Genomic DNA, 68,066 nt, shown 5'->3' with positions numbered 1-68,066 from the left:
GGGCTTGTGGCAACCACATGTGACGACCCCGGGCTGGACTCTGCTTCGTCCACGGTGAAAGCCGATCCGGCGATCCACAGCACTAAGTTGATGTATTACCTCAGCGACCAGCACGGATCAGCTCTAGGCATGACGAAGCGGATATCGTCCTCTTTTGGAAGGCCAAACAAAGTAGTTTCGCTTTCACAACAAAACACACAGCTCTTCACGACATGGCGGCAACAATAATACTACAGCGAAACAAAAGTTATGCCTTCTTTCTTTGCGTGAACATTTGGGCGGCGTTATGCAAATCTTCCCACACAGTGACGTAGACATGTGGGGGCGTGTAAGAACGAGCCGTTTTAGGTAGGAGTGGTTGAGTCTTAACTTTTATAAAGAATATCTCTTTGGATTTGAGACTTTAGTCTTTGCAACTTTACAGATCTTCTTTATGCACCAAGAGCTTGTAACACTCCAAAGAGAAAGGAAAACTTGAAATCGCATCATATGACCCCTTTAAAATGAAACATGAAGTGCAAGATATCTTGACACTGTGCTCTTGCAGTACATCAGAAAAGGCTTTTAAAAAGGATGAATCTGTTGCAAACTTTCTAGTCAATAGGTTTTCAGATCATAACTCATCTGTTTTGTGAGATGTGTCTTGACAGAGGATTGGTTGACTTTTAAACTGTGCAACAGCCAACAGTGGGCATATATTTGTATTTTGCATATGTATATGCTGATTTATTCCTTTTTTTATAGTGTATGTGTATTAAGTGTCAAAAAATAAAGACAAATCCCAACAAATGTTTCATGTTGTTTTCTCTGCAACAAAATAGAGCTTATTAGGCTATATTTTAATTATTTGACATTTGTTTCTGTATGTAAAATGGGGCTGCATTTAATCACACCCTTCATTTATTCAATTATGACATTTCTCAGCAATTTTACCAACCATAATAAGCACTATTAAGCAGGAATATCGACCACAAGTCCATCAACACAGCGACTTGGCCTCGCCACCGGACGAAAGTACCATATTTCAACTCAGGAATGAACTGTGACAACCATTGTTGTAATAAAATATACTTTTTGTAGCTTAAATTACGCAAATAAGTTTTTTAGTCTGGGCCAGCCAAGAGTAAGTTAAACAGGTGCGTCGACGTAAAAACATGATGGTCTACTTGATTTTAATTGGTGAATAGCGGAGAAATGACTATTTTGTATGACAACCGCTAATTTCACGGTTATTTCATATCCTGCGTTTTTCTTGTATCGCTCAACGATTTCGCTTTTTCATACCAACCCGAGAACGGCTAATTGGCCCCATCTTGTGAATCAAAAAGGTTACTGCGAACATAGATATATATCTATGACCACGACTACCGACTGCAAGAAGGCCTCGGATCATGCCAAACACACACAGTGGTATTTCTTATCATTATGGGGACTCTCCATAGGCATGATGGTTTTTATACTGTACAAACTATATATTTTTTGTGCTCCTCACAGGAAACGTTATGCATTTTTAGATTTTCAACACACACAAACACTTTATTCTGTATGATTTGTAAGTTTGTTTCCTCATGGGAACCCAAAAATGTCCCCACAAGGTCCCCACTACTTGTGGTCTCCAGAACGCAGTGAATACAGGTAGGCTACACATGCACACACAACTCTTTTAAATCAAGAAAACAAACCGCTCTGATGAGCACAGATCTGGTAGGAGACATTAAAAACGTTGGATGAGAATTAAAAAACTGAAGAAGGCCTGGCAAAATGTATTTAATATGTTATTTAACTAGTCCAAAGCAAAGTTATTAATAGCTATTAGTTCGTTTTATTGCTTGGTAGTTTTTGTTTACATTGTGATGGACATGTCACAATAATAAACATATTTAAACGCAAATGAATATTAATGTCCAAGTATTTGTTGTTAAATAGCTGGATAATGTGTAGTCAGCCGGTCGTTATAGCTAGGCTATATCAAAACAGACCTTCAGGTTTGAACAGGTATTTATTTTTTCTACATTTAACGGCTGACTGGACATAATTATTGCATTTCTTAACACAACAACTTGTAAGTAGCCTAATTAGTTTCGTCTTTGGTTGCCCAGTAAAGACACAGACTGACTGACAAGCAGAAAATAGATAGCCAACTTGTAAGTGAGGGCACCGATGGGAGGGGCTTAACAAATGGGAGGAGCTTACGTCTTCTCGCTACTTGTTTGATTGACAGTCGTAACGAGGCAGAGGCTCAGCATACCTCGAGGCAAGTGCGAGAATTTACCCCAGCCGCAGCAACTTTAGGATGGAGCAATAGTCGAGCAAACTCGTCTCCTCACAGGTACGTCTATTCGCTTACACTGGCGACTGTCATTTGGAGCGGTTTAATCTGTCACGTCTGTAAATCCACACTTTGTATAAAATATTCATCTCTCGAACCATATCCTTCACATTTCCTGAACTCCGTTCAACGAAATTGTTCTGTACCTGCATGAAGGCTTATTACAGAAGTTTATTATGGTCGTGGGAAATTATCCTCACAACATGTTGCGCGTGTGTTTATTTTGGGATAAATTGAGTCGCATCAAACACTGATGTCTCTCCATTAACCGACCCCTAGTTTGAGCATTTTGAGGGAAAATACAACTATTAGCGATTTAGCTGAATTATTAGTTATAATTTTAATTCTATAATCGGCCAAACCGTTATTCGCAGGTTTATATGACTACTACATCTGTCCTAATTAATATATATTTCAGTTTTTTGAATTGCCTCTTGTTAAGGAATAGATCATAATGAAGAATATGGCCAGACTCTGGTGTTTTTGATACATGCACTAGTTCCTGTTAAAATAAACCATTTAATATGCAAAGTTATATAGCAAGATTCAACCATTCAGTATAGATACGTTTATGTAAATAAATGCTGCTTCTGGGAATGACAAACCTTATATGTAAAAGTTCAACTTTTTTATTTTAAATATGTTTAAAGTGCAATTTACTATGAGGGAACTGTTGGTTTGTGAAATATTTCTAATAATTTAGTTTATAAATAATCTGTAAAGCAGTGTGTGATGATACACTGTAGGTTTATTGGTGAAGCTGCAAAGCTGTTACATAAATAAAGAAATAGCAATATATGCAACTATTCTGAATGTAGGCAAATGAGCCTATGCTGCTGGAGGCTTTTTGTTTAAAAAATGTTCAAAGTGAAATTTGCTGTACATGGTTTCCAGTATTTGTAAAGTGTAGAAATTAACATAAAAGACTGCTTATTGTAAACTGTTGCTAATAATTTAGCTTAGGACCAAGAATAACCTAAATACATTTCAGGTCTCTTGGTGAAGTTGCATGTGCTTACGTGGAACTGCAAAACTGTTTTTCCACAATAATAATAACGATTCTTTTTGACCTTTATAACAAAATATCAGTGATTTGTTGTAACTCATTCTCTTTAGCTGTCATTCCAGAGTGTATTGAATCATTCTGACAGAACATCTCTTTGAAGAACATCCTACAGAAGCTTGTTTCTCAGGCAACCGTGCTGGTTTTAGTATGCTACTATAAATATGCGAGTAGGTGGGCAGGAGCTCTATGATCTGGTATTATTTACATAGTCATGTTCCTTTTCTATTTCTTTAATGTTCTTCATATTCATCCGCCAACACATATTTCCCTTGCGTTTCATCTGAAGGTGCATGTAAACATCGTCTAATTAACCTGGATTCAATTCACTTGCTGTTCTATTATGACTTGGCATGAACGTTGCCGTTCAGACAATGGCCGAGGCCCAGGGACATGCAAACACCAACGTCTTCATGTGTCACTTGAGACTGAGGGTGTCTTTTGTGAGTGTCAAACGCTTGATTGTTGAACCTGAGCCAATGGCTGATTTCCTCTTACCATCTTGAAGGCTGAACAATGAACGTTTGTGTGCGTATCGATGCTGGCCACTGAAAAAGAACAGAATCACCTGGCTGTAACCAGATATGAGCAGCGGTGTCAGTGGCACTGGTTCTTTGCCATGTAATAGGGTGATGAGATGTAAGCTCTGCCCATTAGGAATATTTGATGCGTCTGATTGGATGTAAGGCATTAGCTGTGCCTCTGTTTGCTAACAGGCGAGCAGTTAGAGGGACAGGTGCAGGGTGAGGACCCAGATGCCCTGAAAGACCCCATTATCAGTGGAGCGGAAAGAACCGGTACTTTTATACAGCAACCCTGAGAATGCTGTTTTTTTTTTAAACCCAGAACACCCTAGAAGCCTTTTAATTGAAAGGAAGTTGGACTAAAATATAAATATTAGATGTAAAAAACTTAAATGAAAATTAGAAATATTGCCTTTAAAACTTACTGAAATGAAAAATAAAAATTGTAATAATAAAAATGTAAAAAGAAAATAAATACAATTAATAATAAAAAAAATTAAAGCTAAATAGAAATGTTAAAAAATAAATAAAAAGGACAAAAAATTACAAAATTTATCAAATTTAAATTAAAATGAAAACTGAAAGTATAATAATCTAATTCAAAATATTAATAATAATAATATATAAATAATACTAAAATAACAATGGTAGAAAGCACAAAGCAATCTGCCAAAAATCAATCTGGACATTTTAGTAACTCTATAGCAATGCATAAAATCAAGTAAATACACAAATCTAATAAAAAATGGAATTTTATTTCAGAAGCAGGGGCTAAAATTTACAGTCTCTAGTATAGGGCTAGTCGTTAAACTTCTAAAACATGTAAATGACATCCTAAAACACCCAAGACATGCTCAAGGCACGGTTACTAAAAAGCATGAGTTAAATGTATAGCTGAGCTTGACGTTTGGGTTTGTGTGTTGTGATGAGGAGCAGGTGCATGGCTCTCAATGTGGTCTGAGTCTCTGAGCTCCAGATGGCAGCTGAAGCACTTCGACTGGACGTACATGAGATCAGGTTGAAAGAGATTCTTTGATGAGTCACATGATATGTTCTCACTATCCCAGGCACTAAACTATTGGCTGGCACAATGTAGTGTTTCAAAACTATTCGAAATGCTTTCTGCGTTTCCCTCTTAATGGCCATTTGCTGCAGCTTTTTCCAAAAATAATTTGAGGAATTGATCTTCTAAGAGGTCGTGTTGAACTAAAGCACTCTAAACTCAATATGCGCATATGCTCCAAAGTGTTTGCACTTGCGCGAATGATTGAGAAATGACATGTTAAGTGGGTCAACAGAGACAAAGTACACACTCATCCAGCTGAGTGCGTCGGCTCGATTATTTGCAGTGCGGCAGATGTTTGTTGCTGTTGCTTACAATTGCGCCCTTCTTTTCTCTAGAACTTTAAATGAGTTTATTCTAATAATAGGCGTTCATCAATTATTTACCAGGCCCTTCTCTGCATATGCAAATTCAGATGTCCCTCGCCATGGCAACAGCTTGCTGAATTCTCGCAGTGCCCGGAGGTGTTGGCTTCCTTCGCCAAACTCTTAGCCTACTTCTCTCAGCCCACAGAGACCTGCTCTGCATTTCAGGAGCTTGTGAAAGAGCTTTTGACATTAAACTGTGTCTGGAAACCTTCTTTGAAAGCACGTTTTGAAAGCAAGTGTGACATTATCTTCTTTAGTTTTTGATATGATATACTCCATTTTTAGGCCTAGGTCAATGTCCTTTGTTATGGATTTTAATGGTATTCTTTAAACATGCAGGCTTATGGAAAGTTGTGGTAGTCTTGCATATGCTTGTTTATTTATATTAGATTTATTTTATATTAACTCTAGAGGGCGCAGTTGCACCATTTTTTAGATTGCACCACAGACTTTTTAAACAATCACTGATTGATTTGCATTTATGCAACTTATGTTACAAGTTTTGTATCAAATTTGGCATCAAATTAAAACCATAGATTTGAAATTAAAAAAAGTTTCAAAGTTAAGTAAATAAATAAAGAAATTAAAAGAAATTAAAAAACATGGCACAAAGCATATATAGGCCTACATGTTCAAGCTTTGGGGTCAGTATGTTTTTATTTTAATTTAATACTTTTGTTCAGCATGGATGGGTTAAATTGATCAAAAGTGACAGTAAAGATATTTACAATGTTACAAATGATTTCTGTTTCAAATACATAGTGTTTTTCAACTTTCTATTCTTCAAAGAATACTGAAAAAAAATCTATTGCAGTTTCCTATAATATTTTAGGCAGCACTATTGTTTAACATTGCTGATTATATATACATAATATTATTATTTTGAGCACCAAATCAGCATATTAGAATGATATCTGAAGGATCATGTGACACTGAAGACTGGCGTAAGCAGTTATTTTAAAGTTTAATATTATTTCACAATATAATTTTTTTCTGTATTTTTTATTAAATAAATGCATCCTTAGTGAGCTTGAAGATACTTTTTTTTCAAAATCTAACTCAAACTTTTGAATGGTGGTGTAAAATGCTATAAATTTCATGCAAAATTGTAAAATTTTACTAACAGCACCTTTGGATCTGTCCCGAAACAAAATCCATGAAGTTCACATCATGACCTCAAAAGTGCTTTACTATTCACCAAAAACACCAACCCTCTTTTCATAGCTGTAATTTAATTACTTAAGTGATATTGTGCGGTTAAATTCCTCTTAATTCAATTGTGGTTTTCCATGAGGTACACAAGCTGAACTTTTTCCCTTTTTGATTCGCTTTACATTTGAATAGTAGACATTTTTATTAACTCTAGTGTATTATGCAACATCACAGGGTGTGACTAAGCCAGATCAGGGGAAAAAAACTAATTGTATTTTTCTTGTTGTGGCACACAGTATATCTATTCTTAATTGTGCTAGCTGGCAAAACAAACGTACTTTTAAAACAGAAAACGCCTATAAGTGCTCACAAAGTGGGTTTGTATTTCTCATGTAGGGTAACAGTGGAAAAATCCATTCACGTAGGTGTGGACTGTTTCTGGTGCTATTTCTAAATACAAATGAGCTTCAGAAGGTAAGAGTGTATTTTTTTTACAGGGATTTCTCATTAAGTCTCTGAAGGTTTACACCCATGATGCAACAATTCCCATTACACAGTCTGTGTTGAGCTTTTCTCTTAGTGACTGAATAAGGACAATCCACATCAGAGCTTTCTAATTCTAAGTGATTCCTCCATCCCAGCGGAGTTTGGGGATCCCACTCCAAAAACACAAGACAGGCAAGACTCTGCATTATCTTCGGGGAATCCCACACTCTGGACTATCACAGGATGAGGACTAAATAGACTGCCGGAAGCGGCTTGTTTGAGATAACTACTCAAAGACGGAGATCTGCCCACTGCAGCATTTCCTACTGTACGTCTCTTTCTCGTTCTTTTTCTCCATCTTCCTTTTCCTCTCCTATTTTGACACTGGGCGGCACGGTAATCCTACTCCTGCCTGTTCTCATACGTTGTACTGTAACTGGCTGAACTGCTTTGACAAGTGCGAAGGGGTTAAAACACACTTGCAGCGCAGAGCAGGACTCCTATCTGGCTGCATCTCTCCACACCACACACACACACACACACACACCCATGCACACACTGGTATAAGAAACAGCCCGGGATCCAGACTCAGTCTTCTGTCAGAAGGAAAAGAGAGAGAGAGAGCAGCAGAAGAAAAGCAGACAAACTGAAAATTGCAAGTTGAATGTTACCGCTGTGGAAAGCCTGACAGCTCCCGGGTGGCTCGCCGACTGGAGATGTCGTACGGCGAGATTGGCTGCAAGGAGCAGCATCAGGAGAATGATGGGATTGAATTGGAGAGCATGGCCAGCTTACCTGAAGACCTGATGCTGAGCGGCGACTTCCGCGGGAAGTTCAAGAAGATCCGGACCAGGAAAAGGCCCACCATTCTGACATGTAGGTGCTGATTGGCACAAGACGGTTTTTTGTTTGTTTGTTTGTTTGTTGTCACTGTCTGCTATGAAATTAGAGATTGGAGCAAAATTGAGAAGCCGCTTTGCTAGGGTGGTCAGAAGACTAACTTCTTAAGTCTTTCTGTCAGCCATGTGTGACATGCCTCAATGTCTATAGATATTTATTGGTTACCTCAAGAATGTGGCGTCATGTTTGTTCAAATAGACTGTTTGCGTTCAGTTTATCAGAGTTGTGTATGAGCCAACAGAACGCATGCAGTGAGAACTTCCATAGCGGTGTGCTGAAATGCTGAAATGTGAGGAAATGCAGATCAAAGTGAAAAAAAAACTCTTTGTGTTTTTACAGTATTCACTAATTCTTAACTGAATTCTGAGCTGATTTGCTAGGTAAGATTTTTCTTTATGTTTTTGAGAGAAGTCTGCGTTTAGCTGCATTTATCCAATTAAAAAATACAGTAATATTGTGAAATAGGATTATAAATGAAAACAACTGTATTTCATTAGAATATATTTAAAAATGTAATTTATTCCTGTGATGGTAAAGCTGAATTTTCAGCAGCTGTTACTCCAGTCTTCATTGTTACATGATCCGGCCGAAATCATTCTAGTATACTGATTTGGTGATCAAAAAACATTATATACATTACAATTCAACATTCTCCACTGTTTCTAAGTCATCAGGTGAATGTGATAAGTGATAATGATCTTGTGAAGATGCAGATGATCAGAAGTTTTTCTTCATTGAACCACAAGATGCTCATTAGATCTGCTGTCATTAAATCAAAACATTTTCCCTAGTGGTATCAGACTTCTTGGACCCCACAGTATCTATCTTGCTTGTTTAATGTAATAAAGAGTTTAATGTAAATTACAGGAGACACAGAGGCAACTTAAATTGAGGACGAGGAGAGACACTGTAAATGTTACTTGAGCCCTGTGTGTGTTAGCCTTGAAAGAGTCTGAAAAGGAGGATAAGGTAAGAGTGTAAGGGGAGAAAGAGGGGCCAGAGGGTGGAGGGAGGAAAAGTAGATAGAAAAAAAGAGGAGTGCAGAGCTGGTACTGATATCCACAGTGACGCCCGCATCAGTGAGACATGTTTCACATTCCATCACTTCATCAGAGCTTGAAAATGCTTTTAATAGGCTCTTAATGGGACTCAACCTGCAGAACAACCTGCTCTCACTCCCACAGATGGCTTAAGACTAAATACTTACACTATCTCAAAGAGAAGACCTGCCAATGAATGCCTGTGATGGGAAAATTGATATTGTTTCTAAGGTTATGAAATATTTTAGAAGTCCCAGAATCATAATATTTTATTTTATTTTATTTTCGTGATTTGATTCACTTGAGCTCTATTTAAGTGATTGACTTGAGCCGTTTTCCAATACAGTGCTTTCAGCTGGGAGTTGTAATGGCTTGTGCCCTTTAGCTGTTTACGTCAGGAAGTTTTTGGACATTTCCACTCATCAAGACCTCCATTTGCTCTGTGTGGTGATAATGGTCTGGTTGAAAGGTTGAGCGATAGTTCAGCCAGGACATTATGTAATAATCTGTCTGAGAGCCCCGTGCTGTGCCAAGTCCAATCTCATATCGTCACCGGGTCCGGTCTGTGTGGGTTATGTTACTGGTATATGTCATCTTTATCACTATGACCACTGTAGCAATGTTTTAATTTTTGAAAGATAAACAAAAACGGAAGAAGAGAACCCAGTGTCCCCTGTAGGCAAATTCTAGTTGTAAATGGGTCACACGAAAACATGTGGTACTGTTGACATGCATTACTGTCTGGGGTATTTGAATATGGAAATATAAATAGAAAAGCTGTGCTAAAACTGTTTAGTAACACATGAATATTTAAGCATTTTACATATTTCTGTTAATAACAATCTGTATCTTATTATCTTTACAGTTGTTTTAATTAGTAATATTAAAGCAGACACCACTGTTGTTGTTAAATTTAGTGGATTCATATTAGTAATAGTAAGAATAAATAGACTGTTTTCCCCCAGAACACAAGTGGACAACTTTAAACTGGCCTGATAAATAGAGTGTGAGCATTATGTAATTAAGGGCAAGTTCTTGACATCGGAGGGATAGAGAGGGGCATGATGGGATTACGGAGTGACTCAGAACGTGCAGTGCTTGCCAGCAAATCAGCAGTGTGTTACATCCAAAGCTCAATGCAAAATCTGAAAGGATCTAATCAGTCCCAGTAATTATACAGAATGGCTATATTGGTCCACCAGCCAGACCAGCAGCACCATATGATACTGTATGCATTTTATGCACAAAGTGCCTTTGTGAAGGAGACTTTTGCTTACTAGAAATGTCAGAAGCGATCTTGTTTACAGCTGCATTGATTGGACTTGGGTTTGTGCTGTGCTGACCTTTGCTGCTTTCTTGTGAGCTTTGGACTTTGTAGAAGTTCTTATTTAGACCCTCAGCAAAAAAAATTAAGAAACTAGCATGTGAGAATCTGCTTGCGCTGATGTTACTGTTAAAATCACCTTGCAGTTGTCTTTTTTCATACTTGACTGACACTTGTGATGAATGGGGACTTTAGCACTGGTTTAAGCCAAAACCAACAGTGAGTGTGAAAATAAAGAGTCACGGAAGGTCATTGGTGCCACACAAAAAAGTAGGCAAAAAAAAGTTGATATATTTGCAAGTGAATATCTTTGCATTATGTTATAAAATAACAAACCAAGTTGGATGTAATTTTAAAGAAAGAAAAACATTTCACAAAATCACATTTGTTGGGTTTTAAATTAGAAAATAAGAGATAAGCTGCCTACCATAAAAATAAAAAAAAAACCTTTACATTTTTTTCTGAAGAAGACTCTTATGCTCCAAGGCTGCATTTATAATACAATTACAATAATACAATTACAAAAACCATAAAATAAATCATCATCAAAATTATCATCACTTAAAATAACGTTTTTTATTTTAATATAATGTATCGTTTATCCCTGTGTTGCGAAAACTGTTTTTTTTTACGCAGCCATTACTCCAGTCTTCAGTGTCACATGATCCTTTAGAAATCATTCTGAGATGTTTATTTGGTGCTCAGGACACATTTCTTATTATTTTCACTTGAAAATTATATATATACGGATCGAATACGGATTATTCTTTTTGTGTAAACTGATACTTTTTTTTTCCAGGATTGCTTGATGAATAGAAAGGTTGAAAGAACGTCTCGGGTTACTTATGTAACCATGGTTCCCTGAGTAGGGAACGAGACACTGCGTCCTCTAGGGGTCGCTATGGGGAACGCCTCGTCGTGACTCGTATCTGAAGCATACATTGAAAAAACACCAACTCGTTGGCCGGCGACAGCCATGACGTCACTACCGGTGCGACTACAGTATAAATCGGTGCCGGGAGCTACACATCATTCACTTCTTCGTCTGAAGCTTGCGTCCGCAGCATGGCAAGAAACCTAGAGGACGCAGTGTCTCGTTCCCTACTCAGGGAACCATGGTTACATAAGTAACCCGAGACGTTCTTTCAACCTTTCTATTCATCAAGCAATCCTGGAAAAAAAAAGTATCAGTTTACACAAAAAGAATAATCCGTATTCGATCCGTATATATATAATTTTCAAGTGAAAATAATAAGAAATGTGTCCTGAGCACCAAATAAACATCTCAGAATGATTTCTAAAGGATCATGTGACACTGAAGACTGGAGTAATGGCTGCGTAAAAAAAAACAGTTTTCGCAACACAGGGATAAACGATACATTATATTAAAATAAAAAACGTTATTTTAAGTGATGATAATTTTGATGATGATTTATTTTATGGTTTTTGTAATTGTATTATTGTAATTGTATTATAAATGCAGCCTTGGAGCATAAGAGTCTTCTTCAGAAAAAAATGTAAAGGTTTTTTTTTTATTTTTATGGTAGGCAGCTTATCTCTTATTTTCTAATTTAAAACCCAACAAATGTGATTTTGTGAAATGTTTTTCTTTCTTTAAAATTACATCCAACTTGGTTTGTTATTTTATAACATAATGCAAAGATATTCACTTGCAAATATATCAACTTTTTTTTGCCTACTTTTTTGTGTGGCACCAATGACCTTCCGTGACTCTTTATTTTCACACTCACTGTTGGTTTTGGCTTAAACCAGTGCTAAAGTCCCCATTCATCACAAGTGTCAGTCAAGTATGAAAAAAGACAACTGCAAGGTGATTTTAACAGTAACATCAGCGCAAGCAGATTCTCACATGCTAGTTTCTTAATTTTTTTTGCTGAGGGTCTAAATAAGAACTTCTACAAAGTCCAAAGCTCACAAGAAAGCAGCAAAGGTCAGCACAGCACAAACCCAAGTCCAATCAATGCAGCTGTAAACAAGATCGCTTCTGACATTTCTAGTAAGCAAAAGTCTCCTTCACAAAGGCACTTTGTGCATAAAATGCATACAGTATCATATGGTGCTGCTGGTCTGGCTGGTGGACCAATATAGCCATTCTGTATAATTACTGGGACTGATTAGATCCTTTCAGATTTTGCATTGAGCTTTGGATGTAACACACTGCTGATTTGCTGGCAAGCACTGCACGTTCTGAGTCACTCCGTAATCCCATCATGCCCCTCTCTATCCCTCCGATGTCAAGAACTTGCCCTTAATTACATAATGCTCACACTCTATTTATCAGGCCAGTTTAAAGTTGTCCACTTGTGTTCTGGGGGAAAACAGTCTATTTATTCTTACTATTACTAATATGAATCCACTAAATTTAACAACAACAGTGGTGTCTGCTTTAATATTACTAATTAAAACAACTGTAAAGATAATAAGATACAGATTGTTATTAACAGAAATATGTAAAATGCTTAAATATTCATGTGTTACTAAACAGTTTTAGCACAGCTTTTCTATTTATATTTCCATATTCAAATACCCCAGACAGTAATGCATGTCAACAGTACCACATGTTTTCGTGTGACCCATTTACAACTAGAATTTGCCTACAGGGGACACTGGGTTCTCTTCTTCCGTTTTTGTTTATCTTTCAAAAATTAAAACATTGCTACAGTGGTCATAGTGATAAAGATGACATATACCAGTAACATAACCCACACAGACCGGACCCGGTGACGATATGAGATTGGACTTGGCACAGCACGGGGCTCTCAGACAGATTATTACATAATGTCCTGGCTGAACTATCGCTCAACCTTTCAACCAGACCATTATCACCACACAGAGCAAATGGAGGTCTTGATGAGTGGAAATGTCCAAAAACTTCCTGACGTAAACAGCTAAAGGGCACAAGCCATTACAACTCCCAGCTGAAAGCACTGTATTGGAAAACGGCTCAAGTCAATCACTTAAATAGAGCTCAAGTGAATCAAATCACGAAAATAAAATAAAATAAAATATTATGATTCTGGGACTTCTAAAATATTTCATAACCTTAGAAACAATATCAATTTTCCCATCACAGGCATTCATTGGCAGGTCTTCTCTTTGAGATAGTGTAAGTATTTAGTCTTAAGCCATCTGTGGGAGTGAGAGCAGGTTGTTCTGCAGGTTGAGTCCCATTAAGAGCCTATTAACCCCCTCGAGGACATCGCGTGCGTGCTCCTCGCCCAAACAAACAACACACAGATCGTGTGTGTCATCTGGTGTCAAATAGCGCTGACACGGATGCACACACCTTCTAAATGCTCTACTAGTGCTCGCCATAATATTAATAGATAGCTCTTACTTTTTCCTTGAAAATGCACGCTTCAAACAGAACAGTCAATGAAGACGAAGAAGAGAATGATGTGTAGCTCCCGGCACCGATTTATACTGTAGTCGCACCGGTAGTGACGTCATGGCTGTCGCCGGCCAACGAGTTGGTGTTTTTTCAATGTATGCTTCAGATACGAGTCACGACGAGGCGTTCCCCATAGCGACCCCTAGAGGACGCAGTTCGAAGTTCCCATGAAAGGGAACAGCATTTATGTGAAATTGAAGTTTTTTGGAACAATATTAAAACATTTACTGTCAATTTTGAGCTATTCATTGTGCCCTTGCTGAATAAAAGTATTAATTTATTTGAAAAAATGTTAATGTGGACTACCCTGACTGACTGCAGTTTGTTAAAAGTAATTACAAAAGTGACGTGAAGCTCTGTCATCATCTGTTTGCAGATACTATTTGGTTTCATTTTGGTTTTCATTTTGTATCTAATGCAAGGACATTAAGGCATTTTTAAGTGTGATTTAAGTGTCCAACATGTCCAATATTTTGGGGGCCTCTGTATAGTAATGCAATTTGGGAAATAAATCACCTTGGATTTTCTCCTTGAATTCCAGTTTATCCCATAGTATTAGTGACTGCTAAGTACCAGCATTTGGAACATGTGCAGGTACATACACTATAGTAGCCAAACAAACCTTGTCTGGGGCTTCATCTTTACCTGTACATCAGGATACTAACCTACCAGATGCCCATTTCCTGGATATTCTCACATGCTCAAGCCGAGGAGGACAGTCAGGAGAGTCTCTTTCACTTGGGATGCGAGCAAACAGAGGTTATATTTAACCACGCGGGGCTAAGAGGATTTCTCCCTGCTCTCCCAGCACTGCTTGCAGCATCTGACTCTGGGTTATTTAAAGAGAACCTGCCTAGAGAGATAGAGAGAGAGACGGGGTGGGGGAGGGTGGGTTGGACACACTTAGAGGAGGGGAGAGAGCTTAGCGGATCTGTGGCGCTCTGTTCTGACTCAGTCTGTGGCGGCAACATCTCTTTTTAGCATCACTCCCCCACCGCAGCCGATTCCACCTGCCTGCTCCGGCCGCTACTGCAGGCAGGGGTGGAAACGTGCGGGACCTCAGCATCCTCTGACTTCACCGACTTGCAGATATGGCCAGCCAGCAGGACTCGGGTTTCTTTGAGATTAGCATCAAGTCCCTGCTGAAGTCCTGGAGCAGCAGTGAGTATCTTGGCGCTCAGAGATCGCAGCCAGGGCTGGCGGGATGCATCCAGAATTAGTTAGCATGTGAGAGGGCGAGTTTGTTGCTCTGGTGCACGTGCTCGGGTGTTGTTGTCCTCTTTTTTGTTTGTTTAATATTCTGGGTATTTTACTAGGTCAGTCTAATATGGACTTTATAGCATGTACTGCTATCTCTATTTTGCTTTTGTGCATCAGGCTTAAAGAGATCCTTAATGCAAAAAATATTGTTTATTCATCTTCTGTCATTCCAAACTTTCTGTATGTGGAACACAGAAGATATTTTGAGGAACTACGGAGTCCAAAACAACATAGAGCCCCAATGACATTTTTCAAAATATCTTCTTTTGTGTTTAGCAGAAGAAATACATTTATACAGGTTTGGAATGACGTGGGTGAATGATCATTTTAAGGACAGAGTGTTCTAACGCTTTCTGTGTACATATGTATTGTAGATAAAGATGGAGCTCTTCAAACATGCTTTAAATTTACATTTGTTGCCATAACTTTGATATCAGTGAATAAGAACTGACTGTTTATTATGAGGTGGAGGTGGCTGACAATGTTGTCTATTTTGCATTGTAATCCCTGTCTTGGTGTTCTGGTACACAGTATGCTCCCTAGAGCAGTGTGCATCAGGTGCCTGTTCTCACCAACCTAACTGACCAATCAGCTGTGAGGGATGGTCAGCCCTCAACCAATCAGCTTGCAGCAGGAGTTGCAGTGAGCATTCTGTGCTGTTTTCTGATAACCTAGAAGTGTCTCCTTAAGAAATCAATGTAGATTTACATATAATACCTTTTTAATATATATAAAAAAAGAAATTAATACTTTTATTAAGCAAGGATGCATTAAATGTATTTAAAAGTGAAAGACATTTATGAGGTAAAAAAAAATCTGTTTAAAATAAATGCTGTTCTCTGATTAAACTTTGGATTCATCAAAGAATTGTGAAGAAAAAAAGTTCAACCGTTTCCACAAAAATATTATGCATCCAAAACTGTCAACAAAGTTGTTTCTGTAATTCAGAGGCAAATACTTTTTATTTTAAACTTTTTTTTTCCGAATTATGAAATATTTCAGCCTGACAATTTAATCCTCAGTTTTAGACCAAATCATAATCTCTATCTCTCTCTCTGCCTTAGAGTAAATGGGTGAAACGTTCTTATCACTAAATCAGATGTGCTTTGCACAGTGTACCAAATATATTTTTAGCACTAGCTCAGAGGTTTAGAGCTGCGAGTGTCTTTAGGCCTAATGGCTAAATCCAGGAAAAATGTCCTTGTTTTTTAGCTGTCATAATCCGCACGTCTCTCAAATATCTGCAAACACATCTCATCTTTCAGTTATTTTGTTTGTCCTCCTGACCTTTCTGTATGACACAAGGATAGCCAACTCTCTTCAAATGGTACAGTGTGTTCGGGCAGTTACACAACCTGATCCTGTTACTCTGTGTTATAGTATACTATAGGTGTGGATGCCCATGGGCGTCCAATGTGTGACCTCTGGATGCCTTTTATTCTTTGAAAGGCCTGCTAGACTTATTCTGTATATTTTTGTCTTCAGTGTCTTGTTTAGGACACAAAGTGAGTCAAGACACCCCTGGCTTTGGTGTGAAATATCGACAGTTTGGGATTGTACATCATGGTATTGAGTTTCAGCTGCAGATTCCATATCCATTCTTGCTGTGCTGTGAACTAAGATTTTTTTTCTGTTTGTTGATGAAAGTAACCAGTGGGATATGAGTGGGCTTTGTGTGCTAACAGTCTGATAACCATCTGAAAATGGATGGGACTTTATAGGTCCCATTTATTTAGAGTTATGGCAGTCGTCCCCAAGGGCCTTTTGTACACAGTTGGGGTCTATGGATGTAAAAAAGCCCACATTATTTACATCAGTGGGGGATTTTGTTAGATTGTTGTCCACTCCCTCCCTGAGCAAGACAAATGTTGGGAGGACACAACAGGATTTGTTTTAGAAAGAAAAAAGTGGTGTAATGTACGTCTGCATCTGTGTTTATGTGTGTGTCCCATGTCAGTGTGTGTGTGTGTGTGTGTGTGTGTGTGTGTGTGAAATGTAATGTACGTCTGCATCTGTGTTTATGTGTGTCCCATGTAAATGTGTGTGTGTGTGTGTGTGTGTGTGTGTGTGTGTGTCTGTGAAATAGTGAGGCGTTGTTCTGTGTCTTGTATTGTCTCTGTTGGGAGCAGCTCAATGCTCAGAGGCTCCTCTGCAGAGCGCTGATGTAATGCTCTGTCTGAGCCCATCTCTTGTTTGCAGAGTCACATGTAATGCATCAGGCTGCCGTAATCATCCAGACTGGCACTGGAGCGCTACTACTGTGAAAAAATGGTTTTCTGAAGAAAATGAGAGTAGTGCTTGCAAATGCAAAACGCCATGATGCTAGTGTGTTATTTGGAGTGTTGATGTCTGGTATCAGGGTGTTCTACGTACTTGAGCCACAGGTGGTTGTTGAGGTATTCTCTTGCTAGTCAGTTATTCATCTTATTGCAGTCACTTTAGCAACCTCATAGAATCACATTCATTTTCTAGAAACTGATTTTTAATGATTCTGAATGAATTTTTTATTTCAAGATTATTACTTCTTTTGAAGTCATCAGTCAGCATAATTTCAACTTTTTTCAAGTTTTTTAACTTTAAAAAAAATCATAATCAGCCCCTAAATTTCAGTTGAAATTACACTAATTCTGAAGAGAGAATCACAGCAAACAATCTGGGCAAATTGAACTTCTTATATTTAATATTGATTTTTATTTAATATTATGTATCCACTACCATTCAAAAGTTAATAAGGGGTTTATGTTTATATATAGTATTGAGGATTGAGTGCATAAATGAACATACTTTAAAGAACTTGAACTTTTCTGTATTGTAAATCCTTTTTTTGATTGATCTTAGGAAATATTATAATATTTTGAGATACTGGATTTTTGACTTTCATGAGCTGTAAACTCTAATCATCAAAATTAAAACAAAAAAACTTTTGAAATGTTTTACTTTACATGTAATGAATAAAGTGTTTGTTTACATAATATATGTGTGTGTACTGTATGGAAGGATATTCCGAACTATTTTCAAAAGGAATTGCAAATTGTATTTTCAATTGCGTTTTCCATATGCGGACGCATAAATTGTGACATAATCCAAATGCAATCGCAAATCCTGCATTACCGTTTGCATTTTCGCTTTCGCGAACGCACAGTGACTGCCAAATTTCAAATGAAAAAGCAAAGTCCATTTGCAGCTGTATTTCCCATGTCTTAGGAGTTATGAGCCTGTCATATTTAAATAGCAATATTAATTACCACGTCTCTTTTTTCACTCTCACTGCGTCGTGCATGTAACCTGCCAAAACTCAAATGGAATCGCAATTCCTTTTGCATTTGAATTTCCGATGTCTACATGGAAAGCTGCCAATCATCGTGAGGGACGGGACTATACTAGGGGCGTGTTTGTATTGGGAGGTGACGTCACTCACAGACGACCGTGCCGAATGCTCTGATCAATGGAGGTAATCGGTAAAGGCTCAGCTAAAGGCAGCTACCAATCAGTTTCGTACCTGTGTGAACGAACAGACAGTGCAACCTTCTTGGCACAATACATAATTCTGTCTTTTATACCCCAAATGTAGCGATTTTCCCCTGCTAACAGCGGGAGCCACAACGGTACGCACAATAGGTCAATATTCACTATAAACCAAACGCTTTTCACCTGTCTCAACATCTCTCACTGTTTACACTCACTTACACTTTTAATCCGTAATAGAGAGCGTCACACCTGCCTCAAGACCTTTTACCGTTTGCACTCCACTTGATGCACTTAAGCAAACAAACAGTGCAAATCTACACGTATTTACCTATTTGCCACCTATATCTTATTCCTATCTAATAGCCTATGTGCACCTGCCTCAAGATCTCTCAGTCTGTTTACGATCCGATAGATGCATGTGACAAAACAGAAAATGCTGCTACTCTTACTCTGCCTGCCCCAGATGACACTTCACCAGTCAGATCTAGGTGCAGCTGTCACAGAACACACCACAGCCAAGGCAAGATAACATTAAAAATGACGTGCATCATTCGCGGTGTCCAGTGGCTGTAAATAGTGAGAGATCTTGAGGCAGGCGCAACGCTTTGGTGCCACGTGCGGGACGCAAACTCCATAACGGATTAAAACTGTTGAATAAAATATAAAATAAGGTGGAAAATAAGTATAGATTTGCACTGTCTGTTTGCTTAAGTGCATCAAGTGGAGGTCTTGAGGCAGGTGTGACACGCTCTCTATTATGGATTAAAAGTGTTAGGGTTAGGGTTAGGGTTAGGGTTAGTGAGTGAGTGTAAACAGTGAGAGATGCTGAGACAGGTGAAAAGTGTTTGGTTAATAGTGAATATTGACCTATTGTGCATACCGTTGTGGCTCCCGCTGTTAGCAGGGAATAATCGCTACATTTGGGGTAAAAAAGACAGAATTATGTATTGTGCCAAGAAGGTTGCACTGTCTGTTCGTTCATACAGGTATGAAACTGATTGGTAGCTGCCTTTAGCTGAGCCTTTACCGATGACCTCCATTGATCAGAGCATTCGGCACGGTCGTCTGTGAGCAGTGTTGGGGGTAACGCATTACAAGTAACTTGAGTTACGTAATCAGATTACTTTTTTCAAGTAACTAGAAAAGTAACGCATTACTTTTTAATTTACAAGAGAACATCTGAGTTACTTTTTCAAATAAGTAACGCACGATACTTTTTTTCCAATTTATTGATTGACAGCTCTCCTGTCCCCATGTTGAGAGAAATCAGATGTTACTGTAGTTCTAAAATAAATATGAATATGCATTAATTCATCTCACGCACACAAAAAAAGCACAGATTCATTATTCCTCAAAATGAATAAAAATAATGCAACTCAGAATATGACGCAAACCTGCAATGATTAAATGTTAAACAACACAAATATCCTTTATGTATTTAATCCCATTCTATTAACCAATGTCTTTGCTTCTGACCTTCGATGATCCAGTTCAACCATATTGATAAGCACAAATTACTCTAGACAAACATCTGTGTGTCTTTTTTTTTATTGCTGAAGTGTGTTGAAATTTCTTCTTCTGCATTCTACTGTACGGATGTAAATTTACTTTCCCTTCAGCCTGAGGCTTATTCATTTCACTTTCGGTTTGAAAAGGCCAAAAATTGAACTTTTTTATTTTAAAAACAAGCAAGCCCTGTCCAGATTTAAAAAGTAACGCAAAAGAAATGTAACGCATTACTTTCCATAAAAAGTAACTAAGTAACGTAATTAGTTACTTTTTTTATGGAGTAACGCAATATTGTAATGCATTACTTTTAAAAGTAACTTTCCCCAACACTGTCTGTGAGTGACGTCACCTCCCAATACAAAAACGCCCCTAGTATAGTCCTGCCCCTGACGATGATTGGCAGCTTTCCATGTAGACATCGGAAATTCAAATGCAAAAGGAATTGCGATTCCATTTGAGTTTTGGCAGGTTACATGCACGACGCAGCGAGAGTGACAAAAGAGACGTGGTAATTAATATTGCTATTTAAATATGACAGGCTCATAACTCCTAAGACATGGGAAATACAGTTGCAAATGGACTTTGCTTTTTCATTTGAAATTTGGCAGTCACTGTGCGTTCTCAAAAGCGAAAATGCAAACGGTAATGCAGGATTTGCAATTGCATTTGGATTAGGTCACAATTTATGCGTCTACATATGGAAAACGCAACTGAAAATACAATTTGCAATTCCTTTTGAAAATAGTCCGGAATATCCTTCCATAGTACTGTGTACATTTATTATGTATATATAAATACACACACATGCATGTATATATTTAAGAAAAAGATGTTATGTTTAAACATTTAAAATATTTATATATATAATATCAGTTATATTAATATAAATATATACATGGAAATATTTTCAAAATATATACTGTCTGTGTGTGTATTTATATATGCATAATAAATATACAGTATAAGTATACACATGTATATTATAAATAGATATATCAAAATTTTTGATGCGATTGTTGTTTGACAGCATATATATATATATATTTACAATACATATATACATATACAATATATATAATATATAAATATATACAATTTTTAAGTAAATTAGGAAAATAGTTTGTTTATCATTATTTATTGACATTTTAATGCTTGAGATCTGTTTGTACGTTTTGTTAATGCAATATTTTTATTGAGTTCTGCTAGCCTAGTTGGCTTCTCATTTGCTGCCCATGGCGGTTTTCCCAAGGGAAGATTGTGTAATGGAGTCGGTCGGTGGAATTCAGAAGCTAGATAGTTTATCTCACTTTACGCCGCCTGTGTTTCTACATAAGTGCAAACAAGGGAGTGAAAGTGAGTGAGTCTGTGCCCAATCGAATGATGTTTACACTGTTGGTTAGTGGCGGAGGAGAGATCAGGACGTATAGTGTGTACTCAGGGATAAATATAGCCTTGCAGCTATGCCACTGTAGCATGTCAGTCCTGCACACTTGCCCAGGCCTCAGCTAAATATTCCAGCCTGACATTCAGTCTCGAGAGGCAGTGGACATTTACACTGCAATAGAGAGCTTTCAGAAGAGGCGAGCACACGTGCGGATCTGTTATGACCTAATTTTCAGACTTTTGTTTCGACTCGCACTGGGACCTTTATAGTATGGGGCAAGTGACGATTGGGAGAAGGTCTTGCTATCGCTGAAGTAACTGATAAGGACGTGTGAAGTTTGGAAAACTGGATCCCATATGCTGCTCCCCTACTATGGACAGCACAGTCATGTGTTGGAATAAAACCAGCATGGTAAACTTCATGAAAGGTCTGGGTAGGTGCTACAAGAGAGAGAGAGAAAGAGCAGTGAGTGAGAATCTGTCAGTGAATGATGATGAAACTTATAAACGAACATAGTGTTTAAGTAACAGAATTAATAAAATGGGACACAGCATAGTTGAACAAATGCAAGGCGAGCTTCAAACTTGCCCATGAGCTTTTATTGGTGTTTAGATAATATAATAGCAAAACAGACTGTTTATTTTGTTGAAGAAATATATCGATCTAAGATGGTTTGATGAAATTAAGAAATGTTTGTTGCCAACTGCAGTGTACGGTATGTTAATGAATGATTGTGCAGTCAGGCAGAATGCAATGAAACGAAGGAAATATTAATACAATTATTAATTATATTAATAATTTAAAAAAAAATTAGTTTATACATTTTTATAAATAAGAAGTATTTATAAATTAATCAATTTATTATTAAAGAATATTATTTAATCAAATTTAGTTTTAGCATTTGGGCTGCCATTTACATTAAAGGGTTAGTTCACCCAAAAATAAAAATTAGCCCATAAATTACTCACCCTCAAGTCATCCTAGGTGTATATGACTTTCTTCTTTCAGACAAATCCAGTTGGAGTTATTTAAAAAATTGTCTTTGATCTTTCAAGCTGTTTAATGGCACTCAGCGGGTGTTGCAGTGCTTCAGTCCAAAAGAAGTTAAATAAAAAGTGCCCATCCATAAAAAAAGTGTCTCATGCAGCTCCGGGGGGTGAACAAAGGCCTCCTGTAGCGAATCGATGCGTTTTTGTAAGAAAAATATACATATTCCAAACGTAATAATCACTTTAATCTAGTTTATGCATGTGATTTATTCTGAAATAATGCAGATTTTCCATTTTTGGGCTTCTGAAAAAGACAAATACAATACATGCAGTATTTTAGACACACTAAGAAAACCTCATTTCCATGTACATATTTATAATTTTAATATTATTTATTCTTCTTTTTTTGTCTAAAGCTTCACCAGGGTACAGCAAGCCTCCTGTCCCACCAGTTTGCTGCTCGCAGGGTGAGAAGGGGCCACCGGCCATGATGCCCATCAGCGTAGACCCAGAGAGCCGTCCGGGCGAATACGTGCTCAAGAGCCTCTTCGCCAACTTCACCACCATCTCAGAGCGCAAAATACGTATAGTCATGGCCGAACCTTTGGTGAGTGACAGTTTTGAACTATTGAAGGTTGCGATCTTGAGACCTGTGACCATTCCAGTCCAAGTACTCATCTGTCTCTGAGGACTGTGGAGATGGCTGACCATATGGACTGTTGGAATGACTTGTTTAGACTAACTCTAATAAGGAAATATAAGCTAATCCGGCTAACCCTAGTTGTTTATGTAGCTCAGCACGTGACCCTACATCTATGTATGGTTCTTGTCAATAGAAATGAAATTCATATCTGTCAGAAATGGAAAATACAGATGAGATGTTAGTGTTAAAATATCGATTGTTTATCTCTAAAGACACTGAACACTTGCCAGCCTTGTTAGTATTTTCCAGACAACAGGCAAATTTACCTGCTTGCGTGTTTAACAGCGAGCTGCTAGTTTCATGGCCGACAGGCAGGCTAGTGTTAATTAACCTTTCCCAGGACAGATATATTGTGTCCCTCAAAACATCTGCCACCAGGATGAGCTCATCTTCTTCTAATTTTCAAAAAAAAATCTGAGATCATGTTACCTGAATTGTTCAGCCACAGTTGTGTAGTGTATTGTTTGATTAAGAATAGTATGACCTGGATTATCTGCAGTTTATTTGCACAACGACATCCCTCTGACCGATTGTATTTGAACAGTAAATAGAGCGATTCATTGCTGCAGTATCTTTTTGGTTTCTGGATGTTATTTACTTTTCTTTCTCTTCAGACACAACTAGAGTGTTTTTATGGGGCGGTCATGTCTTGACATACCCCAGTCTTTTGATTCAGAAGTGGAGAAAGGTCCTGCAAGAGCATAAGGCGGTCCATTAACAAAGCCTTGAGGGATTGCCCTGTCCTTGTCTGCCCTCTCATCTGTTTCTCCCTCAAATGACTCCAGCAACTGAAATATTTATTAACCTAAGATGAAAGTGGTGCTTCAGTGGACTGAATGAGCTCAAATTAAATTTAACACAGTCTGAAAGTGTTATGTCTGACTAGCCCAGCTGGGTCAGAGAAGACAGTCTGTTCTGGACCTAAAAGCCAAATAAGAAAATGATAATAGTATTTGAATATCCAAATCACTTATTAGTTGCTGTCTCCTGAAAAGAAGCTACACACAATTCTGGGTCTTTGAAACATCTTATGTTACCTGAGTAGGAGTACGAAATGTAGGTCAGTTTGTTTTTTACACAACCTGTGTTGTTTAATCAGCATGTCCGATCTGTGATAGTTGCTAAGATCAGCTTTTTCACATTGTAAAACTCTGCAGGTTGCCCTGTTTGTATATACACACTGCTGTTTAAAAGTTTGGGGTCAGGAAGATATTTTTTCCCCCTCAACAAAATACTTTCATTCTTTAAGAATGCATTAAATTCATGTTTACATTTTTCTGTTGTTTTTACAGGAAAAACCTTTGGTAAAGTCTCTTCAGAGGGGTGAAGATCCGCAGTTTGACCAAGTAAGTACTGTTTGCTTTCTGCCCCCTGAACATATGCACACGTCCCCATGTCCAGTCCGTGGACAGATGTCCCAGCGGAAAGACAAGAAACAGCCTTTTAGCTGCCTGGCTGTGCCAAAAAATTAATCTGACTTTATGAATTATTAAAATAGATTAATGGATCTGTCTAGCCTTTAAAGCATTCAAAGTGACCTCAGTAAAAGCCTGATGTGGTTTTTGGCTTGTCTGGCTGTCTGGGAGTGAACAAGTCCATTTGCATTTCTGATAGATTAGATTAGAGAGTTTTATGCCTAAATTCACAATAGGTAGGAGACATTGCATGCTCCATCAGGTCATCAAACATGTTGTGCAATGGGCGAGACATTATTTCTCTATAATTTACACATAATTGTTTCTGATTGTTTTATACAGGGCTCAACAATAAGGATTGCATTTAATTTTCATTGCAAATTTCCAGTTTTTCTTTGCAATTTGATCAAAAAAATTGTGAGAACATAATAATATGAAATTATAAATATAAATAATATCAAATATAAATATACTGTAGATATATACATTCATATGTATCTATACACACACACAACTATATATACTGTAGAGAGAGAGAGAGAGAGAGAGAGACCAAATTTGAATTTGTAAAATTCTAAATGTAAATATGGAATTAAATGACAAAATATTTAAATAAATCAATTATAATTTTACATTGGGGCCAGAATGAGTAATATTTGTTATATGAATATATTTCTCAAACTCTATTTTTATAGTTAACTCATTTGTAAATGAATGACAAAAGTATCTACAAAATGAATAAATGTATAAAATGTCTCATTTTTATTGCAAAGGTTATTTTCAATTTGATTAAAAAGTGTAAAAACTAAAATATTATATAAATTTTATACAAATATAAAATATAATTGCAAAATTTTATTATACATATATTTAAAATTATGTTTAAAAAAAAATATTAATGTAAATAAGGAATTTTTTATTTAAATTAATAAAAAAAGTGAAAATTTTAAGTTTGCAGCCTGTCAGGGCAAGTAAAAAAATCTAAACCAAAAGCCAAATTGAGCAAGCAGAAACAAAAAAATCCTTAATGTTTGGTTTGTTATATAATTACTAATCCTAAACTTACCCATTACAATGAACTAATGTGTAAATGAATGACAAAAGTATCTGCAAAATTAATAAATGTACAAAATGTCTAAAAAACAGAATTTAATTTCATATAACCTTGAGTAAATGTATTGAAAGCCCAGAATGAAAGGTCTTTTTATTGCTGGCTTGGGTGGAGTGCGTGTTCCCTGCCCTGAATTTGTAAGTTTGTTTCTGTATGCATGTATGTGTGTGTGTGTGTTTGTGTGTTGGAGGCAGGTGAATAGCAGCCTCATTCAAAACTCACAGGGCTGCGTTTGTACCCATGATCCCCTGGGCTTTTCAGCAGCCTCACTGAGAGGTGATTCTTCTCCCAGGGTTCATCAGGGAATGAAGGGCTCGCTGTGTTCACCCTCAGCCCCTGAACACCACCCATTCTCCCTCCCTTTCCTGTGTGTCGAGTCCTCACCAGGGACCACCTTTCCTTCCTGCACTCATTACCCCAACTCCCTCCTCTTTCCTCGCTGTCTTTGCGTCTTGGATACACATTTAAAGGGTTAGTTCACCCAAAAATGAAAATTAGCCCATAAATTACTCACCCTCAAGTCATCCTAGGTGTATATGACTTTCTTCTTTCAGACGAATCCAGTCGGAGTCATATTAAAAATGGTCTTTGATCTTTCAAGCTGTTTAATGCCGCTCAGCGGGTGTTGCATGCCTCCGTCCAAAAGCAGTTAAATAAAATGCGCCCATCCATTAAAAAAAAATGTCTCACACGGCTCCGGGGGGTGAACAAAAGCCTTCTGTAGCGAATCGATGCGTTTTTGTAAGAAAAATATCCATATTCAAAACGTAATGATCCCTTTAATGTAGCTTGCGCTCACTGTTGTACACTGGAAGCAGTTCCGGGGGAGTGACGTATGAGGTCAGCGCTGATGACTTGAGGGTGAGTAATTTATGGGCTAATTTTTGGGTGAACTAACACTTTAAGACACATGCTCGCACAAAGTCTCTGCTTTCACCAAGACCACCTCCACACTCAAAATATTTTTCTCCTGAATATGCACCATGAAACACATGGCCTACATACAGTATTAAGCACTAGGTGTATTTTTAGTTTGTTTATGTGGAGATTAATACATGCTATCTTTTTTTCAGTTGACCAGCACAATGAGTTCTCTGGCCGAGTATTGCCTACCATCTATCCTGCGAACCCTGTTTGACTGGTACAAAAGACAGAATGGAGTTGACGATGAATCCTATGAGTACCGACCACGTTCAAATACAAAGTCCAAAAAGTGAGTCCCGTTTGTATCGCTTAGATAAGGCTGATAATTTAAGCGTAATACAGTATGATATAGTTAATTAAGCATAATAGAGTTAAATAATGCAAATCTACCTCAAATGCAACTATTCCATAAGGATCAAACAGTCATGATGCTCCAGAAGGGAAAACAATGCTTTAAGAGTTTTAAAAACTTTTGAATAGAATGAATATATGTACAATATATATATATATATATATATATATATATATATATATATATATCTTTTTTTCCATTTAGTACTGCCCTTCAGAGGCCACATGTTTCCCAGAAGACAAATTAAGTTAAATTAACCCTGATCTTCAAATTTAATCTTAATCTGCTCTTAATGCATCGTTTTTCCTTTTGGAGCATCAGTGAGCGTTTTAACCTTCTGGAATACAGTGGGGCAAAAAAGTATTTAGTCAGCCACCAATTGTGCAAGTTCTCCCACTTAAAAAGATGAGAGAGGCCTGTAAGTTGCATATGAGTGCCTCAGTTGTCCTTAGTGTGAAAAGATGGATCTCAAAATCATACAGTCATTGTTGGAAAGGGTTCAAATACACAAAAATGCTGGAAAACCATAGAATTTGTGGGACCTGAAGGATTTTTCTGAAGAACAGCAGGCAGTTTAACTGTTCACAGTTGGAGTTTTGTGGGTATTACTCATGTCTGTTAACGTTTGAGCCATATATTTTTATTCATATTTTTGTGTAAACATTTTCAGGATTTTTCAGCATTTATTTGAAGTAAGAATCCTTTGTAACATAGTAAATGTCTTTACTTGATTTCAAAAACATCTTTCTGTGAGACTGTAATGCAATATTGTCACTTGGCCTGATGACTTCTGTCTTAACTGGATGATTTGACACAATAGTGCCAGAATAGCCCAGTGACATCAGATAGCCAAGTGGGTGTTGAGTGACTCAGATGCTTCTGTGACTTCTGCTTCCTGTAGCTGGAGTGCAAAACTCCATTCCATCATTGAGAAATTATATTTTAGTGAATGTGTGAGAGGGTGGGAGCAAAATTGGCTTACATGATCTGTTTACATTCTCTCTTTCACAGTGATGAGCAGCAGAAAGATTATCTGCTGGAGAGGAGAGACCTAGCCATAGACTTCATCTTCTCTCTTGTGCTCATAGAGGTTCTCAAACAGGTAACACACACACACACACACACTTTGATTTGCATCTAAATAAGTTTAGATGCAAATATAACCAACAGACCTTAAAGATGTAAACAATTATTTAAGAGTGAGGAGAACTGAATGTACAAGTTTGTCTGTAGATCCTCACCAAGGATCTATGGTGGTTATTGCCTTGCCAGACAATCAAAATTGTCCCAGTCAGCTTCAAATTTTATAGCGAATTGTGTTTTGTTTCCTTTGGCTTAGTGGTTATTATACAAAGGTTTTTGAAATCACAGAAAGCCATAATTGGCCAATCAAAACCAAATTATAAAATGTGATACTGTTTGTGTTTTTGGCCAGATGCCCCTCCACCCAGTTGTGGATGGTTTGGTCCATGAAGTCATTAATTTGGCTTTTAAGCACTTTAGATATAAAGAGGGGTAAGAGACTTTTTCCTCTATTGGATACATTTAGTAAAATGTATAAATTCATATAAATTCATACATCTGCTTTACTGTTTACATTTGTTTTTATGACTAGGTATCATGGACCCAACACTGCCAACATGCACATTGTAGCTGATCTCTATGCAGAAGTTATCGGAGTCTTAGCACAAGCAAAGTAAGTACTCTATCCAACAATTTTTGTTTAGCAGTGTTGTACTGTGCTTTTTGAAATGTGCAGAAAACATACTGAAGGGGGCAGAAAGGTCTGGAAATCAGCCTTTGTGTTTCTAGATCTTCAGAAGCACATAGCTTTTCGAGTGGTCTGAATGCTTAGCATCCTCCGTACATAAGTGTCATTCCTATAATCTTTGTGGTACTCTACAAAACAACTGCGCCTGTTGCAAAACAGTTGCCCCTGTGCATCTCTTTTATTTTCGCCTTGGTTGGGTGAAATAATCTGGGAAACTGTTGTCTGTTGGTGTTCGCTTGCTCAAGAGATGTTACCAGGTCTCTGTTTGTCTTATTTGACAGCTTGGGGTCTGACTTGCGAGAGGGCAGGGGCACCAGTGCTGTGTTATTTTATTTTATTTTATTTTCCAGAAATTTTGCTTTTGTAGAACTGTGAAGTCATAGAAATGAGTAAAATCTTAAAACGCTTTTGTCTACCTCATATTTAATCTAACATATAATCAACTCGATTTCTCATTGTAAGTGCTTGTGAAGAATAATGCTTGCCCTCAAGCCGGTGATTTATCTGTCCATCATAAATGTTTTTTGTGTAGATTTCCTGCTGTTAAAAAGAGGTTCATGAGTGAGCTGAAGGAGCTCCGTCAGAAGGAGCAGAGCCCATACGTGGTCCAAAGCACCATCAGCCTCATCATGGGCGTGAAGTTCTTCAGAGTGAAAATGTATCCTGTAGAGGAGTTTGAAGCCTCCTTTCAGTTCATACAGGTAAATGTAGAATATTAAGACATTTCACAAAGCATACATTTGTACTGTAGCCTTTTTATTTATTTATTTTGTTCATTTGTTTAATATTTAATTAATTATATTTATTTTAAATACATTTATACTGAATTTAGAGACTTAGATAAGGCTATAGTGATAAGCTAAATGAAATTAGCTCTCAAGAATGTGAAGGCTAACAGTTTTTCTCTATGCTATGCTCCTTTCTGTTACAGGAGTGTGCGCAGTATTTCCTGGAAGTGAAGGACAAAGACATCAAACATGCTTTGGCTGGACTCTTTGTGGAAATTCTAGTTCCTGTAGCAGCGGTTAGAGAAATGTTATAAAGATCTGTCAACACTCTGCAAATTGGATGTTATTTACATGTATTTTGAACATTACAAACCACTCACACATCATTGTATATGACCTGTTGGTCATGTAATTGTTTTAATAACGTATATAGCCATATATCACCCTTTTTAATCCTTATTTTGGTAGAAATGTCTACAAACGTTTTGATCCTCATTATTATTGTCTTTCCGTTCTTTAATAGGCTGTCAAGAATGAGGTGAATGTTCCCTGTTTAAGGAACTTTGTGGAGAGCTTGTATGATACCACCTTGGACCTCTCAACAAGAAAGAAGCATTCACTGGTCAGTCTGGATTTCACAAGATGTAGTATTTCATACTTTTTGACGGCACTTTGAACACTATGTACCCTTCTCTCTGTTTTTTTAGGCTCTGTACCCACTAGTGACATGTCTGCTGTGTGTCAGCCAAAAACAGTTATTCCTCAACAGATGGCATGTCTTCCTCAACAACTGCCTCTCCAATCTGAAGGTATGTAGTTTATTTATTCATTTATTCAACTCAAAATCGCAAACTGGATTTCTCACTACATAAACTTCATCATTACAGAGCAAGGACCCTAAAATGGCACGGGTAGCACTAGAGTCCCTCTACCGACTTCTGTGGGTCTACATGATTCGCATCAAATGCGAGAGCAACACTGCGACGCAGGGGTAAGTGCAGCCGTGGTCTGCTGCTACTTGTATTTAAAGCCACTACTAAAACGCCCATCTGAGACCCCCAGAGACAAGGTTCACAGTAAACTGATTTTACGTAATACGACCCATCTCGTGAATGCCAGCTTTCTTAGTGGAGTTCTAAAGGGCTGAAAAAACTAAAAATTAAACCAAGTCTGTACCCTACCCCTCCCATGGCCGTCAGTCCAATGAACCCATGGTGTGACCGCACCCCTCAGCCCTTCTCAGTGGCAGAGAGTAAACAAGCAATCCATTACAGTCATCGTGCCTCAGGCGGAGGGGTAATTACTGACAGTGCTGCCAGAAATGGGTGGAGAAAGGAGAGAACCAGAAGGGAGGCTGGTGGTCATGGGTGATGGGTGTTGGAACGCCACTGGGAATCGAAAGCTTGGCAAACGAAGCCATATACACACCCATATTTGATCTTCAGGGCTAGAAATGAACATCGAACATGTGTAGATGGCTTATGCAGCTAATCCATAATAGATTGATTGGAATTAATGTAATAAATGGTTTGGGAAAGGGTGTACATGCCCTTAGAGGATTTCAACACCAGAAGGGGAAGTTGTGGTGATAGTTTTTGAACCTTTGTGCTTTGTGAACAGCATACATACATACAAAAAAAGTACTATATGTAAAACAGTATGCTTTATGGAACAGTACAGATTTCAAATAGTAGTATGCTATCTAAAAAGTAATATGAAATGGTATTTGGCATTTTTATTCAGTTTTTGTTTTATCCTATATATTTAAACCTTTGGCAGTTTGTTCAAATAAATAAAAAATGAAAATATTGTAGTGTTTGACTCCAAACAAACCTTCAGTTTGATGTCTTTTTTATTATTATTATTTTATTCAGCAAGGATTAATTAAATAGATCAAAGTGACGGCAAAGACTTTCAAAATTTCTCAATTTCTTTTTGAATTAAAAGCATTTTTTTTACATTATGTTGTGAAAAAAAAGTATCAGTTTCCTCAAAAATATTAATCAGCACAACTGTTTCCAACATTGCTAATAATAAAACACTAAATCAGCATATTATAATGATTTCTGAAGGATCGTGTAGTAATATTTCACATTATTACTATTTTACTGTATTTTTGATCACGTAAATTCAGCCTTGTTGAGCATAAGAGACTTCTTTCAAAAACATTAAATTAACTCACCGAACTCATTTAAGAAGGCATATTAAATATCTTAAGCATGGGAGGGAAGGTTAGTTCTGGAACCACAAGAATCATAAACTGGTGTTGGGTCAGCTAGCAGTTCTTGCGATGTATTCAGAGAGATGTATTGCATTATAGCAACAAGTCATAAATCATTGCATGCCACATACCAATCTGTGACTTCGGAGTTTGCAACCACTATGAATAAGCCCAAAGTGGACAAACCTCACTTAAAAATAAAATTTCACAAATAAGCCAGACTCAGGTCTGCCACTGTAATGGAATGCTAATTACTGTATAACAAGCTTTCTGTGTCACTATGCTTTCACCTTCTTTTTGTATATGTCTGTGCCAGATTCTAAACTTGTTATCGGTAAACACTGTGGTCTTGTCCCAACAGCCGCCTCAACTCTATTGTGATGACCCTGTTCCCTAAAGGATCCCGCAGCGTAGTTCCTAAAGACATGCCTCTCAATATATTTGTTAAGATTATCCAGTTTATTGCACAGGTAAGTCTGCGATTAAGTGACAGACAGATCTAAAACTAAAACCTCAATAATAATCTGCTGTTAAACCATTATACAAGACCTGATTCTTGTTTGTTGTGAAAACAGAGCATGTGTCTAAGGACAAAGGATTTAGAGTTGCTGCCGAAACAAATATGCAATGACAGCTAGATTCCCGTCATTCATTTGCAAGGCTACACATATTTAGTCTTCCTGATGCAGCATGTGTTCAAATATTTACATTTTGCATACTGCATTGTTGCATTTCCTCTTTCTTTTTATCTTACAGGAAAGACTTGACTTTGCAATGAAAGAAGTCATTTTTGACCTACTGTGTGTTGGGAAACCTGCAAAAGCCTTTAGTCTTAATCCGGAGGTAAAGTATTGTCAAATTACAATAGATGTAGTAGCTTTATCTCCTTGTTATGGCACTCATATCTTGATTTCTTGTTCTGTAGAGAATGAATATAGGTCTCAGAGCATTCCTGGTTATTGCTGACAAGCTGCAGCAGAAAGATGGTGATCCCCCAATGCCGAACACAGGGGCAACGCTCCCTTCTGGAAACACACTACGAGTCAAAAAGACATTTCTGAGCAAGCCTCTGACTGAAGATGAGGCCAAAGTCATAGGTGAGTTCATTTGTAGTACTTGTAGAGGAATAATTTCAATAAAAATAAAGGCTGTTTATGGGACTAAACTGTCAGTGTATGAATGTGTTTTGCACTGAATAACAAAATAAATAAAAATTGGCTTTTTTATGAATGGCACAGGCATTCATTTAGCACACTTTTCAAGCAAAACATTTTGCAAAAAAAAAAAACACCTTTTAAATTGTAAAACAATAGATATATATTCTGAATTTACTATTCAGTGCTATTATGTATGAATAATATTACTGCAAGAAAGATGATGAAAACATGAAAACTTTTCAATAATGTAATTTAAATTATATAACAAAAATGAAGATGTCTTTTTTTTCTTTTTTTTTTGCTGTTTCTAATGCAATGCATTTTGCTTTTTTTTCCCTAATGCACTTTGGTTTCTAATGCAGGGAAATCCGTATTTTTATCTATTTGTGGATCATTTTGACAAACTGTGGTGCATATGCTCAGACCGATAAGGCCTGTGATCAGTCTCCAGAATGAAATACAAAATCTGTGCTTATTAGGGTTGCAAAGGGGTGGAAAATTTCCAGAAAATTCAGGAAAATTTGGAAAGAAATTTTTCCAAAAAATCCCAGAAAGATTTGAAAATGTCTGGAAGGTTTCGGAAAATTTGTGGATCCTTTTTTTTTTTTTTTTTTTTTTTTTTGCCTTTTTGCAACCCTAGTGCTAATAGAAAAGGAAAAACAGTTTTGATAATAATATAGCATAGCAAGAAATTTACAAGCAATTTTTTGTAGACTGGTCATTTTTGACTGAGAACACCAGGTGTAACAAGGTGGGGAAAAATCCCCGAAAAGTATTAAAAAAATAAAAAAATAAAAAAAATAAATAAATTGAGTTGTGAGCAAAGTCAGCAAGTTTTAGTCCAATGCTAACAATGCAACATTAACTAGCATTTTGGGAAAACACAACAAGGTTTGACCAAAAACATCTTCTGGATCATATTGATTGGCATTTTCTCATTAAACTCTGTTACTATTAAAGAACATGCCAGTCTTTTAAGTTTTGCATCGTTTCAACCATCAGGAATGTCCTTCTATTACCCCCAAGTGAGGAAAGCTTTAGACAACATCCTCAGACATTTGGATAAGGAGGTTGGCCGCTGTATGATGCTGAGTAATGCACAGATGCTGAATAAGGAACCCGAGGATATGATTACGTATGTCACACAACAACACTGACTCTGTCTAATAATCTTTCATCTGGTGTATCTTGATTCTCTGCACACACCTGTCTGACCCATCAACCCAAATCCAACTAAGTTTGAGCTTGTCAGTTCACTGTTTGAGCTTGTGTGACCTCTCTCTATACTGACAGGGGCGAGAGGAAACCCAAGATTGACCTCTTTAGGACATGCATGGCCGCCATTCCACGCATCCTTCCTGATGGCATGTCCAAGTCAGAGCTCATAGACCTTTTGGCACGGTAAGTGTGTGTATATGTTCGATGCATGAATGGACGTGTAAGTAGGAAGCATTTGCTTTGATGAATTGCCCAATGGTCAGGTTTCCCGAAAGCTTCAGTAACATGATCCCTCCCAGCCCCTGGCTTGAATAGGATGTCCCAGTGCAATCTGAGTCAGGGCTGGTCTAATCAGACTTAATTTTTCTTGTTCAAGCCATTAGGTCAGCCAGCTAGTTCAGAGTAAAGTTGATCTCTCTGTCAACTTCCTCCACTGAAGCTGGAGGAACTTCTGCTTTGTAATGGAAGCACTTGGAAAGTATGCAGATTATTTATGAGGATTGGTTCATACTATTTTGATAAATGTATAGGAACGTTTAAGGAACACACACACACACACACACACATCAAGTTACTAAAATTAAAACAAAAAAATTTAAACCATTAAACAAAATTTTTGCTACTTTAAATAAAATAAACATGAAACTTATTTCAGCTAGATGTCAAAGCATTATTTCTGTAGCGGATTAGCTCATGGGAAATATGAATAATTAACCATAACTAATTATGATTAATCATTTTCTTATAGTTTAACCTGAAGTACTAAAATAACTGAAACTAAAACTGGAATAAAAAAATAATAAAAACTATATAGACGTATTTGAAAAAAATATATAAAAATAACAAAACTCAAGAAAATTCCTAAAACTTTAACTAAAATAAAAATAATGTTGAAATAATATCTGATACTAAAATAATACTTTTATATACAAGAAAACAAATGCAGGTAAAGTGTCTATTTTTGTTTCAAATGAGTAAAAAATTTAAAAATATGGGTGAAATAATGTTCCATCATCATTCAGCATAGCAAATTAACTTGTACTTTTTAAAATATATAAAATAGTAAGTGGTCATGCTACATTTTATTATATTTTAAATTATTAAAAACTTTTCTTTCTAAAAAATGGGTATAACCTAGTGGTTTGAAGGATAGTTGCAAAGATTGGTAAAAATGTCAAATTAGAGTTAATTAATTTTTTTTGGGGGGGGGGGGCTGCACTGTGTCTTTTAATATCATCTAATGACTCTTTTAATATCATCAAATGATTCTTGTTCTATCTATGCCTAATAAGATTTTTTGGTATATATTGGTCTTTGACCAATATTTAGATATTTATATATATTTTTTCCACTGTATTCATGTTTTTCTGTCTTTTAACTGCCAGGTTAACCATCCATATGGATGATGAACTGCGTCTGATAGCCCAGAATTCCCTGCAGAGTCTGCTGGTGGATTTCTCAGATTGGCGGGAGGAAGTGCTCCTGGGCTATTGCAGCTTCCTGCTTCGAGAGATTCAGGACACACACCAAACCCTGCTGGACTCCTCACTTAAACTACTGCTTCAGTTGCTTACACAGTGGAAACTAGCCCTTCTCAGCACCAGCAAGACTCTGGACACATCAAAGATCTGCTCCACTGAAGTAAGTGGTTTGAAAAAATTAGTTTCAGTGTCAAATCATAAAAAGATCTCTAATATCTGAGTTGTTTCTTGTGGAGAGCAAATTAAAAATAAAATGAATAATATACAATATATAAAATACAATTTTTATAATATAATATAATATGTTTGTGTACTTTAGTTGTTACAGAGTAGCTCTGGCACCAGGCTGCCTGCTGAACGGACACCTCACTCCACAGTCCTCCATGCTGTTGAGGGTCTCGCTTTAGTGCTGCTGTGCTCCTGCCAGACAAGCACGCGCAAAGTAGCTGTGTCCATCCTTCGAGAGGTCCGCCAAATCTTCCTCACCATCGGGCAGAATGAGGTAAGGGCCACTTGGAGCCTGACTTGATCAGATATAGGCCTTAAGAGTATACATCCACTAATTTATGGTGGAATATGGTATTCATTCCATCATATCATTTATGTTTTTTTCTGCACAGGAAGATGAAAGGCCCATGATAGATGTACTGGACCAGCTGAGCCCAGTGGTGCTCGAGAGCTTTGCCCACGTGGCGGTGGCTGACTCGGTGAGTGCCTCTCTGTTCGGTCCTTTGTGGTTTCACTCACATGTGAGTCTCAGAGGACTTCTACAAAGTGTCTTCTGTTCTGAGTTTATAAGAAAGTCTGTTTTACTTCTCTGAGCTTGGAGTTTAGTGTATTAGGTGATTATTTCGAATCACATAGATACTAGATGTCAATACTAAATTGGTACATTAAAGAGCTAAATTTAGCATAAATCCATTTTGTGTTTTGTCTGTAATTCTCCAAAAATCTTGTTTTTCGACCAAATTTCTTTAATTTCACTGCTGAGTTCTATATAAGTGTCCACTATGATCTCTTCCCTTCCACTTCCCCGCAGGCGTCCCTCCCCGCTGGGCAGCACGCAGACCTGCAGTGGCTGGTGGAGTGGAACGGATCTCTGGTCGGCAGCCACTATGACGTGCGGAGCCCGTCTCGTGTGTGGATCTTAGCACAGTCTCTGAAGGAACCCTGGGCTCTGTGCCTCTTCAGCCTTCTGAGACAGGAGTACCTGCCTAAGCACTGTCCCACAGCGCTCAGCTATGCTTGGCCCTACGCCTTCACCCGCTTGCAGCTCCTCATGCCTTTACTTGAGCCCAGGTGAGGGATGGATAAAATATTTACTGTAAGGGGTTATTTGACCTTTCAAACTTTCTCCTACATCTATACTGAACAAAATTATAAACGCAACACTTTTGTTTTTGACGGCATGATTATTGCACAGGTGTGCCTTAGGCTGACCACAATAAAAGGCCACTCTAAAATGTGCAGTTTTACTGTATTGGGGGGTCCGGGGGGGTCCTAAAACCCACCATTTGCCTCACGCAGTGCAACACATCTCCTTCGCATAGAGTTGATCAGGTTGTTGATTGTGGCCTGTGGAATGTTGGTCCACTCCTCTTCAATGGCTGTGCGAAGTTGCTGGATATTGGCAGGAACTGGAAGACGCTGTCGTATACGCCGATCCAGAGCGTCCCAAACATGCTCAACGGGTGACATGTCCGGTGAGCATGCTGGCCATGCAAGAACTGGGATGTTTTCAGCTTCCAGGAATTGTGTACAGATCCTTGCAACATGGGGCCGTGCATTATCATGCTGCAACATGAGGTGATGGTCGTGGATGAATGGCACAACAATGGGCCTCAGGGTCTCGTCACGGTATCTCTGTGCATTCAAAATGTCATCAATAAAATGCACCTGTTTCCGTTGTCCCTAACATATGCCTGCTCATACCATAACCCCACCGCCACCATGGGCCACTCGATCCACAACGTTGACATCAGCAAACCGCTCACCCACACGACGCCATACACGCTGTCTGCCATCTGCCCTGTACGGTGTAACCGGGATTCATCCGTCAAGAGAACACCTCTCCAAAGTGCCAGACGCCATCGAATGTGAGCATTTGCCCACTCAAGTCTGTTAAGACGACGGACTGCAGTCAGGTTGAGACCCGGATGAGGACGACGAGCATGCAGATAAGCTTCCCTGAGACGGTTTCTGGCAGTTTGTGCAGAAGTTCTTTGGTTATGCAAACCAATTGTTGCAGCAGCTGGTCTCAGACGATCTTGGAGGTGAAGATGCTGGATGTGGAGGTCCTGGGCTGGTGTGGTTACACGTGGTTTGCAGTTGTGAGGCCGGTTGGATGTACTGCCAAATTCTCTGAAACGCCTTTGGAGATGGCTTATGGTAGAGAAATGAACATTCAATTCACGGGCAACAGCTCTGGTGGACATTCCTGCAGTCAGCATGCCAATTGCACGCTCCCTCAAAACTTGCGACATCTGCGGCATTGTGCTGTGTGATAAAACTGCACATTTTAGAGTGGCCTTTTATTGTAGCCAGCCTAAGGCACACCTGTGCAATAATCATACTGTCTAATCAGCATCTTGATATGCCACACCTGTGAGGTGGATGGATTATCTCGGCAAAGGAGAAGTGCTCACTAACACAGATTTAGACAGATTTGTGAACAATATTTGAGAGAAATAGGCCTTTTGTGTACATAGAAAAAGTCTTAGATCTTTGAGTTCAGCCCATGAAAAATGGGGGCAAAAACAAAAGTGTTGCGTTTATTATTTTGTTCAGTGTATATATGTATCATTGAGTGGTCAGTGGTTTGATTGGTCTGCATTGGCGCTTTATTTATTGTGGCAGCCTGGTATAGGTTATTGAGCCTTGTATAGAGCTTTTTAAGCATTTACTCTATCTCTATCTTTAAGTTTAAGCTTTTAATGGCTTCCCATAGTCACTTTTTATTATGATACTGCACTTGTTTAAGTGGTTCTGCTTCTGATTGCAGACTCTGTATAGTCCTATTTGGGTTACTCTTCTTTCGTTCATAATACATGATAACTCAGCAAAATGTCAGAATAATATAATATTAATCAATCGATCAGATGTTTGGGGTCAGTAATGAACAAAATGCATTAAATTGATCAGAAGTGACAGAAAAGACATTGTTAATGTTACAAAAGTGTTCTATTTCAAGTAAATGGTGTCCTTTTGAACTTCCTCTTCATCAGAAAATTTCAAATCTCCAAAATAGTCCACAATAGTCTCCAAAAGAATATTAATCAGCACCTGTTTGTAGTATTGATAATATTACAAATGTCTCTTAAGCACTAAATCAGCATATTAGAATGAAGAATCATGTGACACTGAAGACTGGAGTAATGGAAACTGAAATTCAGCTTTGCCATCACAAGAATGAATTATAGTTTATAATATATTGAAATAAAAAATAGAAGTTTTAAATTGCAGTAACATTTCACAATATGACCATTTAACTGTATTTTTTATTAAATAAATGCAGATTAGTTGAGTTAAGGTATGGAAGCCTGTTTCTGTCAACTGAATAAAAAATAAAAAGGTAATTGCGAGTTTTTATCTCACAATTTTGACTTTTTGTAATATGCGTTGTTTATAATTGCGAGGTTAAGTCCAGTTTTGAGGGGGATAAAAGACTGATATGTTCTCAGAATTGTGAGTTTATATCTCGCAATTGCAGGTTTATATCATGCAATACTTTCACGCAATTCTGAGAAAGTCAGAATTGCAAGATGTAAACTCGCAATTAACTTTTTATTTTTTATTCAGTGGTGGAAACGGGCATCCAAAAACGTTACAAAATACAACTGACACCAAACTTTTTTTGGTCCAAAAACCATTTTTATTTATTCAATATTTAGCTAGTTTAATTTGCTTATTTTTCACTTTACATCAGTCAATTCATTCAAATGTTTTCATCTCTTAGCAACCCAGTTAACGCCAAGAAGACAAGCTCGGCTGGTTCAGCAGACACCTATGTTTCTCTCTGGAGAAACTATCTGATTCTGTGTTTTGGTGTGGCCAAACCCAGCATCATGAGCCCGGGTCATCTTCGAGCTTCCACCCCTGAGATCATCACTCCCAGTACAGACAGCAACAGCAGCTATGACAACAAGGTGGGTGGGGCTTCTTATGCATCACGTACCAGTCATGCCTACAGTCATTCGCCCCAGTCAGTCATTTATTGACTTGATGGAATCATTGATTAACATCTTATTCTTTAGATCCTCGGCACCCCGTCTGTGGCCTGGCTTCTGAAGCAGTTGATCCCTCTGATGCGTTCAGAAAGCATTGAGATCACAGAGTCTTTGGTGCTCGGATTTGGCCGCACAAACTCACTTGTTTTCAGGTATTATGTAGCAAATATATAAACATTTAAGATCTCTAATGATGTGACTGATGTAAACATTTAGATGGGCCAAGTTCCTATAAGATGCTACATTCTCATATTAGAAAGTTCACTCATTTTTGATTATCACACATCACAACATACTGTGTTTTATTGTTTGCAATGTGTCATGCAAGATTTTTTTAGATAAGATGTGAGCAGCATCTGATGTTCACATTCTAGTCATACCTCTCTTTTGTACTTGTCAGGGTTTTTGAATTCCTTGACTTTGATAAGGCGATGCACAAACACTGTATGCATATAATTATGATACTATAAATGGCCAGGCAAAGAAAGCATTAAAATGTCAGTCATGGAACAATGTTCAGTTTACTGTGCAATTACAATTGTGCTGTTACCTTTTTTGTGTATTCAGATGCCAAAAAAAAAGTGTGTGTGTGTTTAGACTTTGTGTGAGAGCCATTTTCACTTGGCATTTTGACACCATCTCTAAATCTAGACAAACCTTTTTCCAAAGCAGTAATCATATTTCATATTACATTAGTTATGTCTGCTTATTTCAGTTCTTGGAATAAAAAAAAAGTATTTATGGGAATAGAGCAATTATTGCTCTATAAACCTTGGCAGCACAGTATTGATTCTTTAGCCTTATTGATTTTCTATTTGTTGTGTCTCGTACAGAGAGCTTGTTGAGGAACTGCATCCTTTGATGAAGGAAGCTTTGGAAAGAAGACCTGAGGTCAGTTACAGTATATATACACTGAACAAAATTATAAACGCAACACTTTTGTTTTTGCCCCCATTTTGAACTGAGCTGAACTCAAAGATCTAAGACTTTTTCTATATAACTTGTTGTATTGTAAATGGCCCGCTCAAGCAATGCATACTTGACTTATCTTGCATGGAAAAAAAAAAGTATGACAGTACATCGTTCCTACAAACATAGGAAACCTTAAAATGTCAGTTATTTTTAAAAATGTAATTCCCAGACTTGTAAATTAATGAAATATTTTCTATAGTTATATATAGTTCTATAGTTATAACAAGTTTCTATAGTAATTGTTCTCATAATGGGTCCTCTAGAATAAAAAACGGCGAGAGAGAAGAGATCTGCTAAGACTCCAGCTCCTCAGGATCTTTGAGCTGCTAGGGGATGCCGGTGTCATCAGTGACAGGTGAGAAGGATGTTATTATTATGGATTCTGTTCTCTGGACACCTCCATTGCATCTCATTATGAACTCGCAGGCTACAAAACATGAAATGATCCCAATCTTTCTGTCTCTCAGCACTAATGGAGCTCTGGAACGTGATACACTGGCCCTGGGCGCTCTCTTTCTTGAGTATGTGGACCTGACCCGGATGCTTCTGGAAGCTGAGAATGACAAAGACATGGAGATTCTCAAAGACATCCGAGCTCACTTCAGCGCCATGGTGGCCAACCTCATACAGTGTGTCCCAGGTGAAGAGGAAGACACACAAACTCACTCAGTATACAATTAATGTCAACACGAAATCCAAATTTAGCCCATTTACAGTCGTAATACACATTCTTGTTTGTGCACAACTCGTTTAATTCATAAATTGTCAAAATATAGTTTTTTCTACTTTAAATATTTATTCCTTGTGTTAAATAATCATACTGATGGTCATGAAGTTATATTTCGCTCTGGGAAGTGCTCCACATTTTCTTTGTTTAGGAAATGGAATTCATTGCTAGGTTACAGTGTATTCAGTCACAGGACTCCTGACATCAGTCTTGATTTAGACTCCCCAGTGGAGGCATTACCCGAAATAGAAGTAGATTAGATCAAGAGCCACTTCATGGGCAAATGATGAGTCGCAGAGTGGCAAAACTAAAATCTTATGGTTTTTAAGTTGTTTAGGCACTACCACAAAATATTTTTTCATGAAGGGGTTCCTGTAGCACAACTTGCATTGATAAAACATATAGCTTTGGGTGTAAAATGTATGTTTTTTTTAATCTAATACCTCTCTTCTCTCCTTGTTTCGTAGTGCATCATCGACGTTTCCTCTTCCCTCAGCAAAGCCTTCGGCACCATCTCTTCATCCTTTTCAGCCAATGGGCTGGACCCTTCAGTATCATGTTCACGCCCCTGGATCGCTATAGTGACCGGAACCATCAGATTACTAGATACCAGTATTGTGCTCTTAAGGTAGTACAGACTACATTTATATAATATATCATTTTATATATCATTTTGATATTTCATTCCATTGCACAGTACGTTTTGCTTTAGATGGGTCTTCATTCAAAATAAAAAAAAGTTGTATTTTTTTTATAACAAATACACACTGCTGTACACAAAGTTTGGGGATGGAGCCTATTTATTTGATGAAAATACAGTAAAAACATTAATATTGTAAAATAGCATTGCAATTGAAAATAACTGTATTCTATTTTAATATATTTAAAGTAAAACAATATTGTGAAATAAAAGTCTTTACTGTCACTTTAAATGAATTTAATGCATCCTTGCTAAATAAAAGTATTAATTTCTTAAAAAAAAACTGACTTCTGCCAAAACTTTTGAACTGTAGTGTAAACAGTAGTGTCTGCATGTTTCAAAATCTCATAAAAAAAGAAAAAAAAAAGTTTAATTAAAGAGGAACATTACAATAAATAATAATACATTTAAAATATTAAATAAATAATATAAATACATATTTTTTTTTACATATATTTGTATTTGAAATCTGCATATGAAAGCAGTGGAATGAGATGATGTTTCACTCTGGCTCTAATTTAAACCATTGCTTGTGTTGCTAATTCAGACCACAGACGTATACTCCACTAATTTGATCTCCAGAGGTCTACTTATAGCCCAGGAAGTGCTGTAGTCATATACAGTGCAAGACCTCAATGTGGACACGCATGCCAAAGAGACAAAAGTGGGTCCACTACGTGACGAATGAGTCCATTTGGGATGACAGCGCATGTGTGCTCGGTTTTGTCTATGGGAACCCTGTACACATAATGTCAGCTCTGTGCAAATTGACGACGTGTAAACATATAGTTCACGTCAGGTTTGTTCAGGTTTGAATTTCTGGAAAAATGACACCCACCTCTAAAGCTATTATTGTTTGTGCGTGTACGTGTAGCTTCTTGTGTTGCCGTAAACCCCTTCCCCATAATGGAAAGGCAGGTGTTGTAAGACGATCATATATAATGTTGTAGCAATTGTAAAAGGTGTGTCATTTCAAGACCCTGGCATCATTAAAACACACAAACGTCCAGACATGATATGAGTCCTTTGAGCCTCTTCCCTGTTTCTTTGAAGTATTTTTTTTTGTTTTGTTGGACACGATAGGACGTGATTTCCTCAAAACAGGAAATTCCAAGTTTTGCATGAAAGCTTTGCATGAAAGAATGCTGTTTTTTCTTCCTTTCATAGGCCATGTCGACTGTGCTTTGTTGTGGCCCCGTGTTCGACAACGTAGGGCTCTCTCCTGATGGCTACCTCTATAAATGGCTGGATAACATCCTTGGCTGTCAGGATCTGCGGGTATGCGGCCAAACACTCTGAAACAACATGACCCACATATGTCCTCAATCACTCCTTTAGTATTGATAGCGCTAAACCAACACAACCATCTTTAAAATGATTCTCAAAGTGTGCCTTTTGACCCAGTGCAAATTGGCTCAGGGATTTTTCATAAGATAAGCCACTTTTCTTAGATGTCTCCAACTGTTTATTTCTCAGCTTGTATCTCAACTTGCAAATGTTGATTCTTGAAGTGAAAGTCTGGCTTTGTGCCCTGAAATATTTTTGTGATGTTGGAGCGAGACACTACCATTCAAAAGTTAGGGATCAGTAAGATTTTTCAAATATCTTTGATGAATAGAAAGCTCAAAAGAACAGTATTTATTTAAAATAGAAATGCTGTGTAATGTTATAATGTCTTTGAGACCTTGTTCCTCCACCAAGGTGGTTTTGTGTCACCATTCACATCAACGGATGACATACGTGATCCTCTGATCTGATTCTCCTCAGGTGCATCAGCTGGGCTGTGAGGTGGTGGTTCTTCTGCTGGAACTTAACCCAGATCAGGTGAATCTGTTTAACTGGGCCGTGGACCGATGTTACACCGGCTCCTGCCAGCTGGCCTCTGGTTGCTTCAAAGCCATCGCCACTGTCTGTGGTAGCAGGTACACTGGGGCCTGAAAAGCCAGAGGAAATATTGAATTTTCCAGTTTAATGCATATTAAACGGTTTAAAAGTTTGAGATCTGTAAGATTTTTTAATGCTTTTGAAAGAACTCTCTTATGTTAATCAAAAATATAGTAATACTGTGAAATAATATTACACTTTAAAATATATATTTATATTTTCTATTTTAACTAATTAAAAAATACAATTTATTTCAGTGTTTTTTTCCAGTTTATTTGATAAATAAAAAGTTCAAAAGAACAGCAAAAATAAATCTTTTGTCACATTATAAATTAGTGCTGGGCGGTATGACCAAAAATTTATATCACGGTATTTTTATAAATTATACCGGTTTCACGGTACATGACAGTATTTTTTTTTTCATGCATGACCGGGTGTTAACCATATTTTCTACTGATTGAGAGAGGAAATACTGCAGTATATTGACTTAGAATGCCCTATTTTACTGTCATGATGAGTGAATATGGTCAAAAAATACCACACTAAATAGTGACTAAACACGACCCCTTTTAATACATGTTAACCAGGAGTCACTCTCATTTATAATCGTGGCATCGTCTGATAAAATCAACATGCATCTACACTAAAGAGCGGCTATGCGGTTGTTTTGGCTATATTACTTTTTTGTCTCATGCAGCGCACTGCCTGCGTCTGAGTAACAAACTAAAAAAAACAACAAACAAAAAAGTGCATGTGATATTAACAGACGAACTACGCACATATTTATAATTCCAAATAATCAGTAAGTGACAGGCGGTAGGAAACGCTGTTTTGTACTCATTTATTGACGAGTCGGCTGCGGTGCGGCCAACTGAATGCGCTGCTTCTCTACTGCTCACTGCACAGAACAGACGCCGAGAGAGGTGACACTTCTCCGGGAAAGTCAGACCTCGTGTTCACGGGACAGCACTGGCGAAATCTTCCAACTGAACCATAGCTAAGGTTTATCCAAAAAAGTTGCTAAGTTTGTCAGTATGAATATTCTATGTAAAAAAGCCACTAAAAGGGTCTGAAAGTTGCTAAATCTAGTGCTAAAGTCGCGCTCGTGTGTGTGAGACACGGGAGCTGATGGCAGGGGGCGGTGGATAATTGTGGCAGTCAATGTGGATATTGTGGATGAGTTCTTCTGTGTCATCACGTTCTATTAGTTCTACAGATTAAGTTTCGGAACTTTCACGCTTGGTAACACATACAGCTGTTCCCTCACCACAGTGCAACAGTGAAAAGGGACCCCTTTCAAACAGTGTCGCGTTCCGAACGTTGTTTAAGCGACATACACCGGTATTGCGGTATTTTAAAAATTCATATCATAACAAAAATAAACACCGGTATTCGGTATGAACCAGTATACCGCCCAGCACTATTATAAATGCATTCACATTACTTTTGATTCATTTAATGAATCCCCATTGAATAAAAATACTAATTTCTTTAAAAAAAAATAAAAATTAATCTCACTGACCAATAACTTTTAAATGTATTTTTTTTTTTAATTTAAATTGTAAATTGTACCTTTAGTATAACATTTATACAATTTTTATACTGTATTCATATTTATAAAAAAGGTTTCATCAGGCTACTTCTCTTGCCAGATTTCCCACAGCAGATAAAATCCTATTCAATAGAGCTTAGGCGGCGTTTGCCTGCTTTCTTTCTCATGATAATTTGTTTACGTGTATAGTGCCAAGACTAGATGTGTCTTTGGACTCATTCACATATTTAGCAAAACATCTCATGTGTAACTTGTTTTATGTAGGTCTTTTGTTTTCTGTCACAGAAACTACTCCAGTGATATTGTGACTCTGCTGAACCTTGTTCTCTTCAAAGCGTCCGACACAAACAGGGAGATCTACGAGATCGCTATGCAATTAATGCAGGTCTGAGAGAGAACATTCTCTGCCAAAGAAGTGTTGCAATAATAGAAAGTGTACTGGATTAAATGGCGTGTTTGTGTGCTAATCTGTTTATGTGTGTGTGTTTTCTGGATGAATAGATTCTGGAGGCCAAGCTGTCTGTGTATTCTAAGAGGATTGTTGAACAGAAAAGTGGTGCTATACTGTATGGGACACATGGGCCTCTTCCTCCCCTCTACAGTCTCTCTGTAACCCAGCTTTCAAAGCAACTTGCCAGAATGTACCCTGAACTCACCCTGCCCCTTTTCTCAGGTATAAAATGGAAGGACAGAGATTAACACAGTGTGTATGTGTGTTAATGCCACTGCTTATCTTATAGGTGAAAACTCCTAAAACTTTTAACTGCAAAATGTGATCTTAAAGGGTTTTGTCTCTGGTTTTAATACAACTTGGGTTCTGTTGACCGCATCTGTGGCACAATGTTATTTTAATATTATTTATGTGCTACTATAGTATTTAGTAATGTTTTATTAGCTTATAGCTTTATATTTTTAGTTTTCATTTTCTAGTTTATGTTCAGTAGCTTTGTTCTTTTGTCATTTTTATTAGTTTATATATATATATTTCAGGTCGTCTTTATTTTAGTTTTTTCAGTTTTAGCAATTTTAGTACTTCTGCTTAAACATTTTATTTCAGTTAGGTGTTAAGGCAAACTTTGTAATTTTTTATGTTTTTAATGTTTTCATTTAATATTTATATATTATTTAATATTTATTTTAATTAAAAATATTTTGTAGTTTTCGTTTTAGTTCATAACAATGCTGCCGTGGCATGCTGTTGATTATCATGGAAAATAATTTTTAATAATTACTGCATTAAAATATGCAGTTGTCACACTATTGATAAAGTATAACCATAACCCTTAAACATTATATTGGAGGAGAATGAAGGTGAACTATCCCTTTAAATTTTATTGAACCACCAGCAAATTTAACAAAACATGCAGAAACTCCATTTATACTTATGATTATATATTTATGTAGATATATCTTTTTGTATCTATCATCTCTAGAGGTGAGTCAGAGGTTTCCCACCACACATCCAAATGGGCGTCAGGTCATGCTGACCTACCTGCTCCCTTGGCTCAGTAACATCGAGCTGGTTGATGGAGGCCTGCTGCCCACTGTCCCAAGTCCGAGCAGCTCTGGAGACAACAGGAAGGGATACACTCACAACACCTCAGCACCTCACCTGCTCCGAGGCACAGGCTGGGGGTCACTGCAGGGTTCCTCTCTGGTCCTAAACAACCTCATGTTCATGACTGCTAAGGTATAACTGTGAATCGCTGTTACTTTAGTGTTTCCTAGACTCTAAAGCTATGGATATCAATACAGCATATTGAGTTGTGTGTCTCTGTGTGTGTTAGTACGGGGATGATGTCCCAGGTGCAGAAATGGAAAATGCTTGGAATGCTCTGGTCAGTAATGAACGGTGGACTAATAACCTGCGGACCACCATGCAGTTTCTCATCAGCTTATGTGGAGTCAGCAGCGACACCTCTCTTCTGCCTCATGTAAATTGTATATTTATTTTTTTCATTATGTTTTGGTTTGGTGTCGGATTTGATCAGATTTTATTGATAAAGCAGGTCATTTGGTTAAAGAATGAAAGCTAAGTTGTCAAGTTATGTTTGTCCTCTATTTATGCTCAGATTAAGAAGGTGGTGATCTACCTGTGTCGCAACAACACCATTCAAACCATGGAGGAGCTGCTTTATGAACTTCAACAGACAGATCCTGTGAACCCCGTAGTGGTGCACTGTGACAATCCTCCATTCTACCGCTTTTCAGCCACAAGCAAAATTACCACCACCACTTCAGGTATGTATGCTAGAGAGTTTGTGTGAATATGTCAAGGCAAAATGTCATAAATACATAAAGACATCAAAATGTCTGAGTTAGCACTCATGTGTTGCATGTATATCACATGCCACATGTTATATTAATAAATACTGCATGTCTCTAAAGGTCCACCTTCCAGCAGCAAAACCATGGTGTGTGGCCAGGAAAACATCCCTGACACAGATGACTCGCCAGTCACAAAGGAGTGTGATGACAGGTATGTGCCACAAACCACATTTACATATGTGCCCTAACACTCTTTCTATTAATGTCATTTTTTTCCTTGGTCACGTTTAATCACAGTTTGAGGTTACACCCACCTTAAGCATTACAAACATAACTCATTATAATTCATCATGAGGCAGACACCTTTATCCAAAGCAACTTCCCCTGGAGCAGCCTAAGATTAACTGTCTAGATCAAGGGCATGTTTATATTTGATACATGTATTGACAAAAGTATTTTTTTCTGTCAACCAAAGGCTAAGCAACATTTTACGAGCACACAACCGCCTGGAGTCTCGGTACAGCAGCAGTTCCGGAGGTTCCTATGATGAGGAAAAGAGTGAGTCAAGTTTATAGCTTCAACAAATGGGCAAAACAGTTCGGGATTGATTGATATTTACTATATGCAGTGGAGGAGCTTCTGAGCAAAGTCAAGTTCAACAGTTGGAACTGGAAGTCTGAAATGCTTCCCCTTTGGCCATGGATGTCGAGACAGTTCTGGCCTGAGGATGTTAAATATTATCAATAACTTTAAAGCAGTAAAATAGTTGAGACCTTTCTTGAATTTGATATTTCTGATAGCCAGCTCAGGTAATACATTTCAGCTTGAAATAGTTTAAGCTTAAGCTTTATGATTTTTGAGCATGATTGCATTAGACATGAGGTATGGCAGTAATGGAGTTTGTCTGTCTACATACCACTCATGCTTTGAGGGTAAATTCCAGTTTTATTACAAGTCTCATGGATGAAAGGCATACCTGTCAAGGATGGCGTGTTGTTTTCAACCTTTTTGCTTTGCCTGCAGGTGAGCCGCTCCCACCGTATGCCATGTGGCTTATGAGTGTGCTAGAAACCAATCAGCCGCTTCCTCTTCCCATGCCAGTTAACGGAGGCTGCTGGGCACCGCTGGTAGACTATCTACCTGAAACAGTCACCCCACGAGGACCCCTCCACAGGTAAAACTTCTGGATTTTATTTTATTATTTATTTTATTTATCCATTGCATTTTTATTTGTTTTGACAAAATAAAACACATTCATTTAAATAAATTTAATTATGTATTTATTTATGATGTTACAATAAAACAGCCATTAAGTAACAAAAGTAAATCTATACTTTATATTATGTAACATCCTTTTATTCAGATTTAGATTAAATGTCCCAGTCTTGTAAAAAATTACATACTAGCTTTTAAAGCACTGTAACTTGAGTCGTTAAATTTAATCTCTCATCATTAAACGTGATTCTTATCAATCCCAAGGATTATGTAATCCTGAAATCTTAAAGCACGTCACTCTGCAATTATCAGACAGATGGAAAAGAGATGATCAGAAGCTGCAGTGCTGTCGTCAGAATCCCTTTGAAAAAAAAAACACGATAACATGTTACCAATGTTCTTTTTAACGTCTACTTAGGAACTATGATAGCAACGGCCATCATCAACGTAATGACAAAACCAACATACTCCCTTTAAAAAATTTGTTTTGTCACTCAGTCACAGCTGTGAATATGTTCTGAAAGGTCATTGCTGGTATGTGTTTTTGTTCATGTACTGAAAGACCAGTGTGTTTTGTCTGGTGCAGGTGTAACATAGCAGTGATCTTCATGACGGAGCTGGTGGTGGATCACAGTGTGAAGGAGGACTGGGCCCTACACCTCCCTCTACTGCTCCATGCCTGTTTCCTGGGTCAGTAGAGCCTCTGTGTTCTGTTCTCATCCCAATTTGGGGCATTTATCAGGGATTACACGTCTAGATTAAGAATGCAGTGCTTGAGTCAGGTGTTCTCAGATGAAAAGTGCTGCTTTTACTGTAGTACATGTTATTTTTATCGAAAATGGATTTGCTTTTGTCTTTTTTTTTTTTAATCTAATCTCATCTGAACTGTTGCATCCCTCAATGTGTCTTATGACTGCAACTATGTGGCTTGCTACGAGAACAATGTTGTCAGTGAAAACAGTAGCTGCTATCTCCTGAACATGTAGGATGGACCCACCTTATCTTTTTTTAGAAATATGTGAAATATTTGTATCCCTGCGAATTGAAAACATTAATCAATTCAAATCAAAACAACATTTAGGTGTTGAAAGACAATAAAAACAAAGGCTAGAACCAGATATTCCTACTTATCCCTTCCATAAACCCCCGAAATGGACATAAACAATAATGAATGAGTAAAAAAAGTACAAATGTAAACCTTTAACTTTAAGATTTGGGCTCTTTTTTTTTTTAGGTATGGACCACTACCGCCCAGAGGTGTTTGAACACTGTAAGAGACTCCTTTTGCACCTTCTCATCACGCTATCTTGCAACAACAATTTCAGCCTCATTGCCTCTGTTCTGCTAAACACCAGAGATGCCAACAGCAACAAGAGCCTGACTTTTAAACCCATCTACCAGCCTGAGTTCTACACAGGTACTACACTTAACATCCAAATATGTCCAAAAACTATGCTGGAGCTGCATTCATTTTGCAACCACGTTTTTGTATAATTGTTAGACCTGGAAACGAAGGGCAAATTCAATGATGAATGCTTTGATACTTTGTGAAACGCTACATTTTATTAAATGTTGTGAAATTCTGCCTTCTATAAAAGAAATCTCATGAATCCTGTTTATCACACCCTCCTTGCATGAACATTTACTCATTGGCTTTGGTATTTGACACATAGCTTTGGAGAGTGCAGTCATGTTGAAATCCTGTGGAGGGGTGGAGGGTGAGAATTCTTATCTGTGCAACTTCTGGAAGTGCAGCCAAAAACAATGATATGTACACAGAGCATCTAAAGGTCTGATTAGAGCATTCCTATGGACTATTTTTTATCTTTTTGCTCCAAGGGGACGGTGGTCTCAATGTTTTTTATGCTGTTAAAACATGTCTAGGCAAAGTCAAAATGATGCTGATAAGAAGTCATTCGCCAGCCCCTGTCATAACAGCATAGTGACTGAAGTATTGTTCTTTTTTTGGCTCACTTAGGAATGTTATCACTCAATTTGTCTTGCCCAAATATTTCAGTTGAGTACGTTAAAATGTGGGCTAATCTTTAGAGCTTGTTCCTTCCCAAACATTTTACTCACCCTACGTGTGGTGTTCAGGTGGTGTGGACTTCCTCCGGAATGGCCAGGCATCTCCGGTTCCTGATTCTGGCCTCAGTTCCTCTTCTACCTCGTCCAGCCTGAGCCTCGGAGGCAGCAGCTCCAATCTTCCTCACCTGGCCCAGGAAGAGGTGGAGCAGATGGAGAGCAGCACTGAAGATGACGAGAAGAGCAGCAAACTCATTGAGTTTCTCACTAACAGGTACAAGAAGAACCTACAGTAACACAAGTTTGGTATCATGTTGGTTTTTGTTTGTTTATTTTTTAAGAAATGTATACTTTTATTCTGCAAGGATGCATAAATTGATCAGAAGTGACAGTAAAGACATTTACAATGTTACAAAAGAAATTTAAATTTTTTTTATTAATCAAACATGAAAAGAAATTGTCAATGATTTCCTAAAAAATATTAAGCAGCATAACTGTTTACAACATTGATAATGATAAAAAATTATCTGTAGTGCCAAATCAGCATATTAGAATAATTTCTGAAGGCTCATGTGACACTAATTGCTACTAAAAATTTAGCTTTGCCATCACATGACTAAATTACATTTTAAAATATATAAAAATAGAAAACAGTTTTTTTGAAAATAACTTAGTTCTGTTTTGTGTTTGTTTCTGTGACTTCAGACAGGCTCACGTGACACTAATTGCTGCTAAAAATTTAGCTTTGCCATCACAGGAATAAATGACATTTTAAAATATATAAAAATAGATATATTTGTTTTATTTGAATAATATTTCACAAATATTTTACTGTATTTTAAATCTGATAAATGCAGCCTTGGTGAGCTTAAGAGACTTCTTTCAAAACACTAAAAATCTGAATCATGATTGGTACAGTACATAAATGCTGTGATGTTTTTATTATATAAAATGTATGTTATATTGAACTTAACAAATGAAGTGTTTAAATATTAATTTTAATAGGGGCCAGATAACCTCTGCACTGTTACTTGTTCTTTACTGCGTATGTAACTACAATGAAAGGTCATTTCATGTTAATATTCCAGAGCTGTTCAGGAACTGATTCAGGAAATAACACATCTGACACGTCTTACATCCGACATCACTCAAGATGTTACAGACTTGTATGTTGCATTTCATCAGTCTTCATCAGAGCGGTCCTCTTCTCACTGGGGTGTTGCTTAACAGGGCATCCGCCTGATGTTGGTGCTGGTGTTGGTTCTTTCAGACTATGTTCACACTGTAGACAATTCCAGATTGTTTTTCAAATCCCATTTTAAGACTGGCAACACTTATTTGCTCGTGATCAGGTGGATCATTTGCAGTATAGTTATTTTCTGCCATAATCTTTGGTTGCCAAATGAAGGCATTTGCACACTACCGAGTGACTTTCTACTTCAATAACTGGAAGTATTTAATCTATTACTGGAAGTATTGAAATGATTATTATGCTGTTAACAGCTATGGTCAACAGAGAAAAGCAGTCAGATGTGAATTGGATATGAAAAAACTGGATTTGAGCTGCGTGAACTAGTTTTTACAGTATGTACAGACCTAACTTTTTTCACTTAAATATTGATTCATACTACAGTAGTCAGCATTTGAAGTAAATCAAAACCTTTCATCAAAGTTGTCCTAAAACCAAAACCTTGTCTTAGGACAACTTTGATGAACTTTTTTGATCCACTTCAAATGTTGACTACTGTATTCCTCGCCTCATCTTTAAAAGGTTTCATGCATGTTGATCATGCATGTTTAAAATATTTAATGTACAGCAATTGCTGCCTGATTAGTTAGTTTATTGTAAGTTTTGACTGAGGAAAGATCTATCAAAACTTAAGAAACACAGCAACACGTTTGGTGGTTTGCAGGGAAATAGCATCTTTTGGCCTAGTCTGCCATCTAGTGGCAGTTTTAGTCACAAGCAAGTAATATTCAAACATATCACATTGCTGTCATTTACAGTTTATACTGCATATGTAAGAGATCTTATAAATGGTCATGTGGTTTGTTTAGGCCTTTTGGACCATTGTGGAGCCATGAAGACATCACTCCTAAGAATCAGCACTCAAAGAGCACAGAACAGCTCACCAACTTTCTGAGACATGTAGTGTCTGTGTTCAAAGAGTCCAAATCAGGTAAGTCACATTTGTCCTAAGTCATTCCAGTGTTCATCTAGATTAATATGGTGCAGCTTGTGACATTTATCTAATTTTAATTTATATCCCTGTATTTGCATGCCACATTCTCTATGTTTGTAGACATTCGGCTTGAGCAGCAGTTGAGTGAAGTGGCGTTGCAGATGGCTCTGTGCAGCTCCTCCAGACATTACGCTGGACGTTCCTTCCAGGTGTTCAGAGCTCTGCGGCAGCCCCTGTCAGCGCTGGCCGTGTCCGACTTGCTTTCACGCTTGGTGGAAGTGGTCGGGGAGCACGGGGAGGAGGTTCAGGTGAGCTTCTGGTTTTGTAATGACTGTTCTGACTGATTCAGTGAGCAAATAAACACAGAATGCATCTTCTCTGCAGGGGTATGTGATGGAGCTTCTCCTCACTCTTGAGTCATTGGTGGACAATCTAGCTGAGTGCCTGAAGAACAATGACTTATTTGTTATACTACGGTAAGTTCCCGCAATGCAACATTACTTCTGTCAGGACCACTACCGTCAATATGATTGACACTTAGCATACACTTAGCATAAAACTCCCTGCCCATCCATGAGGCCTGTTATGAATGAGCAGGGAGAGCAGCAATAATAACCCCCCTAGGTAAACCAAACAGAACTATCATTAACGTACTTAATGATATTTAAGTGTAATACATTATTCAAGATAAAAGGAGTCTGATTCAACGAGGAATATAAGCAAGCCAAGCCCTGACTGTGGCGAAAGGAGGAGTTGGGGATGGAGGAGGGTAATTTGCTCCTGAGCAAGCGAAAAAGCTGCTGAATAATACTGAATAGACCTTATATAGGAATGCCTATAGGTAGATGTGATCAGCTGAGAGTCAGCTGATGCAAGCTTGACTCACGTGGACCTGCCGGAACTAATGCTATATGCTTGATTTATGTAAAGCCTGACATATGAAATAATCATGAATTGTCAGAAAAATCTTTTTTTTTTTAATCGACAGAAGGCATGTAGTAGTTTGTGTACAGTAGGTTTCTCAATAAGTTTTGATAATAATTGTTGATTATTTAGAAGCCTTAGAAATTTGCATATGAAATATGATAGAGTAGGCTTTAAAAGGTTTGAGTCTTCTAACTTCAACATCAAAAGTCCAAGAGGCTTCGATGTTTGTTAGTGATCAGTCTGTGTTCCTGCAGGGCATCTTCGCCAGATCTTCCATCCAGCGGCAAGTTAACACTAAACCGTAAAAGCACCAGTCAGCTGGACCTGATCCCAGGATCAGGCACTGCTTCTGAGCGAACACGCCACCAGCGTAGCTACTCCGTACCCAAGCGCTTCGGCGAGCCTGAGCGTTCCTCCGAGGTTCCCCGGAGCGCCACCTTGGATCGCATCCACCATCATCAGAGCAGTATCTCCAAGCTCAGATCCCTGTCCTCATCATCTTCCAGAGACAACGTTGTCTCCACCGACCCAACCAACGCCAACCATCCTCGCAACCTGCTGGCCACCATCTTTTGGGCAGTGGTGTCACTCATGGAGTCAGACTTTGAGTTTGAGTACCAGATGTCCCTCAGGTTGTTAGGGAAGCTGCTAGGCCACATTTCATTGGATAAGCAGGAATACAGAGAAAAGCTGGAGAAGATCCAGATCCAGCTAAAATGGAAGGAGTTCTCTGGGCTTCAGCAGCTGCTTCTGAAGGGCTTCACCTCTGCAAACACCACAGAACTCACCTTGGAGATTTTCAGCCAGCTTACGCCCGTCTCACGCCTACCTGTGGTGGACACCTCACAAGCCATTGGTAGACCTTTTCATTTCTATTACCAGCTAAATGTACCTTTCTAACATAATTCTCCATTAATCCACCAAAATTCATTATCATTTCTCATTTTAAGTGGGATTATGAAAACAAATCTGCTATTACCTTTCAGGTTTCCCATTGAACGTGCTCTGCCTCATCCCCCATCTTGTGTTACACTTTGACTCACCTACTCAATTCTGCAAGGACGTGGCTGAGAGAATTTCCCAGGTCTGTTTCTGTTACCTCAACCACACTATAAATGCACTTTTATAGCTAGTCAAAGAATCTACATCACATTTGTTTGCTGAAAATCACTCATTTTGATTTACAGGTTTGCCTTGAGGAAAAAAACTCCAAGCTGTCCAACCTTGCCCATGTGATGACACTGTACAAAACACACTCCTATACTCGTGACTGCTTCTCTTGGGTCAATGTGGTGTGCCGCTACCTACATGAAGCGTTCAGTGACAGCACACTCAGCATGGTTACTTACATGGCGGAGGTAGGAAGACCACAAATAAAAGTTAATCTTATGACATTTGAAATTTTAATGAAAAAAGTATGATAAACAAGACAAGAATGTGAACATACACATACTTTGTGTTCAGGAAAACTTTCTAATACTTTCTGTGTTTTGTAAACAGTTGTTGGAGAAAGGATTACCCAGCATGCAACAAACTCTTCTGCAAATCATCTATAGTCTACTGAGTCACATGGACCTGAGTGGTATTCAAGCCAAACTCTTCAACATGGAGGTTCTAACAACCATAGAGAAGTTTGTTCAGGTGTGATTCCTTTAATTTATCACGTACAGAATTTATTTATGGAATTTGTTCCACAACTTTAATTAAAATGTAGTCATTTACATATGCTTTTGGCCAAAATGACCTACAATGCAATGTTATTTTATATACTATTATATAAAAATAATAGTATTTTGAGATACTATTGTAGTATTTATTCATATTTTGAATGAGCTTTAATTAGCATTTTCAGTTATCATTTAAATTCAGTTTGTAATTTTGTAATTTTTGTGCTTTTATAATTTTATAAAAAAAAAAAATATTCTTTTATTTTTTTACATTTATGTTTAGCTTTATCTTTTACAGTTTTTGTAATTTTAATACATTAAATTCAACTTATTTTATTTCAGTTTGTTGCCAAAGCAACATTTCTTATTTTTTAAGCTTAAATTTTTCAGTTAATATTTCTATTTTATTTTATTTCTATTTTTTTTATATTTTAATTGAATGTATTTTATATACGAAAACCGTTTTTACCAACACTGCTACAGTGCAAAAAAAAAAGTTGTAAATGTGAATTTGCAGTGTGTATTGAATGTAATGAAATAAAAAGACTGTACTGCAAGATAATAGTAACTGAAATATAGCTAAATGAATCAGGATCAAATTAAGAATCAAGAACTTGTGAATCTGAATATAACTGCATAGAAATCGAATCGTTAAAGGAAACAACATAAAGACATAACTAATCAGTAATCATTTTACACTCTGTACCTTTTCACACAATATTTATTGTGGGCGCTTCTAAAATTATCCTCAATGATCACATCTAACTGGCTCATATCATTCAGCCTTAATTTGCTCATGACATAATAGTGTTTTATAGCATTTCTACTGTAAACTTCAAGCTGTCTTACATCTTTAGTAATGCCACTGGTTTTCCATCTCTCAACCCTTCTTTCGGAGGGAGAACAAAAAGAGAATTAAAAAACACGACCTTGTGCCAGGGCTATAAATCCAAAGGCACACCCAGCAGCAGTCTATAAACAGTCAGTCCTATTGGCTGCTGTCCACATTACTGAGGCCTTCAGTGTGGCCTCACAGCAAAGACGCTCCTCTGAACTACTGCTTCTCTCGCTGGGCTCGTGTGTTTATCTCAGCAGAAGAAAAGACAGCTACTGCTGTTGAAGATGGATTGACTGTATGTAATGCTTTGGGAGGTGAGCAAGTTTCTGAATGTGTCCTTTGACAATAACTTAGTTTTGTTTTGTGTTTGTTTCTGTGACTTCAGACTGCACACTGGAAGGAAGCCTTGAACATATTAAAGCTGGTGGTCTCCCGCTCAGCTAGTCTGATTTCGCCTTCATCCCCGCAGAGTAACGCATCCACTGTGGATGTCAGGCGTGTTTGGGACACACCCTCCAAAGCCCTGCCTGGAAAGACCCTTGACTTTCACTTTGACATTTCAGAGGTATGACATGTCTGTATCTGTTTTCCTTTCTTTATTGTCATTAAACAGTACAAGCCAAAAGTTTGGACACTGAATTTATGTTTCTCATGATCTATAATACCCTGAGGCTTATACATAAATGCTTGAAATCAGTAGTGTAGCAAGCACAGACTATCCAGCATCCTTCAGTACTGTTTAATAACCATCCCAGGATGCATCTCATAAAGTTGGTTAAGATGATGAGTGTGCAGCTGGAATGAAGAGAAATGGTGGTAACTTTGAAGGAGCTAAAATGGTTTTAAACATTTTTTTGGTCACTATATAATTCCCATACTTCCATTTGCATTATTTTATAAGTTGATTTAAAATATTATATTATATTATATTATATTAGTATTATTCAATTTATATAGTACTTTTAAATGCATAACACAGGAAAAAAATAAGACTGAAAAAATACTAAATATTATTTTTATTATTAGATATTATTTTATAATTTGCCTTTCAAGGAGTCTTAAATATTTTGTGGTCCCATTTTTGGTACCTTCCGTTTGCGTTATTTTATAAGTTGATTTAAAATATATATTATATTATATTATATATAAGTACTATATAAGTATTATAGTATTATTCAATTTATATAGTACTTTTAAATGCACAACACAGAAAAAAGTTTTATTATTAGATATTATTTTTATCATTTAAAAATTATTGTTATTATTGTAAAAAAGAGAAAGTTGTTCTTTTAAGTGATGGTGTACATTAAGTTAGTGAAGCTGAGATGGTGCATAGTGTTTAAAAGTGAGCCATGCCAGCAAACCACCAAATGCTGGCATCCTCGATAGGATTGTCCACATTTTCCAAGGTGGAGTCATGCATTTTTTTTTGTAGTTTTGTCCTCTGTGTTATTTATTTATTTTTTATTTAGTTTTTCATTATTATTGTACAGTAACATTTGTAACAAACTCTGAAGGTTAGGTTTTCTGTTTAAAACTTATTGGAAATATGAACAACCTGGCCTTATTAAAGTGTGGGAACCAAACAGGGAGCTATTTGTGTAGTGCATGAATTCCAGGAAATGATGTCAGTCCGGCTGTGGCGCTTTACATCCAGAGCGGCGAGAGCTGGACAGCCCTTCTAGAGTCTCAAAGCAGACTCCTCTGCCCTCTGTCAAATACCTCTGGGATGTATTTAGCATCTAGCAAGTGGGCGAGACAGTAGGAAAAAAACTCAAAACTGACAGGGAACTCAAAACATGCTCCATTCCATCCCAGCAGAAAGGATTTCACAGGAATTAAGGGCAGGTGAGCTCAATAAGGGAAATCCTGACATAACCCCCGAGCTTTGTTTGGCTCACTTTATTGAAGTTCTGTTTTTCAAAGCTCCGCTACGAGTAGGACCATTGAGAATAGACGGAATGAAGGAAATGGAAAGAAAAGAGCAGACGTGAAATCCCTGGGCTTAATGGTGTGTGACTTTGTGTGTGTTTTAGACACCGGTGATTGGCCGGCGATATGACGAGCTTCACGGTTCTCCGAGGGAAGATGGGAAGAATGGAGGAGGGGTTACTGTGACACGCAGTACCTCCTCTACATCCTCGGGCTCCTACCAAAACAACCACGTGCTGGTGCCTGTCAGCTGGAAACGACCACAATCTTCACAGGTAAGCACTCACAAATACACTGTTTGAAGACATTATTGTTCTGACATTTGCAAAAAAAATTATGATATGCATTTCTATATCTCCTATATTTTAATGTTTTTATTTATAATTTTATTTTATGTAATTTTATCAATTACATTAATTTCTTTTTTGTCAATTTATTTTATATTTAATTTATTTTTTATCATTTTGTTTTATTTACACTTAATTTATTTATTTTTTGGTGTCATTTCTCTCCCGATTTAGAAAAGAACTCGTGAGAAGTTGGTGAATGTATTAACTTTGTGTGGCCAAGAAGTTGGACTCACCAAAAACCCATCTGTAAGTGACGCGCATATGTTAGCCATCCAGTATTAAATATTTGAACATACAGTATGTCAGGAATCATTATTAAGCACTTCCTACAGGTGATTTTCTCATCCTGTGGGGAACTGGACCTGATTGAGCACCAGCCCAGTCTGGTGTCATCTGAGGACGGCACACGGGACACAGAAAACATGGATGACACCACTTCAGAACAGCAGTTCCGTGTATTCAGAGACTTTGACTTCCTGGATGTGGAACTGGAAGATGGAGAGGTGGGCAGATATTTAAAAAATGAAACCCAAATGATCGGTTCCCTCTTGTGAAATCTTTTGACTTCCAAATTACTTGGGCAAACTTTGTTTTGACTGCAGTAAAGTGGACCTTTGGGGAAAGCAGTGCTGAGCATTAAACTTTTGCAAAGTATCAGTCAGAAATAAACTGTTGCACTGTTTGCGCAATACTACTGTAACTTTCTTTAACTCTTTGTAATACATTCTCCTCTCCTTGTTTATGTCTGTTCCATCAAGGAGATGCAGGTAAGCACAGGAATCCACCAGTGTTGTGCTGTGTGCAGTAGGACAAGATGAAATTGTGTTTTTCACATGCTGTGCAGTGTGATGCATGTCCATAACTCTGCCTGGAAACATAATTTTGTTTTAAGCAAGTTCAGAATACAATGGCACATCAAAACAGATTAATTCAATTCAGATTGGACAGATGAAATTCTAACATAAATTATTGTTTATGTATTTGTTTTTTATTTATTATAAAATTGCACCATTGTTTAAAATTTTGGGGTCTACAAGATTTTTTTAACTGTTTGAAAGAGACAGCAAAGGCATTTTAAAAAGTTGTAAAAGATTTTAATCTCAAATAAATGCTGTCGTTTTGAAAAAAGTGAATCTCGTTTTCCACAAGAATATTAAGCAGCCTGACTGTTTTCAACAATGGCTATAATAAGAAATATTTATTGATCACCAAATCAGCATATTTGAATGATTTCTGAAGGATCGTGTGGCTGGAAAATTCAGCTTTGCAACAGAAAAAAAATTACAATTTAAAATATATTAATTCAGAAAACTAATATTTAACAATATTACAATTTTTACTGTATTTTTTGGTCAAAGCAATGCAGCTTTGGTGAGCGTAAGAGACTTCTTTCTAAAATCGTACTGACCCCGAACTTTTGAACTTCGTACAGTAGTGCGTTTTAGAAAATGTATTGTTGGGTAGCATCTATAAATGTTTAGTCACTCCTTATGTGTTTTTTATTATATTTCAGTATGTTTGTATTTTAATAGCTTGGCCGTCTCTAGTTTGCACTCCTATGAAATCATTAGAGTCATTTCATTGAGGTCATTCTCCAAATTTGCTGAAGCTGCCATGCCACAGAGAGATTTAAAAAGGCAGATTCAGCCTTTTAAATAAATTCTCCCTTGTGGATAAATTTGAGGAGTTATCATATTTTCATTCCAACCTTCACTGTAACAGTATCAAAGACTTTTTGCTTCTTTACCATTTTGTTTTGGTCAAGTATGATTATAAAAGAAAATTAAAGTAGTGCAGCAAAAGCGACTTTTTGAGTTCAGTGTTTAAGCAAGCTTTTCTACACTGCTGAACTGGATCTGTGAAGGAATGTGGATGTTGACTCTTGACTCTGATGTCAAGGCATGTGGCTGCAGTGATAACTTGAGCCTTCAGGGACTTTATTACTTGCTCTACAAGAATGAGAATGTTTAGAAATGTGTTCCTGCATTGCGGTTTCCTTTAATCCTTTATATATGGAGAGATGTCCTTGTATAACAAACTCACAGACTGAGCACCTTCACATATACAGCATGCTGTAGCCTATGACTGTGTGCGTTTTGAAATCTGGTTGTGTGCCATATACCAATTCAGAGGACTCTTTATTTCTCTCACTCTTTCTCTGACAGGGTGAGACAGTTGACAGCTTCAACTGGGGTGCGCGGAGGCGTTCCATTGACAGTCTGGACCAGGCTGAAGCCCAACCAATGGAGGAGGACCGCCAGCTCTCAGGAAGCTCTCCAAGCCTGTGTCCAATCGTCCATGATGATTCTGACGAGTCTTCTGAGGAAGAGTCCCTCACAGCCAGCCAGATCCTCTCAGCCTCACAACTAGTAATGTTGCACTTTTGTTCATTTTTTGTACACTATTTGACTTAATGGAATGTATGAAACAGGATATTCTTTGGGAAATATTGTATTTTATCTATTAGGATTTGATTGGATTGTGAAAAGAAAAGTTGTTTTAGAGGCGGAAAACTTTTGATAAAAGATTTATTTTACAGTATTTTATAATAACCTGTTTTATAGAAATCTATAAAAACGGTATGTCTAATTAAACTCTTTTAAATTGCTAATTTCAGAATGTCAGCCTGTCTCCTACTGAGGAACTAAACCCCATGGACTCCCCTCCCATCTCCATTGACAACACTCAAGCTGACCCAATTCCTCTTTCCACCCCAACGCCCAGCTTTGAGATCTCAGCACCCGAGGGCTCGAACCATCGGGTGAATAAGAGCTTCAAAATGGCTGATCTTTGGGGGCAGACACATTCCTACTCATACCGCACTTCTGTTCTGGAGTTTTTCCATTAACACGGTTGAAAACGAAATCTCTTTCTGTGCTTGCTTTATCTGTTTGGCTCCGCTTTTAGCATGGGTAGATTTTAGGGAGTAGTTGGCTAATACTATTTTCCTATTACATGCGTATTTAGGATGGGGGCATTAGATTAATGTGCAAAGCGGCATGGCAAGTAATTCTTGCTCTTCAAAAGCTCCCCGTTTCTATCTGCTAACCATTTCTCTGCTAACACCTTTTCATCTTTGAGGCCTACCACAGTCTCAGAAAGAGGCTCTGGATGAGCCACTAGGGCAATGTGTATGGCTTCTCTGTGGGTGGCAAGGATGTAACATCACTCACATACTAAATGCTAGGGTTGAAAATAAAGAGAGTGTACCCATTGCCTGTGGCCATAGACATGAGACCAGACCAAGCAGATATTGGTCCTCCAATTTTTAAAGGTCTCTTAATATATCTGAATTTGACATTTTTTGAAAATGATTTTAAAAAATTGTTTAAAAAGCACTCAAAAGAGAAACGATTCTCAGCATGAAGAGTTTTAGTTTTGAAAGGTTAGTGAATAATTATTTATAAATATATGCATTGTTTTGTGTGTTTTTTTTTTTATACATATATTTTAAATTAATACATGTATTATTATTATTTATTTATTTTTAAATAATACAGAGTTGGTTGACCATTTTATTTTTTATTTTATTTATTTTATTTTATTTTCCTCAGACACCCTAATTAAAATAAATTTAATAATTAAATCAGTTTTTTAATTACATTTTTAAACAGAAAGCATTTGGCAGTTAGTAAATTATGGAGCTGACATTTGGGGGAATCACTTCTGTATTTTAGCCACAGAAGTTATCAAAAAGACAATCGTTTAATTAACGATTAGTCAGTCTATCACTAATACCATCGTTATCATCTCAGAATGGGAAATTCAGCCAGATAATTTGATCTTTTCTTAATAGTATTTTTTCACAATAGATGTTTTCGTTGCCATAAATACTTACCAAGCTTTTCTTACTTCTTGTGAATCCTGTCCAAAACTAGGCTGAGGATTCAGCTGAAGAAGAAGAAGAAGAAGCCATTGTTAATGAGAACGATATCTCACTCTGCATTTGTGAGTCGCCTCCTGCCTTTAGTTGTTCTGACATCCTAACAGCAGACACACCCCAGAAGGAAAACAACTTCTTTACTGACAACGAAACAAGCTGTGTACCCAGGTACTGTGAGCTTCAAACTCTCAACATACATTAGTCTGTCTGGAAAAGTCAGACTTATCTCAAGTTTCTCATAGCTGATGTTTGAACTTTTTTTCCTCACCACATAATTCTATCCCTCACTTCCTCCAGTGGGTTTGGAGACCAGCAGAGCTCTGTGGCACAGGCAGAAGAGGAAAAGGAAGAGCTGTTGCTAGAGTCCCGTTCCTCCCCTCCGCCTTCTCCCTTTTTCTCCGCCATCCTGGCCGCCTTCCAGCCGACTGTGTGCGATGATGCCGAGGAGGCTTGGCGCAATCATCTCAACCAGTTGGTGGCTGACTCGGATGGTTCCTGTGCGGTTTACACATTCCAAGTCTTCTCCTCACTCTTTCAGGTAACTCATAGAGATACAGTAGGTTGTCACTGGTCCTTATTATGTTGATTTAGATCAAGCAGCTTCACCAAAGATCATAAAGTGAAATTAATCAACTGACACTTTTCTAAAATCCTAAGTGTTGCAGGCTGTATTGTTGATGTCAAATTATGTCGATTTTATTCATTAACTTGGATTTTCTTTGGTTCATCACACAAAGCTGACAACTCAGTAGTTCCAATGTTTTAGAAGACATGTCTTTGATTATATTCTATTGATACTGACAACATGCTGGTCTGGGACAAATTAAACAGGATATGTTGTTTCTGACCTCCAGAGTATACAGACCAAGTTCTGCACCTTGACCTGTGAGGCTGCTGGTTATCTTGGCGATGGCTTCCGTGGAATCGGAGCAAAGTTTGTAAGGTCGTCCCAGATGCTGACATCCTGCTCCGAATGTCCCACGTTGTTTGTCGATGCAGACACTGTGAGTTTCTAGTTTGAATATGAATTATGTCAATGCTACATCCAGAATACAAATTAGTAAATCACCAGCCTTAGTGTTCTATTCAGTTTCTCGTTCAATGTGTATGTGTGCAATGTACGTATTATGAAATTTTTCTCTTAAATATGTGTTTCAGATTGTGTCTTATGGACTCTTGGAGAAGATGAAATTTAGTGTGTTAGAGCTGCAGGAGTATCTAGAGACCTACAACAACAAAAAGGAGGCAGTCAAATCAGTATGTACAATAAAGCATAATTAATTTCTTAAAAAAAAAAAAAATCTTACTGACCCCAAAGCTTGTTCTGTTCACCTTACTGTTATGCCTATGACTCTTTCAGTGGCTACGCAACTGCAAGGCCAGTTTCCCCAAATGCACTGGAGATGGAGTGATCACCTATCAGCCCGCTGAAACAGAGGAGAAGGTATGAAACCTCAGCTGGATAGTCAGCCATTCCAGAGAAACCTAAGGAATAAAGGATATGTATAAAGAATGTCATTATTATTGAAATACATGATCAAGATCTCAACATTTTGCAAACTGGAGCTTTAACTAACAGTTCTGCTGTCTAACACTTGATGCAAACCTAAAACTACAGTGTGGCAGTTTACCACAAATAGTGCATGCGTTTCTGTCATTCTTTATTCCCTTGTTAAAAAATAGTACTTCTGTGTCAGTGTTTTAGTATGGCTGCATTGTCTACTGATTGATGCCACTGTAATGTCTGTTGTGTCCTGAAATATGAGTGAGATTAGGTGACCAAAATGTGTTTTAGATTCCATTTCAATATACTTCTTATATTTTCTGCATTTCGATTGTTCTGTGATAGCTCTGTGAGTGACATCTCTTTTCTATCTGTCTGCTCTTTACCTTTAAAGGGATAGTTCACCCGAAAATGTACTTACCCTCATTTGACTTTCTTTTTTTTTCCAGACGAATACAGTAGGAGTTATATTAAAAATGTCCTGGGTCTTCCAAGCTTTATAATGGCAGTGAATAGTGGTCAAGATTTTGAAGCAAAAAAAGTGCATAAATCCATCATAGAAAGTGCTCCACATGGCTCCGGAGGGTTAATAAAGGCCTTCTGAGGCATTTGTGTAAGAAACTAACTAACTGTCGTAATCCCGTTCACGAGAGAGTGGCGTTCCAGCGAATGATGTAGGTAGGACGTAGGCGTAGCATAAGTTCCAGTGAGAAGTGATGAATGCGGAAGCATAGTGGAGAGAGCAAAACCAAACATCGGTCACAAATTAGAAGTACAAAACGAGGATTTGTAAAGAAAAACATTGGAGGATTTTGATATAAGCCAAGCGGAGACTGGTTTTCCTTTGCTGTAAGCAAAACTTGGTGACTAGCATATTCTCACTGGAGCTTACGCTACGCCTATGTCCTACATTATCCGCTGGAACGCCACTCTCTCGTGAACGTGCATAGGACAGTTATCGGAAGCCAGAGATTATGGTTGGTAAAGTTTTCAATATGGGTATTATTCTTACTCAATCGCATTCCACTCAGAAGGCTTTATTCACCAACTTTTGCTGCAAAATCTCAAGCTCTATTCACTGCCATTATAAAGCTTGGAAGAGCCAGGACTTTTTTTAATATAACTCCAACTATTGTATTCGTCTGAAAGAAGAAAGTCATATACCTAGGATGGCTTGAGGGTGAGTAAATCATGGTTTAATTGTTATTTTTTTGGTGAACTATCCCTTTAAGCCTGTGCTGTGTTGATTCACAACAGCGCCCCCTAGTCTTATGTTTGATACAAGGGTTTTTCTATGCTGGGCTTTGAAGAAGTTTAAAGAAACCCTGAAAAAGTTTCTTTCTCTAAAATTTAACTTAAAAATCCATACTTTCTACCATTCAAGATCCCTTCAAGTCATAACCAGTTAAAGCAATAAAAAAGGCATATGGTACAAATTGTGTTTTTTTTGTTTGTTTTTTTACCCAGCACAGTCCCTGTGCAAAAATAAAAATAAGAGGGCATAGTTGTGATCCTTTTTCTTTCTATGCTTGTCTATTCACTTTTTATGCTCATGCATGATGGAGCCATTGCTCGTGCTTTATATTGCATGTGCCACTGGGCTGCATGATTTCACACTATACTCAAAACTTCTCTTCCTTCTCACTTCTCACCTTTTGTCTTGCAATGCCTGCTTTATAGCAAATGGAATCTCTTGCAGTAAGTTTTATAAAATCTTTTTAACCTCATGTTTTCTTTTTCGCTTGTTCCAAATGCCCGTATTATCAGAACATTGCCAAATTGTTTCACAGGCTTCATATTTTTTAAACTGAAAACACTGTTTTGCTAACACGCTTGTATCCTTGTTAAAGATTTGTTTGATTTCCTATGCTGTAGCTGTTGTGTAATAAATTCTTTCTTATATGCTAAGAAAATGTAAAGAAGTAATTTTATGTATGTTTGTTCGCAGCAACTGGAGCTTTGTCAAAGACTCTACAAACTCCACTTCCAACTGCTGCTGCTTTTTCAGTCTTACTGTAAACTGATTGGCCAAGTTCACGCTATAAACTCTGTACCAGAGGTATGTTGACATCAGTGTCTCATCATCTGAGTTTGATTAAGACATTTGTTACTGGAATAGAAAAAGTCAAGCTTGCAAATCGTACTTATGTAGTACAGAGCCCCGTGTGTGTTTAAATGTTCTCCCTTTTAGCTGCAGAACATGTCCAGTGAGTTGAGTGAGTTGAGGAGTAACCTGCGGGCAGCAGCAGCCTCAGTGGCCGATGAGACAGCAGCCGAGCAGAGAGATCCTACCGCTGAATCCCCCTACAGCTCCTCTGAGGCTGCTGTGCAGGCCATTCTAGAAAGCCTGAAAACCAACCAGTTCTCCAGAGCCATCCTTTACATACAGGAATGCAGGTAAACTTCCCACTAGGAGAAAAGACTACAGCTTACTGTTTTATATTCAATTCAATTCAAGTTCATTTGTATAGCGCTTTTCACGATACAAATCGCTGCAAAGCAACTTTACGGCAAATTAAGTTTCTACAATATTTAGTAGTAGTTTATCTGTGGTGACTGTCAGTTAATGTACATATGGCAGAAATGTACAGAAAAATCAATTAAAGATAATATTGGATAATAATAAAAATATTGGAACCTAAAGTGATAGTACATTACACCCGAAAATTAAACTGTCATCATTTACTCAAAAACTGTATTCATATCTTTCTGTGGGACACAAAAGAAGATATTTTGAAGAATGATAGCTACAGTACCAAACCGTTTTGGTACCCATTGACTTCCATTCTATGAACAAAAAATACAATGGGAAACGAAACTGTTTGGTTACTAATATCCTTCCAAAATATCATCTTTTGTGTTCCACAGAAGAAAGAAATCCATAGACGTTTGGAATGACATGAGGGAGAGTTTTTTCGGGTGGACTTTTCCTTAACATTTTTAATTTATTGATAACCTATTCAGGAACAGAAAATGAATGCATTTGGAGTAATATGGAGTGCTTTGTATTTTCACTTTGTTTCAGGAAAATGTGGCCAAGTGACATCTTCGGCGGCAGCTCTGAGAATGAGATTCAGACTCTACTCAACATCTATTTCCGGCACCAAACTCTGGGTCAGACGGGAACCTTTGCCCTGGTTGGTTCCAAACAAGACCTGTCTGAGATATGCAACCGACTCACTGAGCTCAACTGCGAGATCCGAGACATGATTCGACGGGCGCAGGGCTACCGAGCCATCACTGCCTTCCTTCCTGACTCCAGTGTGACCGGCATCAGCCTTTGAGTCCAACTTTAAAGGGTTAGTTCACCCAAAAATGAAAATTAGGCTGCGTTTTACTCACCCCCGATGCATCCTAGGTGTAAATGACTTTCTTCTGTCAGACGAATCCAGTCGGAGTTATATTAAAAATTGTCTTTGATCTTTTAAGCTGTTTAATGCCACACAGCGGGTGTTGCATTGCTTCAGTCCAAAAGAAGTTAAATAAAAATCGTCCATCCATAAAAAAAAGTGTCTCACACAGCTCTGGGGGGTGAACAAAAGCCTTCTGTAGCGAATCGATGCGTTTTTGTAAGAAAAATATCCATATTCAAAACTTAGTAATCTAGCTTGCGCTCACTGTTGTAAACAGAAGCAGCACCTGGCGGATGACGCATGAGGTCAGTGCTGCAGCATGCGCCGCTCAGAAGTGACGAACGCGGAAACGCAGCGGAGAGATCAAAACAAAACAACGGTCAAGAATTAGAAGTACAAAACGAAGATTGTAAAGAAGCATGTCAGAGGATTTCGATGTAAGCCAAGAGGAGACTGGTTTTCCTTTGCTAAAGTAAGGAAACTTTGCTTCCTTTGATCCTGTAAGCAA

At 37.7% G+C, this 68,066-nt stretch overlaps 2 protein-coding genes across 5 annotated transcripts in view; both read left to right on the top strand.

The window, feature by feature from the left end:
• Nucleotides 1–635, top strand: part of LOC107587923 (relaxin family peptide receptor 2) — a 20,828-nt gene extending 20,193 nt beyond the window's left edge. Inside the window, exon 19 of the mRNA XM_016275889.1 lies at nt 548–635. Within this exon, the coding sequence (XP_016131375.1) occupies nt 548–635 (88 nt within the window). The remainder of the gene's footprint in view (nt 1–547) is intronic.
• Nucleotides 636–7,663: 7,028 nt separating this feature from the next.
• LOC107587284 (protein furry homolog) lies at nt 7,664–67,555 on the top strand. Of its 4 annotated transcripts, none has more exons than XM_016275009.1 (63): nt 7,664–7,861; nt 22,688–22,878; nt 24,267–24,320; nt 26,574–26,713; nt 27,788–27,878; nt 28,212–28,291; nt 28,392–28,472; nt 29,080–29,248; nt 29,479–29,571; nt 29,799–29,897; nt 29,983–30,084; nt 30,163–30,266; nt 31,858–31,966; nt 32,253–32,339; nt 32,422–32,593; nt 33,656–33,788; nt 33,947–34,054; nt 35,257–35,512; nt 35,672–35,854; nt 35,973–36,059; nt 36,392–36,651; nt 39,308–39,497; nt 39,606–39,730; nt 40,412–40,469; nt 40,814–40,905; nt 41,018–41,190; nt 41,745–41,905; nt 43,145–43,255; nt 43,745–43,899; nt 45,699–45,798; nt 45,915–46,086; nt 46,847–47,103; nt 47,201–47,347; nt 47,486–47,654; nt 47,802–47,892; nt 48,157–48,239; nt 48,705–48,855; nt 49,483–49,586; nt 50,131–50,313; nt 50,994–51,195; nt 52,980–53,101; nt 53,225–53,412; nt 53,489–53,580; nt 54,286–54,887; nt 55,018–55,115; nt 55,219–55,389; nt 55,532–55,672; nt 56,922–57,101; nt 58,573–58,743; nt 58,990–59,064; nt 59,151–59,321; nt 59,577–59,585; nt 60,984–61,187; nt 61,436–61,579; nt 62,697–62,869; nt 62,999–63,239; nt 63,556–63,705; nt 63,860–63,958; nt 64,062–64,145; nt 65,886–65,903; nt 66,154–66,264; nt 66,397–66,602; nt 67,231–67,555. In XM_016275009.1, exons 1-63 carry the CDS (start codon nt 7,702–7,704, stop codon nt 67,487–67,489), a joined length of 9,192 nt encoding a protein of 3,063 aa, XP_016130495.1. In that variant the 5' UTR covers nt 7,664–7,701; the 3' UTR covers nt 67,490–67,555. The 4 variants fall into 4 exon arrangements, with proteins under 4 accessions (XP_016130495.1, XP_016130490.1, XP_016130501.1 ...); XM_016275004.1 differs by having other exon boundaries at nt 45,678–45,798; XM_016275015.1 differs by lacking the exons at nt 7,664–7,861; nt 59,577–59,585 and adding an exon at nt 14,543–14,822.
• Nucleotides 67,556–68,066: the final 511 nt, after the last annotated feature.

The sequence above is a fragment of the Sinocyclocheilus grahami genome, unplaced genomic scaffold (assembly GCF_001515645.1).
Source record: "Sinocyclocheilus grahami isolate Dianchi unplaced genomic scaffold, SAMN03320097.WGS_v1.1 scaffold6.1, whole genome shotgun sequence".
In the NCBI taxonomy this organism is placed as follows: domain Eukaryota; kingdom Metazoa; phylum Chordata; class Actinopteri; order Cypriniformes; family Cyprinidae; genus Sinocyclocheilus; species Sinocyclocheilus grahami.
Note: the sequence above shows the minus strand (reverse complement) of the source record. Positions and strands in the feature narration are given on the sequence as shown.

What these genes read in the sequence shown, in the direction of transcription:
- LOC107587284 (XM_016275004.1), top strand. Translation starts at nt 7,702, where the DNA reads ATGTCGTACGGCGAGATTGGCTGCAAGGAGCAGCATCAGGAGAATGAT. An exon ending in ACTGCCTCTCCAATCTGAAG is followed by an intron (nt 30,085 to 30,162) that starts GTATGTAGTTTA and finishes TCATCATTACAG; the next exon opens with AGCAAGGACCCTAAAATGGC. An exon ending in GACTTATTTGTTATACTACG is followed by an intron (nt 53,581 to 54,285) that starts GTAAGTTCCCGC and finishes GTGTTCCTGCAG; the next exon opens with GGCATCTTCGCCAGATCTTC.